The 62,802-nt window shown below is 37.0% G+C and overlaps 3 protein-coding genes, 1 long non-coding RNA gene and 1 other non-coding gene across 6 annotated transcripts; 1 reads left to right on the top strand and 4 right to left on the bottom strand.

Moving 5' to 3' along the window:
• Positions 1-37,298: 37,298 nt before the first annotated feature.
• On the bottom strand, positions 37,299-38,390 carry LOC135148430 (uncharacterized). Its single transcript, XM_064083647.1, has one exon. It carries the CDS (start codon positions 38,388-38,390, stop codon positions 37,299-37,301), a length of 1,092 nt encoding a protein of 363 aa, XP_063939717.1.
• Positions 38,391-38,580: 190 nt separating this feature from the next.
• LOC108198042 (glutathione S-transferase T3-like) lies at positions 38,581-39,495 on the bottom strand. Its single transcript, XM_017365823.2, has 2 exons — positions 39,012-39,495; positions 38,581-38,882 (listed from the first exon to the last, which is right to left on the bottom strand). Exons 1-2 carry the CDS (start codon positions 39,493-39,495, stop codon positions 38,581-38,583), a joined length of 786 nt encoding a protein of 261 aa, XP_017221312.2.
• Positions 39,496-40,852: 1,357 nt separating this feature from the next.
• Positions 40,853-42,016, top strand: LOC108198041 (F-box/kelch-repeat protein At3g23880). The gene has a single exon (XM_017365822.1). It carries the CDS (start codon positions 40,853-40,855, stop codon positions 42,014-42,016), a length of 1,164 nt encoding a protein of 387 aa, XP_017221311.1.
• A 4,309-nt stretch (positions 42,017-46,325) lies between these two features.
• LOC135148345 (uncharacterized) lies at positions 46,326-56,518 on the bottom strand. Of its 2 annotated transcripts, none has more exons than XR_010286424.1 (3): positions 55,526-56,518; positions 49,609-52,576; positions 46,326-46,659 (listed from the first exon to the last, which is right to left on the bottom strand). It is a non-coding gene; the product is annotated as an uncharacterized LOC135148345 (long non-coding RNA). The 2 variants fall into 2 exon arrangements; XR_010286425.1 differs by lacking the exon at positions 46,326-46,659 and adding an exon at positions 47,271-47,806.
• A 16-nt stretch (positions 56,519-56,534) lies between these two features.
• Positions 56,535-56,641, bottom strand: LOC135148574 (small nucleolar RNA R71). The gene has a single exon (XR_010286654.1). It is a non-coding gene; the product is annotated as a small nucleolar RNA R71 (small nucleolar RNA).
• Between the last annotated feature and the right edge of the window lie 6,161 nt (positions 56,642-62,802).

Raw genomic sequence — 62,802 nt, 5'->3', positions numbered from 1 at the left:
TGAAGCATGATATGTATTAGTAATCATGAATCTCAGTTCAGTTCTTTAATCTTGATCTCAATTTTGTGCTACTACTTAACACTATATGCATACTGATATCATTGAGACTCTATTACTTCACATATCTTAATTATAAGTGAGACTGACTAATTTGCATTTTCTCTCAGTAAATTAGACAGTGATTATAAGCTCTGATGATATGTATACCCCCGCAAATAAGCATGGTACTCCTTTGAGATCTTAGATGTCTATATGACAGTGACTGGGAAGACCCAAACACTTACTGGTATTAAGTAATTGCCAAGATTTTGTAATCTATGGTGACCAGTCACAATCTCTGATTACTGGAGAAATACTGTTGCAAAAATAATATTTAAAGGTCGTGATTCATTTACACTGAAAAGCGTCCTTGAAAAAAAAAAAAAAAAAGGTTGGGTTATTTTCTATATTTCTCCATCAGAGTATATCTTTTGTCTATGTCTTGAGAGTTTAAATAAATTATTCCTGTCTACCTTATAATTACGAAATTGTGAAATTCCCTAGTCTCTGATTTAATATGTTAAATCACACACATACTGTCACAAGCACATTATTGAGCTATGGATTTTGTGACAAACTCTGATTTTCTGATGAATTTTCTAAAAATCATGTCTTTATTCTGAGGTACTTAGAAATTTATTTTCTTTGATGTAAATCTCAGAGTTTAAAATTCGAGAGATTTAATCTTGATTTTTAAATCTTGTACATTTCAGGAGTACAAATATTCAGAGAATATGAAGGGAGTATTTCAAACGAGTGTATTGTTAGTGGGTTTACCTCAAAAACATTTTAATAGGAGAACGTGTAATCAGCATTTATAACAGCCATGTTTTACTGCGCTCATGATTATTACTCTCGTTTCTCTATCCCACTAACATTCAACTACCAGTTAAAATCTGACAGGTGTCCAAGTGAACAAAGAGTCCAAGCGTGTACAGCTACACAAAATCTGAAGAGTTTATCATCAGATTTTATTGTTTCTCTTTTCTTCACTTTTACACCTAATCTCCACACACACTCTCTAAACAAACTCTTGCTCTCTGCTCTCTGATATTCAAATCTTCTCACACACACTTCCTCAAACACCTTCCTTCTCAAACTCTGATATAATGGCAACTACTACATTCATCTTTGCAGGTGTGGAATTTATTACCAATAACCATGCTGCTATTCTCAACACTGCCGACGCTCCAAGGGATTATCATCCCATGCAGCAATTTCTGGCACAAAGTGCAATTGCTACCACTCTCACTGCTCCTGCCAGACTCTCAGGAAGCCAGATCATCAATTTCTGGAGGACGGGTAAGTATGACAATGGTGGTGAAGATGGATCACCATCGATTGTGTTTTCATATGAAGGGGAGGAGTATTTTGTTACTCCAGCCACAGTCAGAACTGCTTTCAATCTGCCAGAGCTCGACACTGCTTGTATCACAAATGGGGATGCAAATCTGAGAACAATGATGACTGATTTGGGCTACAGTGAATCGCTTGACAAATTGGGACAACTAAAGCGCCCAGGGCTCAGAAGAGAATGGAGTTTCTTTTTCGACTGCATCACCAGGGCATTTCAAAAGAAGTCTACAAACTGGGATGCCATTCCAATGGACATGCTGCAGATTGGGTATTCTCTGATCTACTCTACTAATTTTGATTTTGGTAGATTAGTTCTTAGAAATATTGGTGAAAGAATGCATGAGAATAGACACGTCATATATTTCTCAAGATTCTGTCAATTATTGTTTAATGCAACTGTTGGTGAGGTAGATTTTGGTGTTGATGATGAAATCAAGCCATTCAGGCTTCATAAAAGAGTGTTTAAGGACCTCATCTCCAAGGATGAGAAGTATCCAATTCAGAGACCTCTTCTGATTCCAGCTCAAGTTAGAGCTAGGATGGACATGCCCCCAGTACAACAACCACAACAACCTCAACCTCCAGTCTCTCCTACAATCCCCAAACAACCCAGAACTTCTGCATCCAAGTCTAAGAGGGCTGCAAAGTCTGATGCAGCCTCCCCTACTGCCAAAAGGACAAGAACCTCTGTTGCTACACATGTTCTGAAATCAAACTCTGAAGTGCCGACAAACACTGATGAGCCAGTAAACTCTGAGGCTCACTTAAACTCTGATGCTCCAAACTCTGAGATCCCAGAAAACACTGAAGCTGCTACTCTTCAAAAGCAGAAAAGAAGAAGACTGGTTGCAGCTTATGACTATGATGATCTTGAACCTGCACATGCTGTAAACTCTGAACCTACTCCTACAACAGCCTCTGTACCTGCTCAAGCCAGTCCTCAGAAGCCAGCCAGATTCAAGAAGAGGGCTCAAAAGCCTGCCAGAGCAAAAGTCCCAATCACTGAGATCACAGACTTCACAGTTGAGGAAGACCACACACCATCAACTCCAGTTGCTGAACATTCTCAAGCTCTGATGGTGCTTCCTATCCAAGCTGTTCCTCTCACATCTCCTACAGCATCTACTTCATCCTCTGAAGTAGATGAAGAAATAAAGTGTGATGAACCAGTTACAACTGAAGCTGGAGCAAACATATCTGATCCTCATACTCCAGTATCTGATCATGGACCCTCCACTCCAATTCCTACTTCTCCAATGAAAATTCCAGAGGGTGCCATAGTTCATGATACAGCTCCAGAAAACTACAGGTCTGATGTAGTTGATGAATCTGACAGGGTAGCTATGGAAGCTCTACAGTCTCTTGCTCAGACTGGTGAAGAGCCTATCAAATCACAGTCTGAAGCTCAAGAAAAATCTGCTCAAGATACTGTGGAGAAAGTTGCTGATACTGTTCCTGATGCTGACAAAGCAAATTCTGATGCTGATGCTGAGGATGATGACAGTTCAGATACTGACAAGGATGAAAATGATGGAGTCCCTCTGACACAACAAAAGTGGGAGTCTACTAGCCAGTACAATGCAAGGCTACAAACTCTGAATACAGACTCTGAACCACTTCCCAGGGATCTTCAGGTTGATCCTCCAAATGAAGTATGGGATAAACTCTGGCTGAGTCACCAACATTCTCTGGAGCCAGCAAAAGCTGAAGATTTTCTCTCTATGGCAGAGAACAAAATTTCAAACTCTGATGTTATGTCAAGCCTCAAAGGCACAATTCTTTATCTGAAGACATTTCATCCTGCTCATGCTCAGACATCTAAATCAATAGATAGTCTAAGAACAGAGGTGGCAAGTATCAAGGAGACAAATGATCTGGAAAAGAAAAGGACCATGCTACCTCTAAAAGAGAATGTACAGAAGCTGGTGACTGCCAATGAATCTCTGGACAAGAGGATGACTATCATTGAATCAAATCAAGAAAAGATGTCCAAACAGCTTGAAGCCATCCAATCTTCACTTTCTCTGATCACATCAATACTGATTCCTGATGAGGATGATGTCAAAAAGGGGGAGAGAGTAGCTCAAGTCAAATGCAAGTCTACTACTCAAACTCTGAAGAGGAAGAAGAAGGATGATGATGATGATGCTGATGATTTCACAAAGCACAAGAGATTTCAAGCAGGGACTGATGGAAGAGTTTCAAACTCTGACAGTCAGAAACAATCTAAGCAAAGCACAAAGTCTGCTCTAACACATAATTTCACATCTGGATCTAAGCAAAGACCAGTGATTGGATCAGACAAACTCATGACTGATGAAGAGCTTGCTAGATTGATTTTTGAACAAGAAAATCCAGAAGCCAATTTGGATTTGGAGTTGATTGCTGCAGAGGAAGCTGAGCTGAAAAAGGAACATGTTGAAGCTATAAACTCTGGAAAGATCCAAAAGCCTGCAAAGTCAACTACCAAGCCAAAAGAGAAAGGGATATTGATTAAGGATTCTACTGTTGCTGATCAGAGTTTACCAGTCAAAAAGGTATACTCTGAAGATGAATACACTTCCAAGGGTAAAAGCAAAGTAGATGAACATCTGGAAAAAGGCTGGGATAAGAAGAAATCTACAACCTCTGACAAAGATCAAGTTGTAAAGGAAAAGAAAACAGAAGCTGCAATCTCTGACAAAGCTCATGTTGCAGAATCTCAAAAAGAAAGATTAACCTCTGACATAGCTCAAGTTAATAAGGATGCAAAGACAAACACAACCTCTGACAAGGCTCAAGCTGTGTTTAAACCAACAACTACTCCACTGGCTGGATTTGCAAAGCCTACTTTGATGACTGAGATAAGCTTTGAAAAGGGCTCAATTCAACCAATCTCTCATCGTAAGGCAGGAAGAGATAAAGGAGGGCTGGGATCCAAATATGAAAAATTTGATCAGAGTATAGGATCAAGACCAGATGACCCCTCATCTCTCTGTGCTCCCAAGACTGGAGTATTGCAAGACAAAATGGACAAATTAGATTCAGTCCAGTTGGTGAAGAATGACAGAGGAGATAATGTTCTTATCTACTTCATGTCTGATGGAACAGTGTTTAGAGTACTTGAAGCAGATCTTTATGCTAAACACTGGGAAGAATTGAGATATGTCTCACACATATTTCTTGTGAAGAACAAGTCATGCCAACACATCTCCAACCTGCTTAAGGATCAAATCAGAAGAAAGATGGGGATTACAGGAAATAAAAATGCTGGACCTTTTATTCCTAAATACCTCAATCATGAAGGACAGCTGGTTGAGATGAAGAAAAATTCAGCAAAAATTGAAACAATAGGTGGAATCAGAACTCTTGCATTTAATGAAGAGTCTGATAAAGCTTACAATATCAGGCTGGATAGAGACTTGAAGAAGAACAAGATTTATGATCTCAGAGCTGCAATTTATCAAACTGGAGTTTCAGATCCAGAGCTGAGAGAGATCAAGAGACAAATGACTACAGTGCTTGAAGAAGCTGAAAGAGAACTCCTCAGAGGGTATCTACAGACAGCAAATGGTGTCTATGCAGCTAAGGAGTAAAGTATCTGTAAGTTTTAAAAGTTTTCTGTTATATAGTTAAACTCTGTTGCATTTGACTTAAATGTTTTGACATCATCAATTATCTGTTAACTTGCACATAACTTATTTATGCACAAGTTGGGGGAGATTGTTAAATATAATTGATGATTACTAAAATTCTTAAAGTCTGTTTTAGAACAGGAATCATCAGAGTTTAATCTGGAAGCTGATCAGAGTTTAGTAAAGTCTGACAGAGTTTGATAAAGTCTGACAGAGTTTGATAAAGTCTGACCAGAGTTTACATAGTCAAGATTCATCAGAGTTTACACGTGGAAAGAGCTCAGAAGCGGATATACTTCAAGGAAGGATAGAAGCGGAGGAGTGATTTACTGGCTATGGAAACTAAACAGAAAACTGGAGCAATCTTTGATTGATAGAATTCATAGCAGATTTATAGGATATCAAATCAGAGATTGATTTTGTAACTGTGTCTATATAAACACAGATTAGGGTTACTCTAGATGAGTTGAGTTATCGAGTATATTATTAAGAACCCTAGCAGCTCTTAGTGATACATTATAAATCACTGAGAGAGCTTTTGTAACCATTAAAAAGCTTTGTGAATATAAGAGTTTATTACTTTCAATCTCTTATATTGTCTTACTGTGTTACAGATTGTGATCACTATATCAGATTATATAGTGATTTTATAGGACCTAACACATCCTTCATTTTTAGTGTTCATCACTTTGTAATTCAAAGCATTTGTAAAGCTTTCAAGTTGTTCGTAACTTGCTTGATCGTTATATCCACAGTTTTCTGTGCTTTGATAACCCGGTTGTTTTAATCACTAAATCTAGAATATACCCTGTCGAATTTATTCTACGAACTTTAGTGGACATTAAAACTGAACCATATTAATTATATAACGACTTCAAACATTGTTATATTAATTAATTATAATCTGATTAGCAAGTTATATTCAATGAGAATCACTTCCGCGATAATTAGGTATTGATTGTATTCAACCCCCCCTTCTACAATCATATCTGGACCTAACAATTGGCATCAGAGCGGTTGATACCATTTTCCGTATCAGATCCTATACACACTCTGTAACGTTCAAATATTTTTTATTCGAATTAATTTTATTCCAAAAATTAATTTTGATTTAAAATATTTTTCTTTCATAAATCCAAATCTCATCCAAACACTATTCACTTCAAATCCTTAAACATGAGCACACAAAAGATCAGTAGCATTAAAATCCCACCGTTCAGCAAGGAACACTTTGGCCTATGGAAGAGGCACATGTTCCTATTCCTCCGCACTGCGAACAGAAAATACATCGGGATTTTGGACAAAGGTGTTACTACTCCGATGAATGTCATATTAGCACACGAAGAGGATGGTGTGTTAATACCTCATCAGATCATTCCGAAAGAACTTTCTGAGTACACAGATGAAGAGAGTGAACAGATGAATTTAGATGATGCTCTTCAACTAATTTTGGTTGAATCTCTAGATCCAGTGATGTACAATGCTGTTGTAAATTGTACGAACGCCAAGCAAATCTGGGATACGTTAGAGATTATCAATGAAGGCTCAGAGGAAGTTAGGGAAAACAAGAAAGAGATACTGATGGCTCAGTATGAACAGTTTGGTTCCCATCCCGGTGAAGGGATTTCAGAAGTATTTATCAGACTTAATAATTTGATAAAGGGAGGCTATTCATCTTCAACAAGCAAAGGAGGATACAAGACTGGGATGGTGGACAGAAGTAAATTTAAATGTTTCAACTGTGGTGAACCTGGACACTTTGCAACTGAGTGCAAGCAGCCCAAGGTTCAAGGAAAGAGAAAGGATTCGTATGATGAGCTGAAGCAGAAGTATGATGCCTTAGTAAGAAAGCATCATGGTACTTCTGGAAGTCAAAGCTTCAAGAGCAAATCATATCTAGCAGAAGGGAAAAGCTGGGATGATACAGATAGGGATGAAGAAGAGCAGATTGGGAATGTTGCTCTCATGGCTAATGCTGGATCATCTTCACCTCCTCCTGCTGGAAGCTTTCAGGTAGATCCTACATGCCCTAAACTGTTTATGCAATTAGGACTTGAAAGAGATGATGCTATTAAAAGGATGAAAGCTGCTAATCTTAAAATTGATACTTTATTCTTAGAAATTCATGTTTATAAGATGAATGAGATGAAAGTATTAAAACCTAAAATAGAACAATTGACTATGGATTTAGGATTACAATGTGCTAAAGTCAAAGTTCTAGAGAAAGGTGAGATTGCTTTAAGACTTCAGCTAGACGAAGAGAAAGTGAAATGTAAAGCCTTTAAGGATGCCTCCTTGATAGTCAAAGAACTTAATGATAAACAAGAGATCAAGAGAACTGTTGGAATAGGTTTTGACTATAACAAATCTGTAGGTAAGGCTAGTAACATTACTCCTTTTAAGAAGAGTGCTGAGGAGAGAGGGATTCCTTTTGTTTTGAAAGATTCCCTTAAACCTTTGTTTAAAACCTCAGAAGCTGAACCTCTTTTAGAGACTCCTGTTGTCATTAGATATGAACTAAAACAGGAAGACATTAAAATGAAAAAGAGTAATGAGATGAGAGATGAGATTCTGACAAACCTGAAACCAATCAAAGTGAAAGGCAATGTTAGGTTGCCTAAAGCTGGTTTAGGTGTCAACTCTGAAAGAACTAAGTTCAACAAGCCTAATAACTTTGTGAATAGTAAGAACAGAAACAATAGATGCCATTCTACTGAGAATTTTAAAACTGTTAACAATAGTAGAGTAGAATCTGTTGATGTTCCTGTTATTATGACTGATACTCCTGTTGTTCCTGCGTTTGATGCATGTCATAAATCTTGTAGTGTTGATAATTGTATGACTTGTGCTTTCAATTTGATGTCTGCTTATTTTAAAAATTTGCATGCTAAAAATGAAAACACATCGCCTAGACAACACACAAACAACAAGCATGCTAGATCAAAGACTGCTAGTCCTACTCGTGTTAGGAAGGAGACTTATGTTCCAAAGCCTAAAACTAAGGTTTATAAGGCTGTTGTTAAGGAAGTAAGTTCAGTCAAATCTGAACCAAGTATCAGTCCAAGAGGCTCTGTTGTTACACCTGATAAAAATCAGTTCTTTAAGTTTGCTGGACCCAATCAAGTGTGGGTCCCAAGGAATGCTTAATCAAGTTGTCTTTTGCAGGGTGCCAGTGGAATTGTTCGTGTTACCTGGGTGCTTGACAGTGGAGCGTCAATGCACATGACTGGCAATAAATCCCTGCTAGAAGACATAAGAGAAGGAGCTGGCCCTACAGTCAGTTTTGCTGATAATAGCAAAGGTCGTACTGTGGGATATGGCAAGTACAAAATTGGAAGGATCATCATAGAAGATATTGCAATAGTTGAAGGACTTCAACATAATCTCCTGAGTGTCAGTCAATTCTGTGACAAAGGTTATTATGTTCATTTTGAAAAGGAGATATGTATCATTAAACATATCAAGGATAAGCGTCCTTCACTATGTGGCATAAGGAAAGGCAATATATTCGTAGCTGATTTGTCTTCAGGACCAGGAAACGAAGTTCACTGTTTCTACGCCAAAGCGTCTGCTGAAGATAGTTGGTTATGGCATAAGAAGCTCTCACACCTCAACTTCAAAACCATGAACTCTCTAGTCAAGAGAGATCTGGTGAGAGGGTTGCCTTCCCTGGAATTCTCAACTGATGATCTTTGTGAAGCTTGTCTGAAAGGAAAAGCGAAGAGAGCATCTCACAAAGGCAAAACCATCAATACCATTACAGATCCACTTCATTTGTTGCATATGGATTTGTTTGGCCCTGTGAATGTTGCATCCATTGATGGAGGAAGATATGCCTTGGTTATTGTGGATGAATTCTCAAAATTCACTTGGGTTTACTTCCTGGCTTCTAAGGATGAAACTCCCCTGACAGTAATTGATCATATCAAGTTGGTTGAGTTGGAAAAAGGTGTTCCTGTAAAAGCTGTAAGATCAGACAATGGAACTGAGTTCAAAAATCAAACTCTAATCAACTTTTACTCTGAAAAGGGAATTAGAAGGCAGTATTCAGCACCAAGGACTCCTCAGCAGAATGGAGTCGTCGAAAGAAAGAATCGTACACTGATCGAAGCTGCAAGGACTATGATTGCTGAAGCAAAGCTTCCTCTGTACTTTTGGGCTGAAGCTGTGTCTACTGCCTGCTATACCCAGAATAGAACTTTGATCAACAAGGATCATATGAAAACTCCATTTCATCTGTATAACAACAAGAAACCTTATGTCAAACATCTTCATGTCTTTGGAGCCAAGTGTTATGTTCTCAAGGATGGTGAAGAGAACTTGAACAAGTTTGAGCCAAAGGCATCTGAAGCAATTTTTGTTGGTTATACAAATAATGCTTATAGAGTTTTTGTAATTGATACTCTGTCAGTAAAAGTTAGTGTCAATGTTACATTTGATGACACTAAACTTCCAAGTCTACAATCTGCTGATCCATCTGAGTCTCTGAAGTTTGACAACTATCCAGACTCTGATTCAGATGATGATATACCACCTGAGGTTGCAACAAGAGATGACAACAATGATAATGATCCAGGCAATGGTGGAGGAAATGGCAATAATGCTGGATGAAAGGCATATGTTTAGCCTATTTGTAATTAAAGAGGTTCCAACTCAACTCTGATAAGAAAGCAAGGTAAATAGCAAGTACTGTTGAAGGAATCCGTACGAAGAACGTCAAGTGATTTATTGAAATTATATGTCTGAAGAATTTCAGGATGCTGCTGCACACCACTGGAAGAAGTTCATTAATATGTTCAAGCCTCAGTGTACAAATAATCTTTTGTAGCACGTCCAGAAGTTCAGAAGGTATAAAGTTTTAATACTTTATTTATTCAGAAGATTCCATACTATTGTTACTAATGAAGAAGAACTACGAAGACAAAGACTCGACGAACAAGCCACGTCTCAAATGTTTATTTGATAAAGAATATTTAATTCAGCTAGATACAGATGAACCAGACAGTACGTTTGTGTGTCAGCTACTCAGATTAAGTGTTCTGCATCAACTATAAGTGACCGTTCAATCAAGACAAAGATCTACAAAGTTTAATCAAGCCGGAAGTCTCTGCTGATGAAGATATACTTTTATATAAGTATTTATTTAATTATCTCACTTATCAAGATAATTAAATTGGTTGTATAATTTATTTATTAAATTGATTCACCTTCGAATTAATTTAATTTATGAATTTATATAATTAATATAATTAAGTGAGTAATTATCTAATATTTATATAATTATTTAAACTGTTTTTAAGGTTGAAAAGGGTCGGTATGACATTCTTCAGTAAAGTCATACCGTGTCCTTCTTTATGGCTTTGTTAGTCATGACTTAAACAAGTCATACTGGTGAGGTGTGCATGGTTTTAACAGGCGGCATGACTTTCTAAAAGAAAGTCATACCGTGTCCTTTGCTCTGACTCATCCATCATGACTTCATCAAGTCATACCGTGTGATGCAGTATGACATTCTTTGAATGTCATACCGTTTGCATCCTTATGACTTATTAAGTCATACCCTTTGCATCTCTATGTCTTATAAAGTCATACCTCCTTATCCCTCATGACTTTAGCTAGTTTTGTCATGCCAAATGACCCTTGAAGGCCAAGGAAATTAAGTCATACCGTTTGTACCAGTATGACATTCCTTTTAAATGTCATTCCTTCCTTCCTTTTGGCATGGCTTTGCTTTGTAATGTCATTCCTAAGCTACTAAGTCATTCCTTTCAATGTCATACCTAGTTCCAAGTGATTTGCCTATATATATGGCTTCACTTCTTCATTTCAAAGTTGTTCATTGCATTGTAAAAGCTTTCAAGTTGTTTGTAACTTGCAATTGTTATATCCACAGTTTTCTGTGCTTTGATCACTCGTTTGTTTTAATCACTAAGTTAGAATACATCCTGTCGAATTTATTCTACGAACTTTAGTGGACATTAAAACGAACCTTATTAATTATATAACGACTTAAAACATTGTTATATTAATTAATTAAAATCTGATTAACAAGTTTAATTCAAATCAGATTATTCCGCCGCGATTATTTTGTGACGATTGTATTCAACCCCCCCCCCTTCTACAATCGTTTCAGGACCTAACAATTGGCATCAGAGCGGTTGATACCATTTTTCCGTATCAGATCCTATACACACTCTGTAACGTCCAAATATTTTTTATTCGAATTAATTTTATTCCAAAAATTAATTCTTATTTAAAATATTTTTCTTTCAAAAATCCAAATCTCATCCAAACACTATTCACTTCAAATCCTTAAACATGAGTACACAAAAGATCAGTAGCATTAAAATCCCACCGTTCAGCAAGGAACACTTTGGCCTATGGAAGAGGCACATGTTCCTATTCCTCCGCACCGCGAACCGAAAATACATCGGGATTTTGGACAAAGGTGTTACTACTCCGATGAATGTCATATTAGCACACGAAGAGGATGGTGTGTTAATACCTCATCAGATCATTCCGAAAGAACTTTCTGAGTACACAGATGAAGAGAGTGAACAGATGAATTTAGATGACGCTCTTCAACTAATATTGGTGGAATCTCTAGATCCAGTAATGTACAATGCTGTTGTTAATTGTACGAACGCCAAGCAAATCTGGGATACGTTAGAGATTATCAATGAAGGCTCAGAGGAAGTTAGGGAAAACAAGAAAGAGATACTGATGGCTCAGTATGAACAGTTTGGTTCTCATCCCGGTGAAGGGATTTCAGAAGTATTTATCAGACTTAATAATTTGATAAATAATTTAAATCTGAATGGGAAATTCTACGACAAGAAAGAGGTCAACATGAAGTTTCTCTTAACCCTTCCTGAACATCTGGAACACAGAATCACTGCCATCAGGGAAAGCAGAGATCTGAATGAGATTTCTCTGGAAAGACTCTACGGAGTTTTGAAAACTTATGAACTGGAGCAAGTTCAGAGTAAACAGAGATATGGCTGGGGTAAAACACAGAACCATTCGAGAGCTCTAGTTGTTGAGTCACCTATACCGGAAGAAAAGAAGGATGTTGTTGTTCCTTCTAAAACCACTCAGGAGTTTGTTGTACCTGAGATGGGTCAGACTGCTTCTTCCAGTGGTGATGATGAGTTCTATACAATGGAAGAGCTGGAACTGTTAGAAGATCAATCTCTATCCCTGTTTGCCAAGAAGTTTGGAAACATGAGATTCCGGAAGAACCCTTCCTATAAATACAAACCTACTGTTAGTAAGTTTCAGAAGGGAGGTTATTCATCTTCTACAAGCAAAGGAGGATACAAGACTGGGATGGTGGACAAAAGCAAGTTCAAATGCTTCAATTGTGGTGAACCTGGACACTTTGCAACTGAATGCAAACAGCCCAAGGTTCAAGGAAAAAGAAAGGATTCGTATGATGAGCTGAAGCAGAAGTATGATGCCTTAGTAAGAAAGCATCATGGTACTTCTGGAAATCAAAGCTTCAAGAGCAAATCATATCTAGCAGAAGGGAAAAGCTGGGATGATACAGATAGTGATGAAGAAGAGCAGATTGGGAATGTTGCTCTCATGGCTGATGCTGGATCATCTTCACCTCCTCCTACTGGAAGCTTTCAGGTAGATCCTACATGTCCTAAACTGTTTATGCAATTAGGACTTGAAAGAGATGATGCTATTAAAAAGTTGAAAGCTGCCAATCTTAAAATTGATACTTTAGTCTTAGATATTCATGCTTATAAAATGAATGAGATGAAAGTATTAAAACCTAAAATAGAACAATTGACTATGGATTTAGGATTTCAAAGTGCTAAAGTCAAAGTTCTAGAGAAAGGTGAGATTGCTTTAAGACTTCAGCTAGACGAAGAGAAAGTTAAGTGTAAAGCCTTTAAGGATGCCTCCATGATAGTCAAAGAACTTAATGATAAACAAGAGATCAAGAGAACTGTTGGAATAGGCTTTGACTATAACAAATCTGTAGGTAAGGCTAGTAACATTACTCCCTTTAAGAAGAGTGCAAAGGAGAGAGGAATTCCTTTTGTTTTGAAAGATTCCCCTCAACCTTTGTTTAAGGTCTCAGAAGCTGAACCTCTGTTAGAAACTCCTGTTGTCATTAAATATGAACTCAAACAGGAAGACCTTAAAATGAAAGAGAGTAATGAGAAGAAAGATGAGATCCCGACATCACTGAAACCAATCAAAGTGAAAGGCAATGTTAGGTTGCCTAAAGCTGGTTTAGGTGTCAACTCTGAAAGAACCAAATTCAACAAGCCTAATAGTTTTGTGAACAGTAAGAACAGAGATAACAGATGTCATTCTACTGAGAACTTTAAAACTGTTAACAAAGTTAGAGTAGAATCTGTTGACGTTCCTACTGTGATGACTGATATTCCTGTTGCTCCTACATTTGATTCATGTCATAAATTCTGTGGTGTTGATAACTGTATGCTCTGTGCTTTCAATACTATGTCTGCTTATTTTAATAATTTGCATGCTAAAAATGAAAACACGACACCAAGACAACACACAAACCACAAGCATGCTAGATCAAAGACTGCTAGTCCTCCTCGTGTTAGGAAGGAGACTTATGTTCCAAAGCCTAAAACCAAGGTTTATAAGGCTGTTGTTAAGGAAGTAAGTTCAGTCAAATCTGAACCAAGTATCAGTCCAAGAGGCTCTGTTGTATTACCTGATAGAAATCAGTTTTTTAAGTATGCTGGACCCAATCAAGTGTGGGTCCCAAAGAATGTTTAATCAAGTTGTCTTTTGTAGGGTGCCAGTGGAATTGTTCGTGTTACCTGGGTGCTTGACAGTGGAGCGTCAATGCACATGACTGGCAATAAATCCCTGCTGGAAGACATAAGAGAAGGAGCTGGCCCTACAGTCAGTTTTGCTGATAATAGCAAAGGTCGTACTGTGGGATATGGCAAGTACAAAATTGGAAGGATTATCATAGAAGATATTGCAATAGTTGAAGGACTTCAAAATAATCTCCTAAGTGTCAGTCAATTCTGTGACAAAGGATATTATGTTCATTTTGAAAAGGAGATATGTATCATTAAACATATCAAGGATAAGCGTCCTTCACTATGTGGCATAAGGAAAGGCAATATATTCGTAGCTGATTTGTCTTCAGGACCAGGAAACGAAGTTCACTGTTTCTACGCCAAAGCGTCTGCTGAAGATAGTTGGTTATGGCATAAGAAGCTCTCACACCTCAACTTCAAAACCATGAACTCTCTAGTCAAGAGAGATCTAGTGAGAGGTTTGCCTTCCCTGGAATTCTCAACTGATGACCTCTGTGAAGCTTGTCAGAAAGGAAAAGCGAAGAGAGCATCTCACAAAGGCAAAACCATCAATACCATTACAGATCCACTTCATTTGTTGCATATGGATTTGTTTGGCCCTGTGAATGTTGCATCCATTGATGGAGGAAGATATGCCTTGGTTATTGTGGATGACTTCTCAAAATTTACTTGGGTTTACTTCCTGGCTTCTAAGGATGAAACCCCGATGACAGTGATTGATCATATAAAGTTAGTTGAATTGGATAAAGGTGTGCCAGTCAAAGCTGTAAGGTCAGACAATGGCACGGAATTCAAGAATCAAACTCTAATCAACTTTTACTCTGAAAAGGGAATTAGAAGGCAGTATTCAGCACCAAGGACTCCACAACAGAATGGAGTCGTCGAAAGAAAGAATCGTACATTGATTGAAGCTGCAAGGACTATGATTGCTGAAGCGAAGCTTCCACTGTACTTTTGGGCTGAAGCTGTGTCTACTGCCTGCTATACCCAGAATAGAACTTTGATCAATAAGGATCATATGAAAACTCCATTTCATCTGTATAACAACAAGAAACCTTATGTCAAACATCTTCATGTCTTTGGAGCCAAGTGTTATGTTCTCAAGGATGGTGAAGAGAACTTGAACAAGTTTGAGCCAAAGGCATCTGAAGCAATTTTTGTTGGTTATACAAATAATGCTTATAGAGTTTTTGTAATTGATACTCTGTCAGTGAAAGTTAGTGTCAATGTAACATTTGATGAAACTAAACTACCAAGTTTACAATCTGCTGATCCATCTGAATCTCTGAAGTTTGACAACTATCCAGATTCTGATTCAGATGATGATGTGCCACCTGAGGTTGCAACAGGTGATGACAACAATGATAATGATCCAGGCAATGGTGGAGGAAATGGCAATAATGCTGGAGATTCCACTGATGCTAGTGGTGGATCATCAAGTCAACCTGGCAACAGCTCAGGGGGAGCTGGTGGATCAACTAGTCATACACATCAGCCTAATGATAATACTGCTGAATCATCAAGGACACAACTTCCAAGGGAAAGGATTTGGAGCAGAGATCATCCCTTTGATCTGATTATTGGTGATCCTGATGTTGGTGTAAGGACTAGAAGTGCTACGACAAATGAATGTCTATTCTCTGGTTTTCTTTCACAATTAGAACCAAAGAAAATAGATGAAGCACTTGCTGATCCTGATTGGGTTCTTGCCATGCAAGAAGAACTCAATCAATTTGATAGACAAGAAGTCTGGGCCCTGGTTCCAAGACCAAAAGGAAAGTCTACAATTGGATCTAGATGGGTCTTCCGTAACAAGTTAGATGGTGATGGCATTGTTGTAAGAAACAAAGCCAGACTGGTTGCAAAAGGTTATTCTCAGGAAGAAGGAATTGACTACGATGAAACCTATGCTCCAGTTGCTCGTCTTGAAGCCATCAGAATATTTCTTGCATTTGCTGCACACTCCAACTTCAAGGTTTATCAGATGGATGTGAAAAGTGCATTTCTGAATGGAAAGCTAGAAGAAGAAGTATATCTGGAACAACCCCCTGGCTTTGAAAATCCAGAATTTGCTGATTTTGTGTACTTCCTATTCAAAGCTGTCTATGGGCTTAAGCAATCACCAAGGACATGGTATGACACCCTCTCTGAGTTTTTAATTGAAAATAAATTTACTAGAGGTGTCATAGACAAAACTCTCTTTTACAAATTGCATGATAATGATATGATATTTGTTCAAATATATGTTGATGATATTATATTTGGTTCTACTAACGATAACTTGTGCAAGAGATTTGATAAGTTGATGCAGAGTAACTATGAGATGAGTATGATGGGTGAGCTGTCCTACTTCCTTGGTCTTCAAGTAAGCCAAAAGGAAGATGGAATATTCATTTGCCAATCCAAGTATGTCAGAGATCTTCTTCGAAAGTACAATTTAGAAGACTCTTCCCCGGCAAAGACACCCATGGCCACTGCCACAAAGCTTGACCAGGATAAATCTGGTAAGAAAGTTGATATCACAAGCTATCGAGGTATGATTGGCTCTTTACTTTATCTTACTGCAAGTAGACCAGATATCATGTTTGCAACATGTTTATGTGCTAGGCTTCAGGCTGATCCTAAGGAATCACATCTTATAGCCGTCAAAAGAATCTTTAGATATCTTAAGGGTACACCTGGTTTAGGTATTTGGTACCCTAAGAATACTGGTTTTGACTTAACCGGCTATACAGATTCTGATTATGCAGGTTGCAGGATTGATAGAAAGAGTACGTCTGGAAGCTGTCAATTTCTAGGACGTCGATTGGTTTCCTGGTACAGCAAGAAGCAACAGTCAGTGTCCACTTCTACTGCTGAAGCTGAGTACATAGCTGCTGGTAGTTGCTGTGCTCAGATTCTCTGGATCAGGAATCAATTAAATGATTATGGTATTTCTGTCGACAAAATTCCAATATTTTGTGACAACACCAGTGCCATAGCCATTTCAAACAATCCAGTGCAACACTCCAGGACCAAGCACATAGATATCAGGTATCATTTCATTCGAGAACATGTCATGAATGGTACTGTGGTGTTACATTTCGTACCCACGGCTGATCAGATTGCAGACATCTTCACGAAACCACTTGATGAATCCACTTTCTCTAAGTTGGTTTGTGAGCTAGGGATGTTAAATATGACATGATTCTCTTTGTATATATTTTATATGAACTTTATATGTTTTTATATAATTTTGTGAATTTTCTATGTAATTATAGGTATCTTATTAGATCTTATATGATTGTTTGTATATTATTTGATAATTATCTGTGTAATTATGCATGTCTATATATTTATCTGTAATTTTCTAAATGCCTGCATACTCCCCTGTATTATTCTCTAAGCATTTAGATAATTATTTGTATTTATTTTGTATTTTTCAAAATTAATTAAGCATAAATATTTGAATTTAAGTTGATTTATTTTTTATGAATTAAAGTTAAGTTCATAAGTATTTATATTTAATTAAAGTTGAATTTTACAAAATATATGTGTAATATATAATATTGTTTTTATTATAGATTTTTGATTTTCATTGCAAAATGTTTTATCACTTCAAAGAAATCAAAAATAAAATTTATATATTTATTTCCATTTTAAGTTTGTTGCATGCTTGTAAAGTATTTCTTATTGGTATCTATGTTGTGAATATTTATGTGATTTGTAAATATTCAAGTAATTGACGGTTGCAATAACTTTGTCGTCCATATCAGGGATAGACATTGGAATTGCTGGTTCTTTATTGAACCAAGTGCCTTCATAGGCATCTGAGGGAAACTTGGACACGTTGCCATCTAAAACGTCCTTGTCTACCCTCCCAGAAGGAACATTTCCGGATCCCCAAAGGGATCTTTCACCCTTGTAGGTGAAAGGCAATCTACTCTAGTAGAGGATTCTTCTAAGGATCAAGTGCCTTAACAGGTATCTGAGGGAAACATAGGTTTCATGCCATTAAAAGGCCTATTGTCTACCCTCCCAGAATCAAACTCTGGATCCTTTAAAGGATTTACTACTCTCTAAAAGTAGTAGGCAACTTGTGGACTATGACTTGGATTTATCTGACGAGTCTACGAGGACTGGGAATTACGAACTCCCATTGCACCACCAATGACCTTCCATGAGGAGGCAAAGGTGATCTTAAAATTGCAGGTACATCACACCATCTATGGAAGCGCAGGATTTGTGTGGAGTGAAACACTTACAGAAGTTGTGAGTGACACCTTTACCCATAAACTGTGAGATATTTTGAGTGTCGAGTGATACACCTGCAGAATGTTTTAGTGAGACACCCACTGTTTACCAAATTTAAACCTTATTGTTCAAAATTGGTATCAAAAATGTTTTATCTACGTGGATGCTTACTATAATCAGTTTTTCAAAACATGTTAAATGAAAACTTTTCTGATTACACTTTCTTTTATGATCAGGAGCTACTTGGCAATATGCAAGTACATCTGCCGTCAATGGCATCTGGAGGACAATTTGTTCCTCCACTACCTTTGAACCCATCTCAGGGGACATTGGTAGTATATACAGGTACAGCAGGAAGAGTGACTGAAAAGAGTGATGTAAGGCAAACACCGAGCGATACACATGCACGTGAGGCTAGTGAAACAGCTTTGAGTGTACGTGAGGTGAGCGCACACACTAACCCTGCTCTGTTTGAGGAACAAATGGCAAAGCTAAGAGCTGAGCTTGCCAGAATGATTGCTGAGAACGAGAAGCTCAAGGGTGCACAGTTGGTGACCCTGCAACAGAAAACTGAGGAGAGGCCATCCAGCTCTTACAGGGATGAGCTTAAAGAGGAAATCCATGACTTGGCTGTTGAAATGAGGTCTAATCATGAGCTTTACATGTCCAAATTTGAGACCATCGACAGCAAGTTAGATCAACTCCTCAGAAACTCAAACAAGTCTGATGATCAACCCTCCGGAGAGGATCCCTCAACTAAGGGGGAGAATAGAGACAAAGGTGACAGGGATGATAGAGGCAATAGCTCAAATCAAAGCAACAAGGATAATACCACTTCTGGATCTGCCCCTGACAAGGAAACTCATAAGTCTAAAGGCAAAGAACCGTTACATCAGTCCGACAATGTTTTCAATTCTGATAGTTATGATGACTATCCACAGGATATGGATGATGATGACATCTTCGATGCTACCTATCGTCAAGCAGAAGAAGAAGAAGGTAAATTTGATGAGGGTTATTTGTTTCAGGATGAAGAACCTGTTGACCTAGAACATGAGGAGAATGTCCGGAAGTTCAAAGCTGAAAATGAAGCTAGGAAGCGTAAGCTTCGTGATTTCCAAAAACTTCTAGAGGACAAGTTGATCACAGAAGAACAAATCAAGATCGAGAAACAGAAAATCTATGATGCTGCAATCAAGCAGAAGAATCTTGATATAAGGAGGAAAGAAGGAAAAAGCTGGGACATTGCAAGAAGAATCATTAATGGACCTCAAAGGGAGCCTTTCGATGACAACAAGTTCTTATCTCTGATCTATGATCTTAGAGAGGTAAACCCTGACGAGGATGTCTTTATGCATGCCTTTGCTTTAGAATTAAATTATGTGACTGTGGGGGTCAACAACTTGCTAGAGCAATGGGAGCTAATTGTCTATACACAGAGGAATGGTTCTTTCAGACTATCTGTCGAATCTCTGAAATCATTCTCTGTATCTGAGCTCTGGGTGCTTCGGAATAAGGTAAAGCGCAGCTCCAACCTGAATGAACTTCTTCGTGACAAACTGCTGGAACAAGCTGTATTCAACAGTCCTCAGGTTGTCAGGAATCCTTACTGTGTTAAGTTCGTTCACAAGGAGATCTTCAGCACTGTCTATCTCAACGAAGAAGCCTTGCCAAAGTATCCAGCTAAACAACTTGCTCTTGCCTCCACTCTTTTAAGAACCAAGGGCTTTGCTTCTAAAGCTAAGTCTGATGCTGATGATGTGATTCTTGCTTACTGCACTCGAAAGAATGTTGCTCAATACTTTCGAAGGATGAAAAATGTTACAAAATCTCAGCCATCAGACTTCCGCGAAGACCCTGTGGATTTGGAAGTGCTACATCAACTGGCTCTGGCAAAGGAACGAATGAAGCATGGTGAATCCACTACATCTGAAGTGCCAACCAGGGAAGAACCATCAACTCCTATCCTTCACACTTCTGATATCGAAGAAGGAGAAGTTGATCTTTAGATTCATTAGGGATTTGTAATATATGTTCAATAAGAACATCCTTTTGTAATCTAATGTAATCTTTTGAATTCTGGTGAATGTTTAATGAAATACCAGAAACTTTTTGCTATTTACAAATCATGTTTAATCCTTTGTCTTATCAGTTAGTTGAGTTATCCTCTCGATAATTTGCATGTTATTTTAACAAACAAATAGGGGGAGATTGAAAGGCATATGTTTAGCCTATTTGTAATTAAAGAGGTTCCAACTCAACTCTGATAAGAAAGCAAGGTAAATAGCAAGTACTGTTGAAGGAATCCGTACGAAGAACGTCAAGTGATTTATTGAAATTATATGTCTGAAGAATTTCAGGATGCTGCTGCACACCACTGGAAGAAGTTCATTAATATGTTCAAGCCTCAGTGTACAAATAATCTTTTGTAGCACGTCCAGAAGTTCAGAAGGTATAAAGTTTTAATACTTTATTTATTCAGAAGATTCCATACTATTGTTACTAATGAAGAAGAACTACGAAGACAAAGACTCGACGAACAAGCCACGTCTCAAATGTTTATTTGATAAAGAATATTTAATTCAGCTAGATACAGATGAACCAGACAGTACGTTTGTGTGTCAGCTACTCAGATTAAGTGTTCTGCATCAACTATAAGTGACCGTTCAATCAAGACAAAGATCTACAAAGTTTAATCAAGCCGGAAGTCTCTGCTGATGAAGATATACTTTTATATAAGTATTTATTTAATTATCTCACTTATCAAGATAATTAAATTGGTTGTATAATTTATTTATTAAATTGATTCACCTTCGAATTAATTTAATTTATGAATTTATATAATTAATATAATTAAGTGAGTAATTATCTAATATTTATATAATTATTTAAACTGTTTTTAAGGTTGAAAAGGGTCGGTATGACATTCTTCAGTAAAGTCATACCGTGTCCTTCTTTATGGCTTTGTTAGTCATGACTTAAACAAGTCATACTGGTGAGGTGTGCATGGTTTTAACAGGCGGCATGACTTTCTAAAAGAAAGTCATACCGTGTCCTTTGCTCTGACTCATCCATCATGACTTCATCAAGTCATACCGTGTGATGCAGTATGACATTCTTTGAATGTCATACCGTTTGCATCCTTATGACTTATTAAGTCATACCCTTTGCATCTCTATGTCTTATAAAGTCATACCTCCTTATCCCTCATGACTTTAGCTAGTTTTGTCATGCCAAATGACCCTTGAAGGCCAAGGAAATTAAGTCATACCGTTTGTACCAGTATGACATTCCTTTTAAATGTCATTCCTTCCTTCCTTTTGGCATGGCTTTGCTTTGTAATGTCATTCCTAAGCTACTAAGTCATTCCTTTCAATGTCATACCTAGTTCCAAGTGATTTGCCTATATATATGGCTTCACTTCTTCATTTCAAAGTTGTTCATTGCATTGTAAAAGCATTCAAGTTGTTTGTAACTTGCAATTGTTATATCCACAGTTTTTTGTGCTTTGATCACTCGTTTGTTTTAATCACTAAGTTAGAATACATCCTGTCGAATTTATTCTACGAACTTTAGTGGACATTAAAACGAACCTTATTAATTATATAACGACTTAAAACATTGTTATATTAATTAATTAAAATCTGATTAACAAGTTTAATTCAAATCAGATTATTCCGCCGCGATTATTTTGTGACGATTGTATTCAACCCCCCCCCCTTCTACAATCGTTTCAGGACCTAACACTGGAGATTCCACTGATGCCAGTGGTGGATCATCAAGTCAACCTGGCAACAACTCAGGGGGAGCTGATGGATCAACTAGTCACACATTTCAGCTTAATGATAATACTACTGAATCATCAAGGACACATCTTCCAAGGGAAAGGATTTGGAGCAGAGATCATCCCTTTGATTTAATTATTGGTGATCCTGATGTTGGTGTCAGGACTAGAAGTGCTACTACAAATGAATGTCTATTCTCAGGGATTCTATCTCAACTAGAACCAAAGAAAATAGAAGAAGCACTTGCTGATCCTGATTGGGTTCTTGCCATGCAAGAAGAACTCAATCAATTTGAGAGACAAGAAGTCTGGGCCCTGGTTCCAAGACCAAAAGGAAAATCTACCATTGGATCTAGATGGGTCTTCCGTAACAAGTTAGATGGTGAGGGCACTGTTGTGAGAAACAAAGCCAGATTGGTTGCAAAAGGTTATTCACAAGAAGAAGGAATTGATTATGATGAAACCTATGCTCCAGTTGCTCGTCTTGAAGCCATCAGAATATTTCTTGCATTTGCTGCACACTCCAATTTCAAGGTTTATCAGATGGATGTGAAAAGTGCATTTCTGAATGGAAAGCTGGAAGAGGAAGTATATCTGGAATAGCCCCCTGGCTTTGAAAATCCAGAATTTGCTGATTTTGTTTACTTCCTATTCAAAGCTGTCTATGGGCTCAAGCAGTCACCAAGGACATGGTATGACACTCTCTCTGAGTTTTTAATTGGAAACAATTTCACTAGAGGTGTCATAGACAAAACTCTCTTTCACAAATTGCATGATAATAATATGATATTTGTTCAAGTATATGTTGATGATATTATATTTGGTTCTACTAACGATAACTTGTGCAAGAGATTTGCTAAGTTGATGCAGAGTAACTATGAGATGAGTATGATGGGTGAGCTGTCCTACTTCCTTGGTCTTCAAGTAAGCCAAAAGGAAGATGGAATAGTCATTTGCCAATCCAAGTATGTCAGAGATCTTCTTCGAAAGTTCAATCTAGAAGACTCTTCACCGGCAAAGACACCCATGGCCACTGCCACAAAGCTTGACCAGGATAAATCTGGTAAGAAAGTTGATATCACAAGCTATCGAGGTATGATTGGCTCTCTACTTTATCTTACTGCAAGTAGACCAGATATCATGTTTGCAACATGTTTGTGTGCTAGGTTCCAAGCTGATCCTAAGGAATCACATCTTATAGCCGTCAAAAGAATCTTTAGATATCTTAAGGGTACACCTGGTTTAGGTATTTGGTACCCTAAGAATACTGGTTTTGACTTAACCGGCTATACAGATTCTGATTATGCAGGATGCAGGATTGATAGGAAGAGTACGTCTGGAAGCTGTCAATTTCTAGGACGTCGGTTGGTTTCCTGGTATAGCAAGAAGCAGCACTCAGTGTCTACCTCTACTGCTGAAGCTGAGTATATAGCTGCTGGTAGCTGCTGTGCTCAGATCTTGTGGATCAAGAACCAACTGAATGATTATGGTGTTGTAGTAAACAAAATTCCCATATTTTGTGATAATACAAGTGCCATAGCCATTTCCAACAATCCGGTTCAACATTCAAGAACCAAGCACATTGATATCAGGTATCATTTCATTCGAGAACATGTCATGAATGGTACAGTGGTGTTACATTTTGTACCCACGACTGAGCAAATTGCTGACATCTTCACAAAACCACTGGATGAATCCACTTTCTCTAAGCTGGTTTGTGAGTTAGGGATGTTAAATATGACATAGTTCTCTTGTATATATTTTTCATATGCATTATATGTTTTTGTATATTTTTTGTGAATTTTCTGTATAATTATATCTATATTATTAGATTTTATATGATTGTCTGTATATTATCTGATAATATTCTGAATAATTATGCATGCTTGTATATTTGTCTGTAATTTTCTAAGTGCTCATACACTCCCCTGTATTATTCCCTAGCATTTAGATAATTATTTGTAATTATTTTGTATTTTTCAAAATTAATTAAGCATAAATATTTGATTTTAAGTTAATTCATCTTTTTGAATTAAAGTTAAAGTCATAAGTATTTATATTTAATTAAAATTGAAATTTACAAAATATTTGTGTAATTTATAGTATTGTTTTTATTATAGATTTTTGATTTTAATTGCAAAATGTTTTATCTTTTAAATTAATCAAAAATCATATTATTATTATTTGTTTTTCTGTTAGACAATTACATTGTCTACTGATTGGCTCGGCAAGACAATTAAATTGTCTTGCTGAACCGGTTTTTCAGTATAATTTCAAACAACTCGGCAAGACAATTAGATTGTCTTACCGAGCATGCTTTGTAACCACCTGTTCAGTATCACTAAGACAATCCAATTGTCTTACTGACACTTGACTTTGTCTGCTTCGTTAAAATCTCGGCAAGACAATTTCAAATTGTCTTACCGAGACTTAACTTTGGATTGTCTTGCTGCCTTGTATATATATCCCTGTAAGACATTTGAGCAAGACAATTTAGATTGTCTTGCCCAAACTCATCATCTCCATATCGATACACATACATATATACACGCCGATCGACTTTTGGTTTTCAAGTTTATACCTAAAACTTGCTGTGGTTCTCGTTTTCAAGCTTAAAGCTTGCTTTGTTACTCTAAATCGCTGATTTTAAGCCAAACCTCTGCCGGATTTTCGTCGGATTTTCGAACTTTTCGACTGAGTTTGCTCGGAGTTTCTCGCAATCGATTGTTGTGGTTGTTTGTGGATCGTTTACTCTGTTTTGTCTCAGTTACCTTCGATTTGCATTGACCCGATTTGGGATTAGGGTTTTTGGAGTAATTTAGGGGCTTGTTTGGCTTGTGATGATTTGAATTTGAGGTGTTTAATCTTAAGGACACGTTTGGCTAAACTGAGTTATTTGGGACTTAAGGCCGTGTGTGAAATTCTAGTTTGTGGAGTTTAATTAATTAGTGCCATTTTAGTTAATTAACTTTTAATTCGATAATATTTTAATATTTCGAATTATTAATTAATTAATCAAGTTTAATTATTAGTTGAAATTTGCGAGACATTTGAGAATTCACATTTAATTTGAAAAATTCTCGCTTAATTTTTGTAATTATTAAAAATGGCCGGAGAATTCGTGATTGCTGAGACTAATTACCTTGCTAGCCTTGACCCTGACGACTGCTCAGATAGATTCCGGACTTGGGTCAGATTTCTTTCGAGACAGAGTCTAGTCAGTACTGCACTCACTACAGATATAGAAGTCAAGCTGCAACCCTTGTTTGACTTCTACTCAAATGCTGTCAATTCTACGACTCTGGAGAATTACAAGATCATAGGGGATCTTCCTAATAGGAAACGTATTGTAATCACTGTCGATGATGTGAACCGGATCTTAGGACTTCCAAGGGACAATTTTGAGCCTGATCCCTCAGAGGATGAACTGAGACAATTCTTTCAGGATATTCACTATCAAGGTCAGATTTTTCTCCCGAAGATGTCAAAGGGAAATTTGAAGGCTGAATGGGATGTGTTCTTTGACACCCTTGCCAAGGTGTTTGCTCCCACTAATAGAAAGAACTTTGGGAATATATCTTCAATGCTGCAAATCTTTGGATTCAGCATAGCTTATAACCGTCGAATCAATTTTGGGAAGATATTGCTGAGGGAGATTATCAGAAAGATGGGGTCTGTTACACAGAGATCAATTCAGAGGAATGAGAAAGTTGAATGCTTCTACCCCAGATTCCTGATGTTGTTTATGAATGATAAGATGAATGATGATGATAGGCACATGTACGTCGATTCTCCTGTTGTTCCTATTCAGAGGACTTGTGCCAAGATCCAAACTCGGCTGGTCAACAAGAAAAAGCATGACAATGTACCACTGGTGGTGACTCCATTCATGCTCGAGCAATTCAGTGTTCCTTTTCAGCCTGTACAAGTTCCAGAACCACTACAACAGCAACAATATCAACCACAACAACAACAACAAGCTCAACAACAAGAACAGCCGCAACAACAATCACCTCCTCAAAACTATCAACCACTTCAACTACTTCAAGACTATTAGTCATCCAGCCAATCCTCACATTACTCTCCCTACAACCCTCCTTACAATTCACCACAACAATCACCTCACCAATCATCATACAATTCTCCTCACCAATCTCAACACCAATCCCCTCCACAATACAACTTCTTCCCAGACCAACAAGCCTCCATTCTTCCCTCTCAATCTGAACCAACACCTTCACCTACACATACACATACCATTCCTCAACCAGAATCAACCTCTCAGCCTCTGCCTGCTGATTCTGCTATCAATCCAGAGCTACAGGACTTCAGGACAGATTTACAGGAAGCTCAGGTACTTTCTAATCTCATTGATACCTTTAATATTGATATTGCAGATTTTGATTGTGATATTGGATTTGATTTCCAGACTCCCAGCATTGAACCTGTAAACACCCAGGTTCATAACCCAGCTGACGTTTTCGTTTCAACAACTGATTCTTCGTCAAACACATCAACCGACACTACTCATACACCAGTTGTTCGAAAGGTAGCCCGGAAACGGAGTGGGAGTGCAATTCTGAGAGAACCCGCAGCTCTGTCTCATAAGAAGCAAAGGGTGGCAGAACCGGAGACAACTGCAGCCGCATCCATTTCCTCCCAAAAGGATTTGGACACTGACACGGTAAATATACAGTCTCTAGATTCATTCTCTCCACATAATGCATTTATTGAAATTGGCCGTCCGACCGCGGTATCCTGTAAAGAGTCAAGCACACAACTAGCACTCACGCTAGTAGAACCTTTGTCTTTTAATTCTTCACTTAGAGAGAGCACAGATATTCAAAAATTGTCATATGAAAAACTTTCTGATCACTCTTTCTTTTTGGATCAGGCTATACTTGGCAACCTGCAAGTACATCAGCCTTCACAGGCATCTGAAGGACAATTTGTTCCTTCACAACCTACAGTTCCATCTCAGGGAACTATGGTTGTATATACAGGTACTGGTGACGGTGTGAAAACTACGAGTGAAATCAGGCAAACACCGAGCGAAACACATGCACGAGAGGATAGTGAAAAATCTTTGAGTGTTCGTGAGGTGAGTGCACACACCAACACAGATCTGCTACAGGAACAAATGGCTGCTCTGAAAGCTGAGATAGAAAGGTTGAATGCTGAGAATGCCAGATTCAGAAGTGGAGAGCTGGTGACTCTGCAAGAGAAAGCTGTTGATCCCTCCTTTACTTCTCTGAAAAAGGAATTGGATGATCATGTACGGGGCATTCACTCTAGGATGGACAAATTTGATACAACTCAGGAGCTCTGTCTGACGAAGCTTGACAACTTGGAGCAAACTTTGGCTCAAGTTGTTCAACACTTAAAGATCAATCCGTCAACATCTCAGTCTACTCCAGAGGATCCCTCAACTAAGGGGGAGAAGGATAAGGATGACAAAGATAAGGATGACAGCAATGCTGATGCTGCTGATAGGAGTGATAAGGGTGGAGAAGGAGCAAGTGAAAAGGATTCTTCTGCAGCTAGCAAATCTAAAGGCAAAATGCCTGAAACTGAGAACATCTTCACTAATCAGGATTATGACAATATTCCTGAAGATGTTGATGATGATGATGCATTTGATTCTGCTTATTTTGAAGCTGAGGAAGAAGGTCATTTCGAGGAAGGCTTTCTTTTCAATGAAGACCAGTCTGTGGACCCTGAGCACATGGAAAAAGTCAAAATGTTTAGAGCTCAACATGAAGCTAGCAAAGCAAAGCTTCAGGAATTGCAGAAACTGGTGGATGAAAAGAGGACAACTGATGAGTTGGTCAAGCTGGAGAAACAGAAACTGTGGGATGCTAAGTGCAAGGAAAAGAGAGAGGATATCTCCAGGAAAGTTGGTGAAAGCTGGGATATTGCAAGACAAATCCTCTCTGGACCTCAAAGGGAACCTTTCAATGATGGTAAGTTCAAATCCTTCATTTATGACCTGAGAGAGGCCAACCCTAATGAAGATATGTTTATGCGTGCTCTTGCTCTCGAGTTAGAATATATAACTATTGGTGTCAAGAATCTTCTCAATGAATGGGAGATCATTATTTCTACTCAGAGAAACGGAACATTCAGGGTTTCAATTGATTTATTCAAGTTTCTATCTCTAACTGAAATATGGGTGATTCGTAACAAGATCAGACGCAGCTCGAATCTGAATGAACTTCTACGTGACAGACTTATGGATTGTGCAATTCATAACAGTCCACAAGTTGTCAGAAATCCATACTGTGTCAAGTTCATTCACGAGGGAAAGTTTGGAACCTTCTACCTGGACCACCAACATCTTCTGAAGTATGATGTTAGTCTGTTGGTTCTTGTATCAACAATTCTACGTACCAAGGGCTTCGCTACTAAGGCCAAAGCTGATGCTGATATTGAGATTGTAAACTACTGCACAAGAAGAAATATTCATCAATACTTCAGGAAGATGAAGTATATCAACCAATCTCAGCCAGCAGATTTCATCGAAGACCCTGTGGATATAGAGGTTCAATATCATCTTTCATTGGCTCGTGAAAGAAAGAAGCGTGGAGAATCCACTGCAGCTGAAGAGCCTACTCAGAATGAGCCTTCTACTCCAATTATTCACTGTTCAGATGCTGAAGAAGGAGAAGTAACTCGTTCTGAGTGAATAGATTGATTAGGATATTTGTTAGATATGTTCAAGGAACATCCTTTTGTAATCTATTATGAATATGGTATAATGTTCAATGCAAGCCATAAACTTTTGCTATTTACATTCCATTGTTTAAATCTTTGTCTTATCTGTTAGTTGAGTTATCCTCTAGGAAATTTGCATGTTATGTTAACAAACAAATAGGGGGAGATTGAAAGGCATATGTTCAGCCTATTTGTATTTAAAGAGGTACAACTCAATTCAGATAAGAAAGCTCAGTAAATAGCAAGTCATCGGAATCCGTACGAAAAACGTCAAATGATTTATTGGAATTATATGTCAGATAAATTCCAGGATGCTGCTGCACACCACTGAAAGAAGTTCATTAATATGTTCAAGCCTCAGTGCACAAATAATCTTTTGTGGCACGTCCAAGAGTTCAGAAGATATAAAGTTTCTATACTTTATTTTATCAGAAGATTCCATTTAATGAAGAAGTACTTACAAGACGAAGACTCGACGAACAAATCAAATTCTTAATGTTTATTTGACAAAGAATATTTGATTTAACTAGATACAGATGAACCAGACAGTACATCTGTGTATCAGTTATTCAAATTGAATATTTGAAGTCAAGCAGAGTTGGTGGTTCGTTCGTTCGACTGATCAAGACGGAGTTTTTAATGTTTAAAGAAGACGGGAAGCAATTCTACTGATGAATGGGTGATTAAATATTTAATAGATTATTATTTCACTTTTCAAATAATTAAATTAATTATGTAATTTATTTGTTAAATTATTTCACTCTCGAATTAATTTAATTTATGAATTTATATGATTAAATTAATTAAGTGGATAATTTTCTATTTAAATATAATCTACAATTACATTCAATCATCCACTCAAGCTCAGCAAGACAATCTGAGATTCTCTTACCGAATATTTCAAGCTGCCAAGACAATACAGATTGTCTGACCGAAGCTTTGCCTGCAAGACAATCCTGATTGTCTGACTGAAGCTTACAAGACAATTCTTAATTGTCTGACCGAATGGTACTCAGCAAGACAATTCTGGATTGTCTGCCCGATTATGCACAGCCAAGACAATTTTGATTGTCTGACCGAGGAAATGGCTGCAAGACAATTCCTGAGTCTTTCAAGACAATCTTTGTTTGTCTGGCCGAATGCATTCTGCCAAGACAATCCAAGATTGTCTGACCGAATGGTTTCAGCAAGACAATTGCAATTGTCCTACCGAAGGTTAATTGTCTTGCTAGCTTTAAAATTGTCTTTCTGCTGTGTCTTGTGCTTGCAAGGCAATCTGTGATTGTCTTGCCCTTGCCACTTTGTCTTTGCTACTTACAATTGTCTTGTCTTTCAATTGTCTTACAAGTACAAATGTTTTGCCTATAAATATGGCATTGCATCCTTCATTTTTAGTGTTCATCACTTTGTAATTCAAAGCATTTGTAAAGCTTTCAAGTTGTTCGTAACTTGCTTGATCGTTATATCCACAGTTTTCTGTACTTTGATAACCCGGTTGTTTTAATCACTAAATCTAGAATATACCCTGTCGAATTTATTCTACGAACTTTAGTGGACATTAAAACTGAACCATATTAATTATATAACGACTTCAAACATTGTTATATTAATTAATTATAATCTGATTAGCAAGTTATATTCAATCAGAATCACTTCCGCGATAATTAGGTATTGATTGTATTCAACCCCCCCTTCTACAATCATATCTGGACCTAACACATATCATCTAACAATTATAATCAAAAAATTTCATCATTGTAATAAGAGCAATTAATATCAATATAATATTATATTATATGCATTTTGTATCCTACATGAATTATTCTATGCCAAAATAACACATATAAGTCGTACTTAAAAAATTAGTTCGTCTAAAAAAATATCGATTAGTCATTAAAAGGTCATATCATCTAACAATTATAATCAAAAAATTTCATCATTGTAATAAGAGCAATTAATATCAATATAATATTATATTATATGCATTTTGTATCCTACATGAATTATTCCGTGCCAAAATAACACATATAAGTCGTACTTAAAAAATTAGTTCGTCTAAAAAAATATCGATTAGTCATTAAAAGGTCATATCATCTATCAATTATAATCAAAAATATTTATCATTGCCATAAGAGCTATTAAATATATATTATATTATGGACATTATTTATTTTATAAAATTTGTGTTCTTATAATTAATTAAATAAAAATTAGCTTGCACATTTTTTATTTTCTTAAAGTACATATATACTATGATCAAATGAAACGACAAGAAAGAAAAATAGTCAGCACTGAATACCAATAGTTGTACTTTTCATTTATCAAAAAAATTTAAACAACTGCACTTCTCAAAGTTGCAACAAAGAGTCACTCTATTCTTCTTCAAGAATCAGTCTTATATATATACAAACAGAGTTCATCTTATAGCTACACACAGCCTTTCTCATGGCTTCACAAATTAATTCACAGAGACCTGGTAATCAAAAATCTTCAAACTCATGTCACTGTACTTCAAAAAGCACCAATCTTCAAACTCATGTCACTGTACTTCAAAAAGCACCAGGAGGTGGAGGCAATCGGACCTGGACTTGCAATTATTGTCAAAGAAAGGTTGTTGGAAGCTATTCAAAGGTTAAAGCTCATCTGTTGAAACTCCAAAATTGTGGTGTGAAAGTTTGTCCTAACATAACACCAGACATGATTGCTGCAATCAAGAGAGAGGATGAAGCTGCGGAAATTAGGAGACAACAAGAGACAGCACAAATGAAGCAAAAGAATGCATATCTATCTCTTCCCCAAGGATCAGATTTGGCACACCAAAAAAAACGGAAAGATAATCCTATCGCTGAAGCTTTTAATGTTGTTAAAAGGGATGCATTAGACAAGGCATTTGCTCGAGCATTTTATGCAATTGCTTTATCGTTTAATTTGAGTAGATGCCCCTATTTTAGAAAGGCTTTGTTGATGCTATCTAATAGTAATGTCCCTGGATATGTCCTTCCGAGATGTGATAGATTGCGCACAACATTATTAGCACAAGAAAAAAATCACATCTCTCAACTCTTACAACCTATTAAAGACACGTGGAGGAAAAAAGGTGTTTCTATTTGTTTAGATGGTTGGACTGATCTTCAGAAAAAGCCTCTGATCAATGTCATGGATGCTTCTTCTGGAAGTGCTATGTTTTTGAAATCAATAGATACCCCAAACACTAATCTTCTTACCAGCTTCGGTGAGAGAGATATAAATATAATCGGAGGATTGATATTCGAGTGGCGCCTTGAAACCCTTAAAAAGGGGGCACACAACAGAGAAAGAAGCAGGGATTGGATAAAAAAGCATTAGTTCGACAGTAAAGCAGTTCTAAAACCCTAAATAAACTTAATTAAAGTAAATCGAATATAGAAAAGGAAAGAGGGTAGAGAGATTACAGGTCCGGTGAGAGAGAAAGATTGAATCGGAGAGTTGATTTCCCAGCGGCGACGTCGCGAAACCCTAGAAAAGGAGCACACTACAGAGAGATTGAATTTCAGTGTTTACCGGAGAGAGTATACGCAACTTCAGTTTGAAATTAAATTTTGAAATTAGAAGAGGATATCTGTGGGGGAGAGTAGTTTGTGCTAATGGATTATGTGGCCGGGAAAGAACCACGTGGCAAGCAGTGGCCGTATAAAGAAATAAACAGAAATGTAGAGGGACAATCTTGACTTTTCATAAGGAAATAGGCAACAGGATTTATAATATAGAGAGATGATAACATTCAGACTTGATATATTTTGGATAATCTGAAAAATAGCGAATAACCCCGTGCAATCAGTGAACAAATCTGTTAGTAAAAACTTACCCCAAACACTAATCTTCTTACCAGCTTCGGTGAGAGAGATATTAATATAATCGGAGGATTGAGATTCGAATGGCGCCTTGAAACCCTAAAAAAGGGGGCACACAACAGAGAAAGAAGCAGGGATTGGATAAAAAAGCATTAGTCCGACAGTAAAGCAGTTCTAAAACCCTAAATAAACTTAATTAAAGTAAATCGAATATAGAAAAGGAGAGAGGGTAGAGAGATTACAGGTCCGGCGAGAGAGAAAGATTGAATCGGAGAGTTGATTTCCCAGCGGCGACGCCGCGAAACCTTAGAAAAGGAGCACACTACAGAGAGATTGAATTTCAGTGTTTACCGGAGAGAGTATACGCAGCTTCAGTTTGAAATTAAATTTTGAGATTAGAAGAGGTTATTTGTGGGAGAGAGTAGTTTGTGCTAATGGATTATGTGGCCGGGAAAGAACCACGTGGCAAGCAGTGGCCGTATAAAGAAATAAACAGAAATGTAGAGGGACAATCTTGACTTTTCATAAGGAAATAGGCAACAGGATTTATAATATAGAGAGATGATAACATTCAGACTTGATATATTTTGGATAATCTGAAAAATAGCGAATAACCCCGTGCAATCAGTGAACAAATCTGTTAGTAAAAACTTACCCCAAACACTAATCTTCTTACCAGCTTCGGTGAGAGAGATATAAATATAATCGGAGAATTGATATTCGAGTGGCGCCTTGAAACCCTAAAAAAAGGGGCACACAACAGAGAAAGAAGCATGGATTGGATAAAAAAGAATTAGTCCGACAGTAAAGCAGTTCTAAATCCCTAAATAAACTTAATTAAAGTAAATCGAATATAGAAAAGGAGAGACGGTAGAGAGATTACAGGTCCGGCGAGAGAGAAAGACTGAATCGGAGAGTTGATTTCCCAGCGGCGCCGCCGCGAAACCCTAGAAAAGGAGCACACTACAGAGAGATTGAATTTCAGTGTTTACCGGAGAGAGTATACGCAGCTTCAGTTTGAAATTAAATTTTGAAATTAGAATAGGATATCTGTGGGGGAGAGTAGTTTGTGCTAATGGATTATGTGGCCGGGAAAGAACCACGTGGCAAGCAGTGGTCGTATAAAGAAATAAACAGAAATGTAGAGGGACAATCTTGACTTTTCATAAGGAAATAGGCAACAAGATTTATAATATAGAGAGATGATAACATTCAGACTTGATATATTTTGGATAATCTGAAAAATTGCGAATAACCCCGTGCAGTCAGTGAACAAATCTGTTAGTAAAAACTTACCCTAAACACTAATCTTCTTACCAGCTTCGGTGAGAGAGATTTAAATATAATCGGAGGATTGAGATTCGAGTGGCGCCTTGAAACCCTAAAAAAGGGGGCACACAACAGAGAAAGAAGCAGGGATTGGATAAAAAAGCATTAGTCCTACAGTAAAGCAGTTCTAAAACCCTAAATAAACTTAATTAAAGTAAATCGAATATAGAAGAGGAGAGAGGGTAGAGAGATTACAGGTCCGGCGAGAGAGAAAGATTGAATCGGAGAGTTGATTTCCTAGCGGCGACGCCGCGAAACCCTAGAAAAGGAGCACACTACAGAGAGATTGAATTTCAGTGTTTACCGGAGAGAGTATACGCAGCTTCAGTTTGAAATTCAATTTTGAAATTAGAAGAGGATATCTGTGGGGGAGAATAGTTTGTGCTAATGGATTATGTGGCCGGGAAAGAACCACGTGGCAAGGAGTGGCCGTATAAAGAAATAAACAGAAATGTAGAGGGACAATCTTGACTTTTTATAAGGAAATAGGCAACAGGATTTATAATATAGAGAGATGATAACATTCAGACTTGATATATTTTGGATAATCTGAAAAATAGGGAATAACCCCGTGCAATCAGTGAACAAATCTGTTAGTAAAAATTTACCCCAAACACTAATCTTCTTACCAGCTTCGGTGAGAGAGATATAAATATAATCGGAGGATTGATATTCGAGTGGCGCCTTGAAACCCTAAAGAAAGGGGCACACAATAGAGAAAGAAGCATGGATTGGATAAAAAAGCATTAGTCCGACAGTAAAGCAGTTCTAAAACCCTAAATAAACTTAATTAAAGTAAATCGAATATAGAAAAGGAGAGAGGGTAGAGAGATTACAGGTCCGGCGAGAGAGAAAGATTGAATCGGAGAGTTGATTTCCCAGCGGCGACGCCGCGAAACCTTAGAAAAGGAGCACACTACAGAGAGATTGAATTTCAGTTTTTACCGGAGAGAGAATACGCAGCTTCAGTTTGAAATTCAATTTTGAAATTTGAAGAGGATATCTGTGGGGGAGAGTAGTTTGTGCTAATGGATTATGTGGCCGGGAAAGAACCACGTGGCAAACAGTGGTCGTATAAAGAAATAAACAGAAATGTAGAGGGACAATCTTGACTTTTCATAAGGAAATAGGCAACAGGATTTATAATATAGAGAGATGATAACATTCAGACTTGATATATTTTGGATAATCCGAAAAATAGCGAATAACCCCGTGCAATCAGTGAACAAATCTGTTATTAAAAACTTACCCCAAACACTAATCTTCTTACCAGCTTCGGTGAGAGAGATATAAATATAATCGGAGGATTGATATTCGAGTGGCGCCTTGAAAGTTGAAACCCTAAAAAAAGGGGCACACAACAGAGAAAGAAGCATGGATTGGATAAAAAAGCATTAGTCCGACAGTAAAGCAGTTCTAAAACCCTAAATAAACTTAATTAAAGTAAATCGAATATAGAAAAGGAGAGAGGGTAGAGAGATTACAGGTCCGGCGAGAGAGAAAGATTGAATCGGAGAGTTGATTTCCCAGCGGCGACGCCGCGAAACCCTAGAAAAGGAGCACACTACAGAGAGATTGAATTTCAGTGTTTACCGGAGAGAGTATACGTAGCTTCAGTTTGAAATTAGAAGAGGATATCTGTGGGGGAGAGTAGTTTGTGCTAATGGATTATGTGCCCGGGAAAGAACCACGTGGCAAGCAGTGACCATATAAAGAAATAGACAGAAATGTAGAGGGACAATCTTGACTTTTCATAAGAAAATAGGCAACAGGATTTATAATATAGAGAGATATGCATAATGATAAAGCAGATAAGCTTAAATTCTTTTGGTTATTCTATGGGTATTCGTATGTTAACTGATAGGTATACTCTAATTGCACCTCTTTTGTTTATTCAGTACAGTAGAATCTATTTTGGTTATGCTTGCAAGGGCCATGAGATTTTGTGGATGTATATCGTTGTTTTAATAAATTTATTCTATTTATTCTAATTGCGTTACAAAAAGGTTTTGACATGATTATAAGAATAATTTAAATAAAAAATTCTTTTATTTTGAAAATCTTTTGAAATCCAACCGAGCCGATATGTACGCTTCAGTAACGATTTTACCTAAAAATCTAGCTGAACTGACCTGCACACCCCTACTAGCTACCCACCCAAAAATTATTATCAAATGATAGCATTGCTAACTCATTCGGTTTACTGAAAGTAGTGTTGTTTTTGGGCCAGAGTTTATAGGGTCAAAACTAGCAAAACAAAAAAGACTTTAGCGGGTCAAAGAAAATTTACATTTTAATCAAGTTTATCCGGCAACTTTTTCTATATAAAAAGTTTAACGGACAACTTAAATTCTTACGATTTCGCGTTCCATGTAGAATTGTCAAAATTCAATATGACCTGAAAATTCAGCGGTGCTCGTAACTCAATATGGACCATCCTAGTCATAACGCGGAAGAATCATCGAGGGAGGGCCAAAATGTACCTAAAAAAATTTGTTAGACCATACATACTAAACATCACATTGAAAATAAGTTTTTCATAGTTAATTTTCATGCTAATCGAATACTGAAGTTAAATGTTGAATTATCAATTGATGATTTGGATAACAAATAGGACACACTGGACACATCATCAGCTAATGGCCTGTGAATGCATCAAAACTGTAGGTGCTAGTCTGGTAGTAGGTCCGCCCATGATCATAAGAGCAGCTCCAGTGCATATGGTTAACTTTTTTATATACTGATCTCACAGAGGTGCCACCTAATAGAAGTTGGCCCAGGAGTATTTAGTTGGGCAATACCACTCAGTCACCTCCAACCGTATCATGGCCAGCTTTTATTTTTTTAATGTTATCTGTTGAAAGTTAAGAGTTTCACAAAAGTTTTTTAACGTCTTCCTTGTACGTTAATATTTGTTATAATTAAATCAAGTTAAACGCAATAAAATGTAATTGTTTTAATTTACATAAATTTGAAACTAAAATAAAATAAAATAAAATAAAATATTTTTCATAAATTCAAGTACATGACATATAATTAAAAAACATGCTACAAGAACAACATATTTATTATTCAAAAACATAAAATTCAAATCATTTAACGGGAATTGTGGAATTGTGCGATGTGCTCAGTGGCGGAGGGAGATAGGTGCAGGTGGGGCACTGGACCCCACTAGGTTTTATAGGTTTTTAATATATTTATATATAATATATAATATATATACATCAAAAATATAGCAGTTGATTTTGGTAAGAGGGGCTTTCTTTTTTAGTCTTTAGAACTGAGAACCTGGCTCTTAGGACAAAAACACAAAACAGGGAGGGAGTCTGGGAGATTGAGAGTGGAGTCTTGGGGAGATTCATAATCACTGATCAGTTGCATCATCCAATCTTCTTTATCCAATCTTCTTCTAGGTTTTATAAACTATTATCTACTATAATGTTTCAGAAAAATATTTTGGCCCCCCCCCTAAAATTAATGGCTGGCTCCGCCACTGGATGTGCTCCACCAAGTCGGTCTGCAATTGACGATATTTTTGTTGGTCACGAATCTGCATAGTTCTTTCGATATAGTTTTCTTATGGAATAAAAGGCTCCTCGCCTAAATTCGGTTGTGGTATTCCATTTGTTGTGTCATCATAAGATGGTAGAGGACCAAATGGTGTAGCATATGTGTCTCTTTCATCCTCAACAATCATATTGTGCAGTATGATGCATGCTCTCATTATTCTAGCGAGATCTCCTTTATCCCAGAACCGCGCAGGGCCACGGACAATTGCAAAACGAGACTGCAATACACCAAATGCTCGTTCAACATCTTTTCGCTGACCTTCCTGATATTTGGAAAATAACTTTCTCTTCTCACCTTGTGGACGTGGAATTGTTTTGTCAAATGTAGCCCATTCTGGATATATTCCATCAGCTAAATAATATCCAAAATTATAGTTGTTACCATTCAGAGTATAACTTATTTCCGGGGCACGACCTTCTAGCACTTCATCAAATAATGGTGAGCGGTCTAAAACATTTATGTCATTGTTAGAACCAGCAACCCCAAAAAATGCGTGCCATATCCATAGATCAGATGAGGCGACCGCTTCAAGTAAGAGTGTTGGAACCCCTTTGTGACCACTCATAAACATCCCTTTCCATGCTTTAGGACAATTCTTCCATTGCCAGTGCATACAATCAATACTGCCCATCATACCGGGAAAGCCACGAGCCTCTCCCATCTCCAATAAACGTCGAACATCATTTGAATTTGGTTTTCTCAAGTATTCATTTTCGAACACCAAAATAACATCAGTCACTAACTTTTTCAAGCATTCAATGGCAGTTGACTCGCCTATTCGAACATAGTCATCAACAGCATCAGCGGATACTCCACATGCCAACATTTGCATGGCTGCAGTGCATTTTTGTAGATGTGATAAGCCTTTTCTTCCCAATGCATCAACCCTTTGTTGGAAATATGGATCGAAATTTGAGAGCGCATCTACAATGCGAAGAAATACATGTCTCCCCATTCGGAACCTTCGACGAAATGTCTCCGGTGTATAGACTGGATTTTCTGCAAAATAATCTTTCACTAGACGTTCATGACCTGCTTCACGATCATCAGTGAACATTTCTTTAGCAAACTCTTTGTATATATCAAAACTATTATTCATATTGGATGTTTTGTTGATTAGAAGTCTAGCTTTGCTGATGGTTTAATATAGAGCTTGTAAACGAATTTATTCTAGTGACTAACTCATAACAAAGACATTACAAAGACTAGCTTCCAAAGACTAGTTGACAATGACTAAAATCCAAATAGTACAATCCAAACACTAGGAAACAAACACTAAAGTAAAAGCACTACTTCCTATTTTTCCTTCTTATTTCTTCAACCAGCGATGCATGCACTTCACGTTGAGCTTCAGTCATTATACTTGTGTCTGCCATAATGATCTTTAAGTCCATTTCTTTTTCATGATTTTTGTTAAATTCTTCCAATAAAGATAACTTCCTACATTGAACCGCTGTCATTTTTTCATAGCGTTCAGCATCCACATCCATGATTTTCTTCTTTCCCTTTGCTTTTCTCTTTGCAGCTTTTGTGCCTTTAGGACGAACCCTGGATTCCACAATATTATTGTCATCTGGTGTCTCATTGTTAGCTGATGACGAATAAGCTCCAGAATCACTTAATTTAGTTCTCTTTGTACTCCCGCTATTTGTTGTAGGAGTTCTTCATTTTGGTTGCCTCCGAAGCTCACTCCAATGCTTATCAAAGTTACATTTCTTACCATATGTATCTTTGTGGAGAATATGGGCTTTCTCTATTATATCATTCATATTTGAGCCACTTCCAATTAATTTCTGTTCTTTCTCAAAACATGCTCCATATTTTTGAGCCCCTTCATTGATTCGTTGCCATCTTTCTCTTATAGCTACAACCCCTCTTTTGATAAGACCATGATCGCTTTCTTCACAATATTGACGAATCCTTTCCCAAAATGTTTCACCCTTCTGATCTGTACCGGTTAGTGGATCAATTGAGACATTTAACCAAGCACTGATTAAAAGCTTATCTTCCTCCCATTTCCATTGAACACTATTTTCTCGTATATCTTCAACTTCAACGCTATTATCATTCAAATCTATGACTTCTCTACTATTAAAAGTAGAAAATTGTGACAGTGGAGATTCTTGAACATTTATTGGTGTCGGGTCATTTCCAAATTGTGGAAGTGATGTTGAAAAATTTTGGCCAGAAGGAAAAGGATACATTTGTGAATTTTGAGTAAATGGGAATGAATTATTTAAAAATGGAAATGAAGGATTAGAAACATAGGAATTAAAATTCTGATTTTGCATGTTTGAAAATTGAGAATTTTCCATACTAGCATTTTGAACAAATGGAAAATATGAATTTGGACATTGAAATGGAAAATTTAAATTTGGGGCTTGAGAATTAGGGTTTGGATTTTGTGAATTTGGAGGTTGAGAGTTATTGGGATTCGTATTTCTTAGACAAATAAATTGTAGAAAGAAAAATATCAGAAGAAATATAAAGTGAGATTGCAATATGTGAATCTAAAACCAAACTATTTATAACAAAAATTATAACGGATATATTTATATCCGTTACCAAAGGAGAGCGGAGTAGTATATGAAAAGGTGTGCACAACGGTAATATCAGAAGTTTTAAAGCAATAAAATATGTTTTCAAAAATCGTGCCGTAGCAGGTGGGCAAGGCCACCAAAGCGGACACTGGCCACATTTTATGTCACACTCCAGTGGTGCTGTCCTCTTTTTTTCTGCCCAGGTCCACTTCACTCTGATCGAGGTGGAAGTTGGCCAACAAAACTATTTGCGCTGCAGTTGCTCTAAGTACCGAATATTCGGTAAATCAACACTGGTATTGAATCAAATCAAATACTCAACAAAGTAACAATTTAATACATGTCCTTTTACACGTAGTTTAACTTTATGACACATATATTAAAAAATTTTAACCACAAATTTAGAAGTATGTTTTTGAATAAGAATATATAATTATTATTTAAGATCAGAAAAAGAATTTTTTTATGATAATAACTTTAAATAAGTAATTATAGTAGTTTAAAAACAATAGCTAGTTAAAGAAACATAAAATGTGAGTCAAAAAATCAAACAAAATATATAAATAAACATAAGGAGTACTGTATTATAAAATAAATTAATTTCAGTTATTCTATTAAAATAAATGATTTATTTTGTTTAACAATCGAAATCGAGCAAAAAAAATAAAATTGGAAGACCCAACAATTACTCAATAATGATTTATTTATGTCAATCGAATATGATTTTAATTCTCACTCATCCTCGAATTTATTAGACTAAAAACTAATATATTTTGTGAAAAATAATTGCACAATTGCCGATCTCTTAACGTTAAATAATCCTAATTATCATTAAAAGAAATTGAAAAATGGAAATAAGACAATGACAAAATGCAGATAAAGACACACAATCCCCAAATAGTTTGTACTTTTTTGTTTCAATTGAAAACCCCCCCATCCCTAAACATAAACCCTAACCCTACCCACCCGATTCACATCTCCACCTAAAACCCCAAACTCGTCCGAGTCGACTCACTCCACAATGGCGCCAAGAAGAAATCCAACACTCTCAGAGGATCTAATAAGTGAGATTCTGGTACGCGTACCCGTGAAACCGTTACTATGCTTTCAATCGGTCTCGAAGACATGGTTATCGCTAATTAAACACCCTGCTTTCGTCAAGTCTCAGCTCCGTCACGCACTCGAAACTAATCAAAATCTTATTATGAGCCTCTACAAAGAAGACACCATGATGGAGACTAATTTAAACGTAGACCAGGGGAATAGACTTTTCCAGCTCAACGTTGATTCTCGTAAAATTGTGGCTGATTTGAAAGGTGTGTTTCTTAATTCCTATTTATATACACTTGTTGGTTCTGCTAATCGTATTGTCTGTGTGGCTGTTGATGATCTCGAAAGTAGTATGTATCTTTGGAATCCCGCTATTAGAGAATGTAAACTTATACCAGATTTTATTAAATTCGGGGGCCCTTTTGGGTTTGGTTATGATCGAGTAGATGATGATTATAAGGTTATTAGTACTACAGGATATCCGTTTGATGTATCTGTTGGGGTGTATTCAGTTAAAAGAAATGTATGGCGAAAATTGCCTGAACCAATTGAAGAACCTCATTTTGATGTGTGTGTTAACGGATTCTTCTATGGTATTGGAAGGAATGGTATGATGACGTTTGATTTGAACAAGGAGTTGTTTAATCATTCTATTAAGCTGCCTATTATTGATTATGATTATGGTAATGATGTAACTCGTATTATCGAGTTTAATAACTCTATTGCTGTTATTCAAGTCTGGGCTCATGGATTGAATGGTGATGTGGCTGTTGAGGGACTAAAGAAGAAGATTAACATCTGGACATTGGATGGTGATGCATGCCTCAGAGTTGGTGGAGGCGAGGTATCATGGACACTAATGTTTAGTATTGATCTAGCTATGCCGAGGTATCTTATTTTTGGCTATTTCAGCAATAACAATCTCTTACTATCAATAAGAACACCATCAATAACAGAAAATGACTGTGTGTGGATTTTGTGTGATGCCCATAAGAAAGAGGCCAAGCTTATCCCACCTTCAATTATTATGCCTGATCATCATTGTATTCAAAATGTTTTCAAGTATTCAGAGAGCCTAGTTTCACTCCCAGGATTCAAACAAGTCAATTGGAATGCAGGTGAAGATACTAGTTAAGAAAGGTGCTCAATCTGGTATCTTTGTGCTTGCTAATGATTGCAGTATGTTATTGTATTAACTTTCAGTAGATGACCACGTCCGTTTTCTTTTATTAGATGCCTAAAATGTTAAGTATCTTTATGTATTCATCTTTTCCTATCTGTAATAGTACTTAATTTGGTCAACTATATGTTGGTGATATATTGTCTAATTATATTTGGCCTGCAAAGTTTTCACTCTCATCGAATTAATTGTATTGTGAATATTATTTTAAATGATGCTATTGTAGATTAATTATACAGTCATACTAGGTGTTTGTGTCTGTTAGGTCCGAAACGATTGTAGAAGGGGGGGTTGAATACAATCGTCACTAAAAATCGCGGCGGAATAATCTGATTTGAATTAAACTTGTTAATCAGATTTTAATTAATTAATATAACAATGTTTTAAGTCGTTATATAATTAATATGGTTCGTTTTAATGTCCACTAAAGTTCGTAGAATAAATTTGACAGGATGTATTCTAGTTTAGTGATTAAAACAACCGAGTGACCAAAGCACAGAAAACTGTGGATATAACGGATAGCAAGTTACAAACAACTTGAAAGTTTACAATGCAATGAAAACTTTACAAATGAAGAAGTGAAGCCATATTTATAGGCAAATCACTTGGATCTAGGTATGACATTGAAAGGAATGACTTTCTAGCTTAGGAATGACATTACAATGGAAGATATGACATTATTACACAAAGCCATGCCCTAAAACAAAGAAGGAATGACATATATAAGGAATGTCATACTGCCAGGGGCGGTATGACATTTTTCCTTGGCCTTCAAGGTTCATTTGGCATGACATAACCAAAGAAAGTCATTCGGTTAAGCCTTGTATGACTTTTTAAGTCATATATATGAAAGTCATACGCGCACAAGCACAATGCCTAATATAAGGACACGGTATGACTTTTTAAAGTCATACCAGTGAATGTCTGATGCAAGCAAACAGTATGACTTTAATTCAGAGAGTCATGCCGATTGAATAAGCCATGTAGAGTGCATCAGAATGACATACCGAGCCAAATATGCAATAAATCAATTGTTTTAATTGAATAAATACTTACTAATTACTCACTTAATTATATTAATTATATAAATTCATAAATTAAATTAATTCGAGGTGAATTAATTTAATAAATAAATTATACAACCAATTTAATTATTTTGATAAGTGAAATAATTAAATAAATATTTATAAAATTATATTCCTTTAGCAGCAGAGACTCCAGGCTTTGTTGAACGTTGTAGATCTTTGTCTTGATCGAACGGCCACTTGTAGTTGATGCAGAACACTTAATCTGAGTAGCTGACACACAAATGTACTGTCTGGTTCATCCGTATCTAGCTGACTTAAATATTCTTTATCAAATAAACATTTGAAACGAGGCTTGTTCGTTGAGTCTATGTCTTCGTAGTTCTTCTTCATAAGTAACAATAGTATGAAATCTTCTGAATAAATAAAGTATTAAAACTTTATACCTTCTGGACTTCTGGACGTGCTACAAAAGATTATTTGTACACTGAGGCTTGAACATATTAATGAACTTCTTCCAGTGGTGTGCAGCAGCATCCAGAAATTCTTCAGACATATATTTTCAATAAATCACTTGACGTTCTTCGTACGGATTCCTTCAACAGTACTTGCTATTTACCTTGCTTTCTTATCAGAGTTGAGTTAGTACCTCTTTAATTACAAATAGGCTAAACATATGCCTTTCAATCTCCCCCTATTTGTTTGTTATCATAACATGCAAATTATCGAGAGGATAACTCAACTAACTGATAAGACAAAGGATTTAACATGAATTGTAAATAGCAAAAAGTTTCTGGTATTTAATTAAACATTGACCAGAATTCAAAAGATTACAATAGATTACAAAAGGGTGTTCTTACTGAACATATATTACAAGTCCCTAATGAATCTAAAGATCAACTTCTCCTTCTTCGATATCAGAGTTGTGAAGGATAGGAGTTGACGGTTCTTCCCTGGTTGGCGCTTCTGATGTAGTGGATTCACCACGCTTCTTTCGTTCCCTTGCCAGAGCCAGTTGATGTAGTACTTTGATAAGTGGTATTTATATGCACTTATAGGCCTTCATTTCCACTTAAATTGATTGGTTGTACTTAAGTGTTTAGTGTCTTTTGATATGTTTTTATTGTTTTTCTGTGCAGGTCACGAGTTGAGGTGATGAAGTGATTTTCTATCATTTTAGGTTGGTTTTTGGGCATTATTTGCAAGAATAGAGAATTGTGGATTCATCGCGACTTGGGATTTTGTGGGTATATCTTCTACAAACCCTCACGAGAGCACACTCGTCCACTAGAGCTATCTAGGGGTTTAAAGGGCTTGTTGCATATGCTAAATGCAACCGTGATCACCTACGGAAGTGGTACTAGAAGCGAGGAAGGACATGCACGCGAGAACGAGCGAGAAACGAAGAAACGGAGCTGCCAAGACAGTCAGTAGCGCGCCCGCGCTACTTGTTAGCGCGCCCGCGCTACAGACTGCTGCAACTAGCGCGCCTGCGCTAGTTTAGCGCGGCCGCGCCCAGCAGAACTTCCCCGGGCCGATTTTTACAGCTTTTCTGATGGATTTTCGCAGCGGTCGAGGCCCGGTTGACTTGGTCAATGTATTTTAATTTCTCGTGTGTAAAACCCTAGTAGAATAGAAGTAGTTTTAGTAGAGAACAATATCATAGTTTAATTTTTATCGAAGCACATTATCAGTTGTATTGGATCGTTCTTTGCGAGAAAGTGACAGTTTCGAGCGAGATCGTGAACATCAAATCTGTAACGTGTGATCCTTATTATTATAAATTCAAGCATTTTTATTCCATTCAATTCTTGTCTTTTAGTTATCATGTTTTCACTAGAACCCATGATGTCGATTAGTTCGATTATGAACTAACTGCCTTCATGGGATTCTAATGGATTTATCGATGTAGTCTAGTAACGAATATTAATTACTTGATTTTGTGACGTACGTTGATTTCTTTGCATGAGCCGTGCTTATTCTTCTTAGAAGCGTAGCTAACTTCTAAGTTGTTTGTTAATTCTTTCTGAAGCGAGAGTGGATGATTGAATTTAGAACTATGCCATGTAAACATAGGATTATGTGAATGAAGCATAATTTGTGGTAGACTTGAACTATTTTTATCACCCTGTGTAATCACGATAGACGACCTGTTAATAAACCTCTCTGCTTACACTACCGCTATAGAGATATAGGGTCTGAGCTTTGTTGGTGTCCATGAGATTTCTGTCTTAATTGCGGATTTTGATTGGTATGATATGTGTGCAACGAGAGTTGGCATGTATTACTTTCGTGTTGTCTGATTAGGATCAACAGTCGCATGTTAATCAGTAATTTCAATTCTAGATGAATTCGATAATGAAATTAGAATCCCATGTGTTTTCCTATTCTGAATTTGATTAGTAATTTTAGTTATTAGTATAAAAGAAACCAATCCTTGTTAATTGTCTTAGCAGTGATAATTGATTATACATTGTTGCATAGGTGCGTATTCTTAATTCACCAGTCTCTGTGGGAACGAACAAATATATTACTTATGATCACGTGCGCTTGCGTGTAGATTTCATCGAACAAGTTTTTGGCGCCGCTGCCGGGGACTCGGTGTTAATTAATTAGTTTATGTACTTGTCATCAGTGTGCATTAAAATTCACTGACTAGGATTCTAATCTCTTCTCACTTTTCTTCTTTTCTTTATTTCAGGTACTTGGGTCGCGTTTATGCAAACACGTTCTCAGACCCGTAAGAAAGCAATTGATTCATCTTCTACTTCTTCTTCTGATTCTGAAACAATGACAGAACCTGAAGCACAACCAGACAGTAAGGCATTGAAGGATTTCTCTATGCCAAAGATCGATGATATCCAATCAAGCATTGTCAGGCCTGCAATCGCAGCCAAAGCCTTTGAAATCAAACCAGGAACTATTCAAATGGTCCAGAACTCGGTAAGGCTTTTCCCATTTTCACTGATGAAGCTCTGATGAAGCTGTGAAGCTAAGGCTTTTCCCATTTTCACTGAGAGATAAGGCTAAGGGATGGTTACATTCTTTACCATCTGGTTCGATTACTACATGGGAAGATCTAGCTCAGAAATTTCTCACTAAATTCTTCCCCATGGCAAAGACTGCTGCTGTGACATCCCTCAAATCCGGGGGTCTGGATTTGGTGCCACTAAAAGAAAAACAATTTAAAACCTGTATTTTTGAAAGAAGCTAAAAACAATTATTTTGAAACCTGGATATTTTTAAAATGATTTAAAGTAAAATTCAATTTCACCCCCTGAAAACAGGATCGCATACAGGCTATAGTATTGAAATCAGAAAATCGAAAATATGAATCTAATACAACATATTCTACATTACCAGATAAACTTCGACAAGAAGAATAACTGATAACCAAAACTTAAATCTGCTTTACATCTGAATCAAAATTATACCATCTTAATCACAACTAGTTCCCTTGACATCTTCCAAAATACTTATCCTGACCATCGAGGTCTGACATACTCACTTGAAATCCTTGCCTAGCGTTATTCTTAAGCGCAACCCAAACAAGCGAACCATCTTTGTATCTAGCTGAAAGGGTTAGATAAAGAACAGAATGAGCTACAAAAGCTCAGCAAGTAACTAGAGTAAATAAATAAGACAACGGTTCAACTGAATAAGATATGAGGTTTCTGATTATAAAAGATACAAAATTTTCAACATAGGTTCCAAAATTAAGGATAATTCCAAAGAAACCAATTTATAAACCATAAGTTCATAAAAACCATTCATTCCTTATAACTTTCATAAAATTTCCCTTTTCATAACATTTTCTTTCAAAACGTTCATTTAAGCTTCATTTTCAATCTCGAAAATCATCTCATTTTCAAAATAGTCCAATTACATGGACATTTATTTTCATGAAACATTTTACTCGATTGGAGTATATAATGCTCTGGATTGCACGGGTGATCAGCCACGTACAATCCCCATACCGGACTTTACAGCCCCTCTGGACGTGAATAGGGTACCCGAAAGGCAACTATCATTTGGCCTTTCAAATGCCAGCCCTCACTGGTCTTCATAATGTGCCAGCCCTCACTGGTCTTCATAATCAAATAGCTGGACCGGCGTTACTCGGCCACTTACGCCTCCAATCAATAGAATTCCGTGGAAAACCATTAAATTGGAACACTTTCTTCTTTAAAAAAATATCTTTCATTTTAAAAACTTACCAACCTTTCAAATCATTAGGACACTTGCAAGTCTAAAATCATTCTTAGTTTCAATTATAGAAACAAGTGCCATATTTTTGTGAGGTCAAGTACATGGAAAGGAAACATCATTCGATCAAGTGAAAGATATTTCAAGATAAAAATATGCTGGATACAAAAGCAAGATCATCATGAAAGAGCTTGTACTCAAAAGTGAGACATCATATTCAATGAGAAAGGAAATCAGGCTTTCATAATTCAAAAGGTAGTTCAAAGGTGACAGTACTCATCATTAAGCTGCTTAAAAGAAAGAGGAAAGTTACTTGCCTTATTCGCTTTCCTTCTTGTTCAAAGAACCTATTTTCTTGTCACCTAGTAGAGCCTTTCCTATACTGTATATTCTCGCTTTGCTTTTGACAAGATTCCATCCACGACATAGCTTCGTCTTTTCAGATCATTCCAGTTTCAACTTGCTTTTCAATTCGACTACTTAATAACGTCCTCGATACGCACATAGCTCGGTTCTACAAGATAGTATAATAATACTTCAGTCGAAGAACAATCCAGATCGTCACCTAAATCATAGAATCGAACTCTATTTCTACCCATCGCGATATAGACACATACTGTATACTAAATACATAGTGTCACATAGTTAAACAAATAGTCATTTTAGCACGTATCAGATAATTCATATGCATTAATATTTATACATATATGACTATCCAATTCTTTTCGTATATCATCTCATATCTGATTATATACAAACCACTAGCACATTGACAGCACCTCCTTATTTGCTAACAAAATTTCGGCAGCATCTCCTCTATTTATCGGACTATCCACCTGTTTTAGTCTAGTATCAATAATCAACCCAACAAGTTTCTAACCCAACAACTACAAACTAATGATACTCTGAACACAAATATAACTCAATAATTCATATATTAACTTTCCACAAAGATGACAATGCCCATAATTCTACCTTAAAGCTTTGGCTGCTCAATCCACATATCCTTAACCGATGTCAATATTAAGATTTAAATCAAAACCATAGTATGTCACAATTTACCTTTTTATAAAAATCATCTGCCACCAAAATACTATGTGGTTCAACTATAATTTGTACACATGCTTCCTTAATATCACAATGTAATGAGTAATTCCTAATGCAAAAATCTCATTTTATTACACCAAGTCAGCATAAAACTTATATCATAAATCAGTTTCAGAATACTTGGCTATGCACAAAACTTATCCATAAATATTCTGGATTCTTGAATTAATACATTTCAAACATTACACATAGGCACCAAATCATTTATTAAAACGGTGTGAATACTATATCCTCTGAATATATACCTATATGGATCCAGTAAATTAACAACTATTGACCAATAACCATTAGTACACATTTATATTCCAACAAATCACAACTCAACACATAGATTTGAATTTACGAAAATAATTCTTTTTGTGACCTCAAAACAGGATTCTCATAAATATGTGCTACTGACAATCAAACATTTTTAATAAATCAGAAATACATGATTTTTACTTGAAATTTTTAGGAGACCACCCTGGACTCCATGAATGGCTACAAAATAAGTTTTGGCTTTAAAATCAAAGTTTAAGTAATTTAACTATAGTTTACAAAGTCAAAAATCGAAGCAGTTTTGTATTCTGTGCATACCTTACAAAAATAATCATAACTTTTAGCTCAATAATCTAAATGCTATGAATCTTTTTAGAGAATAAACTAGACTACAATAAGCATATAATTCCACAAGAACTTAATGCTCAAACACAATACAAGCTTCCCAGAAAATGGTTCCAAACAGAGGCATTTTCACAGTACAAATATCATCTCACACCTACCCCACTCAAGCGGCCATAACTTTTAGCTCGATTAACGAAACTTTGAAATTCTTGTTGGTACTTAAACTAGAATTCAAGGAGCACATTATCACAGAAATACTAAGCATATAAATTCACTCAATGAGCCCAGAACTGTGCTACAAATCAGACCAGCAGCAACCTGAATTTCAGCTTTATTTTGTATTGTACTAAATCTTTAATCTACTACTTTAACTCTTGAAATACCATTCCGAAAACATGTATACAATCATCATACTTGTACTCATACATATAAGAAAGCATATAATCCAAATCAAGCAAATATTACCTCAATTTACGCTTAATCACATAAGCACAAATTAATCTTAGTAATAAAACAATCAACTCAATACTCAACTAATATAACACAAATGTATACCCATATATATATATATATATACTGATTTCAACAAAGAAACATTGATTATACCCATTGATTCGGAACAAGAGATGCAGGGGTGATGGTGAAGTGTTCATCGGGAAAATGGAGCCACCTTCCCATAGCCTATCATCAACATTCCGATTGCGACGCCGCTGCTTTCACGGCCGTGTAGCGCCGTCCAACCTCCGGTGCCTCGCCTCAACTCCCTTTCTCTTCTCGTGGCGGCTGTGACACAACCCTGCCACCACCCATCCGCTGACGCCCACGACTTCCAACCACCACCACAATCAAGTACAACCACACATATATATACGAACCCAATACAACATATAGATATACATGCGCCAAAACTCAAAAATCAAGCAAGAAAACAAAAGTTTATACCCAATTATATGTTGGGATTATAAGTTTCCGTGGACACTCAAACCCTAACCCCCAATTTTCAGAGTCACCGACTACTACTCTGTTTTTGTGCGTATGTGTTTTGCTTTTCTCTCCTCTTTTTTTTTCCTGCTTGTACTACCCGTGTAGTACAATTGTACTACTTCTATTTTCTTTTTAATAATAAAATAATTTTAGATATGATATATTTATATAATAAAAGTTTTGGATCCCAATCTTGAAATATAAAGCTAGTGATCATCTAAATAAAATATAGGGACCCGAAAATATTCTTACTTTAATAAAATTAATCTAAATTCCAAAGCTTTCAAATAAAATAAGATATTTAGAATATCTAAAATAATCAAATCATGATGTCATAAATCACGATCGACTATATGAACTAATTTAAATCAAAGGATGCACGAACAGATAAAATGCATCCAACAATTATTCACATAATCACACAAATTTCTCACAACTCGCACATAATTTTTATTACTCACATAATAACATAAATAAAATATATTCGAAATCCCACTGACCCGAAAGATTATTAAATAATAATTTAGAACTCATCAAACGGGAATAAAATATGATATTTTATTCCTTCTTTTCCAAAAAAATCATGAATATTAAAATAAAATAATTTATAAAAATATGGGTTGTCACAATCTACCCCCCTTAAAAGGATTCCGTCCTCGGAATCAACGAAGAGAAAACTAAAGTGTACGATCTCTTTAAACCATAATATTCTTTTTTTTTTATATGGAATCCTCTTAATCGATTTCGTATACCCGCATCATCATCTGATTTTGCTCTTGGTACCCCCTCTTACGAAGGCTTAACCCATGTTGGCAACTCAGTTGGCATACCTTCAGACTACTAGAGATTACAAGAATCTTGAATATTGAAACATGATAGATTTCATGTATTGAAGCAAGTGTTATGTCATTGAATAAGGAAATAACTGAGAGATCAATATGATCTAAAAAACTCGGTGTTGCGTGTCTTTATTCAGACACTACTAAAGGTAGTTAACCTTCTTGTATGTACAACACACACAAGTGATGGCGTCCCATCCAACCCCTATCACACAGACAGGTAGTTCTTGTGTCCCCCACAACTCGGGTTGTTCATCTCAGTTGGAATAAGGAAATACCAAAAGTAGTTCAAAATCGAGTTGACAATGATTATCTTTTGATGAATGGACCTCAGACGCAGACTTAGGATTCAAAATCAAATAGATTCCAAATGTCCTAGTTTCGCTAAAAAGAATGGTCAATAATGATTCAATAAGCACAAACATCACTTTACAGACCAAGAGAGAGGGAACAATATTCTTTATCAAACATCTTCACGAAATAAAGGTAAAAACAAATCACTCGAAGGAAATGAATCAATATAATCGACAAAAGAGGAAGGTATTACCAAGAGTCTCACATGTATTTTCTCGATCTATTCTTCTAATGGACCTCTATTCGATTATAGTCCTTTCTTCTCAGTATTCGATAATGCTTAATATTGTACTTTATCATCGACTCGCAAGGGTCTTTGAAGATTGATATATAAATATCCACGATCATCAGGAGTCCTGCTCAGCTTCGCACAGTCCAAAATCTTATCGAGTTTCGTACAACCATCACAACTAAGTGTTGACGTCTTAATTTACTCATGAGTACTATATCAGTATATCCACTAATCTACACGTGTTCTAGATAAACTTTAGCATTCATTACTTAACTATATGCGGGGACTCTTACTTTGACCCTGCAGCTTTCATAGTCAGGTACAAACTCTATATTCAATTCACAAGGGGCAATCGGCAATTCTCCAAACAACTCTCTCCGTAGCAAGGAATACTCTAGAGAGTGTGAAAATAACCATTGGTCTGACATCAACTAGCTCTAATCATAAAACCTCTAAATAACGATTCCGAACCAAATGTGGTCTATCATGTTTCTCATGAGAACCAAACTCATTAATTCTAAAATTAGGAACTATGATATACCAAATGAATACTCGATTTCAATATTCTAACTCAATCTCAATTCTATTAACAGAGACTATACCCAATAGTCTTAACTTACCTCTACAAGAGGTTTCACTTGGCACATCTCTCTTATTAACCACGTTGCTCCCACCTACATTCTGATTTCAATACCTTATAACCTGTAGCTCTGATACCAACTGTGACATCCCTCAAATCCGGGGGTCTGGATTTGGTGCCACTAAAAGAAAAACAATTTAAAACCTGTATTTTTGAAAGAAGCTAAAAACAATTATTTTGAAACCTGGATATTTTTAAAATGATTTAAAGTAAAATTCAATTTCACCCCCTGAAAACAGGATCGCATACAGGCTATAGTATTGAAATCAGAAAATCGAAAATATGAATCTAATACAACATATTCTACATTACCAGATAAACTTCGACAAGAAGAATAACTGATAACCAAAACTTAAATCTGCTTTACATCTGAATCAAAATTATACCATCTTAATCACAACTAGTTCCCTTGACATCTTCCAAAATACTTATCCTGACCATCGAGGTCTGACATACTCACTTGAAATCCTTGCCTAGCGTTATTCTTAAGCGCAACCCAAACAAGCGAACCATCTTTGTATCTAGCTGAAAGGGTTAGATAAAGAACAGAATGAGCTACAAAAGCTCAGCAAGTAACTAGAGTAAATAAATAAGACAACGGTTCAACTAAATAAGATATGAGGTTTCTGATTATAAAAGATACAAAATTTTCAACATAGGTTCCAAAATTAAGGATAATTCCAAAGAAACCAATTTATAAACCATAAGTTCATAAAAACCATTCATTCCTTATAACTTTCATAAAATTTCCCTTTTCATAACATTTTCTTTCAAAACGTTCATTTAAGCTTCATTTTCAATCTCGAAAATCATCTCATTTTCAAAATAGTCCAATTACATGGACATTTATTTTCATGAAACATTTTACTCGATTGGAGTATATAATGCTCTGGATTGCACGGGTGATCAGCCACGTACAATCCCCATACCGGACTTTACAGCCCCTCTGGACGTGAATAGGGTACCCGAAAGGCAACTATCATTTGGCCTTTCAAATGCCAGCCCTCACTGGTCTTCATAATGTGCCAGCCCTCACTGGTCTTCATAATCAAATAGCTGGACCGGCGTTACTCGGCCACTTACGCCTCCAATCAATAGAATTCCGTGGAAAACCATTAAATTGGAACACTTTCTTCTTTAAAAAAATATCTTTCATTTTAAAAACTTACCAACCTTTCAAATCATTAGGACACTTGCAAGTCTAAAATCATTCTTAGTTTCAATTATAGAAACAAGTGCCATATTTTTGTGAGGTCAAGTACATGGAAAGGAAACATCATTCGATCAAGTGAAAGATATTTCAAGATAAAAATATGCTGGATACAAAAGCAAGATCATCATAAAAGAGCTTGTACTCAAAAGTGAGACATCATATTCAATGAGAAAGGAAATCAGGCTTTCATAATTCAAAAGGTAGTTCAAAGGTGACAGTACTCATCATTAAGCTGCTTAAAAGAAAGAGGAAAGTTACTTGCCTTATTCGCTTTCCTTCTTGTTCAAAGAACCTATTTTCTTGTCACCTAGTAGAGCCTTTCCTATACTGTATATTCTCGCTTTGCTTTTGACAAGATTCCATCCACGACATAGCTTCGTCTTTTCAGATCATTCCAGTTTCAACTTGCTTTTCAATTCGACTACTTAATAACGTCCTCGATACGCACATAGCTCGGTTCTACAAGATAGTATAATAATACTTCAGTCGAAGAACAATCCAGATCGTCACCTAAATCATAGAATCGAACTCTATTTCTACCCATCGCGATATAGACACATACTGTATACTAAATACATAGTGTCACATAGTTAAACAAATAGTCATTTTAGCACGTATCAGATAATTCATATGCATTAATATTTATACATATATGACTATCCAATTCTTTTCGTATATCATCTCATATCTGATTATATACAAACCACTAGCACATTGACAGCACCTCCTTATTTGCTAACAAAATTTCGGCAGCATCTCCTCTATTTATCGGACTATCCACCTGTTTTAGTCTAGTATCAATAATCAACCCAACAAGTTTCTAACCCAACAACTACAAACTAATGATACTCTGAACACAAATATAACTCAATAATTCATATATTAACTTTCCACAAAGATGACAATGCCCATAATTCTACCTTAAAGCTTTGGCTGCTCAATCCACATATCCTTAACCGATGTCAATATTAAGATTTAAATCAAAACCATAGTATGTCACAATTTACCTTTTTATAAAAATCATCTGCCACCAAAATACTATGTGGTTCAACTATAATTTGTACACATGCTTCCTTAATATCACAATGTAATGAGTAATTCCTAATGCAAAAATCTCATTTTATTACACCAAGTCAGCATAAAACTTATATCATAAATCAGTTTCAGAATACTTGGCTATGCACAAAACTTATCCATAAATATTCTGGATTCTTGAATTAATACATTTCAAACATTACACATAGGCACCAAATCATTTATTAAAACGGTGTGAATACTATATCCTCTGAATATATACCTATATGGATCCAGTAAATTAACAACTATTGACCAATAACCATTAGTACACATTTATATTCCAACAAATCACAACTCAACACATAGATTTGAATTTACGAAAATAATTCTTTTTGTGACCTCAAAACAGGATTCTCATAAATATGTGCTACTGACAATCAAACATTTTTAATAAATCAGAAATACATGATTTTTACTTGAAATTTTTAGGAGACCACCCTGGACTCCATGAATGGCTACAAAATAAGTTTTGGCTTTAAAATCAAAGTTTAAGTAATTTAACTATAGTTTACAAAGTCAAAAATCGAAGCAGTTTTGTATTCTGTGCATACCTTACAAAAATAATCATAACTTTTAGCTCAATAATCTAAATGCTATGAATCTTTTTAGAGAATAAACTAGACTACAATAAGCATATAATTCCACAAGAACTTAATGCTCAAACACAATACAAGCTTCCCAGAAAATGGTTCCAAACAGAGGCATTTTCACAGTACAAATATCATCTCACACCTACCCCACTCAAGCGGCCATAACTTTTAGCTCGATTAACGAAACTTTGAAATTCTTGTTGGTACTTAAACTAGAATTCAAGGAGCACATTATCACAGAAATACTAAGCATATAAATTCACTCAATGAGCCCAGAACTGTGCTACAAATCAGACCAGCAGCAACCTGAATTTCAGCTTTATTTTGTATTGTACTAAATCTTTAATCTACTACTTTAACTCTTGAAATACCATTCCGAAAACATGTATACAATCATCATACTTGTACTCATACATATAAGAAAGCATATAATCCAAATCAAGCAAATATTACCTCAATTTACGCTTAATCACATAAGCACAAATTAATCTTAGTAATAAAACAATCAACTCAATACTCAACTAATATAACACAAATGTATACCCATATATATATATATATATACTGATTTCAACAAAGAAACATTGATTATACCCATTGATTCGGAACAAGAGATGCAGGGGTGATGGTGAAGTGCTCATCGGGAAAATGGAGCCACCTTCCCATAGCCTATCATCAACATTCCGATTGCGACGCCGCTGCTTTCACGGCCGTGTAGCGCCGTCCAACCTCCGGTGCCTCGCCTCAACTCCCTTTCTCTTCTCGTGGCGGCTGTGACACAACCCTGCCACCACCCATCCGCTGACGCCCACGACTTCCAACCACCACCACAATCAAGTACAACCACACATATATATACGAACCCAATACAACATATAGATATACATGCGCCAAAACTCAAAAATCAAGCAAGAAAACAAAAGTTTATACCCAATTATATGTTGGGATTATAAGTTTCCGTGGACACTCAAACCCTAACCCCCAATTTTCAGAGTCACCGACTACTACTCTGTTTTTGTGCGTATGTGTTTTGCTTTTCTCTCCTCTTTTTTTTTCCTGCTTGTACTACCCGTGTAGTACAATTGTACTACTTCTATTTTCTTTTTAATAATAAAATAATTTTAGATATGATATATTTATATAATAAAAGTTTTGGATCCCAATCTTGAAATATAAAGCTAGTGATCATCTAAATAAAATGTAGGGACCCGAAAATATTCTTACTTTAATAAAATTAATCTAAATTCCAAAGCTTTCAAATAAAATAAGATATTTAGAATATCTAAAATAATCAAATCATGATGTCATAAATCACGATCGACTATATGAACTAATTTAAATCAAAGGATGCACGAACAGATAAAATGCATCCAACAATTATTCACATAATCACACAAATTTCTCACAACTCGCACATAATTTTTATTACTCACATAATAACATAAATAAAATATATTCGAAATCCCACTGACCCGAAAGATTATTAAATAATAATTTAGAACTCATCAAACGGGAATAAAATATGATATTTTATTCCTTCTTTTCCAAAAAAATCATGAATATTAAAATAAAATAATTTATAAAAATATGGGTTGTCACAGCTGCACTACGAAATGCTCTATCTCAATTCTCTCAACAATCAGGAGAAACATTCTGTGAAGCCTGGGAGCGATATAAGGAGATGCTAAGGAAGTGTCCCCATCATGGCATGCCGGATTGGATGCAAATAAACAGTTTCTATAATGGTCTTGGACCTCAATCTAGACCTATGCTTGATGCTGCTTCTGGAGGTGCGCTATGGGCTAAGAGTTATGAAGAAGCTTATGATCTTATTGAAATGATGGCTGCTAATGAATATCAGAACCCTACTCAAAGACTTACTCAAGGGAAGGTAGCCGGAATTCTTGATCTTGACACGTCTACAGCTATAGCAGCTCAACTTAAAGCTCTCACGATGAAAGTCGATTCTCTGGCTCACCAAGGAATTCAACAGCCAATCTCTATTTGCGAATTATGTGCTGGTACTCATGCTACTGATCAGTGTGCCATTTCTAGTGAATCAGCACAATTTGTGAGCAACTTTCAGAGAGGTCAACAGCCTGCTCCAGCTACTTATCATCCTAACAACCGAAATCATCCTAATTTCAGCTGGAGTAATAATCAGGGGTATAATCAACCTCAACAAGGATTTCAACAGGGACCTAAACAGTACAGTCAGGCTGGGACTTCACAACAGTATGCACCTAAACAGCCATATCACCCTCCGGGATTTCAGAATCATGGGCAATCAGCTAACGAAAGGTCTGACATGGAAGAACTAAGGCTCATGTACAAGAGTCAGGCAGTAACTTTAAAAGCTTTGGAGACACAAGTCGGTCAGTTAGCTAATGCTTTACTAAGCAGACCACAGGGGAATCTCCCTAGTGATACAGAGGTACCAGGTAAGAGGGACCCTAAAGAGCAAGTCCAATCCATTACGCTGAGATCTGGAAAAACTACAACAGGGCCTACCTCAACATTAGTACAAGATCAGGGTGATGAACCGCAAGAAATTCCAGCAGAACTTCCTTCGAATACAATTGGCATCAACCCTACTGTTGAAAAGGATAAGGCTATCCCTGCAGCTGCTCCGATGTCAAAACCATTATATCCACCACCTCCATTTCCTAGGAGGTTAAAAAAACAGCAGCTGGATAAGCAATTTGGTAAATTCCTTGAAGTGTTCAAAAAGCTTCACATCAACATCCCGTTTGCTGAAGCACTCGAGCAAATGCCTAGCTATGCCAAGTTTATGAAGGGTATTCTTTCAAAAAAGCTAAAGCTCGAGGAGTTAGAGACAGTGGCTTTAACGGAGGAATGTAGTGCTTTGCTTCAACAGAAATTACCACCTAAGCTTAAGGATCCGGGAAGCTTCACTATCCCTTGCACTATTGGGAAGTTCTCTTTTGATAAGTGTCTGTGCGACTTGGGAGCTAGCATCAATCTGATGCCTTTATCTATCTTCACACAACTTGGCCTGCCAGAGCTCAAGCCGACAAACATGTCCTTACAACTGGCTGATCGTTCGATCACATATCCAAGGGGTATAATTGAAGATGTGCTAGTCAAGGTTGATCAATTAATATTTCCAGCCGACTTCGTGATTCTTGACTTTGAAGAAGACAAAAGGATTCCTATCATCTTGGGTAGACCCTTTTTAGCTACCGGGCAAACATTGATCGATGTCCAAAAAGGGGAACTTACAATGAGGATACAAGATCAGACGGTCACGTTCAACGTATTCAATGCAATGAAATTACCAACTGATGAGGAATCTTGTTTCAGTATGGATGTGCTTGATACTACGGCAGAAGCTAATAGCCAGCGGGTTTTACAGAATGATGCATTGGAAGCAATCCTTACCAATGATGAGGAATTGGACAGTGAAGAAGAATTGGAAGAAATCTATCATCTTAACTCATCACCTTGGTGAAGGAATATTGAACCACCTGTCGAATCTCTTGGCTTGGAAGAATTAAAGGAAGATCACAAACCACTACAACCATCAGTGATCGAAGCACCTAAACTTGAACTTAAACCGCTACCGGATCACTTGAGGTATGCTTTTCTTGGTGAACGTTCTACTCTTCCTGTTATTATTGCAGCTAACTTGTCAGGTGAGGAAGAGGAGAAACTTTTGAGGGTGCTAAGGGAATTCAAAACAGCAATTGGGTGGACTATAGCTGATATCAAGGGAATCAGTCCATCATTTTGTCAACACAAAATTCTCATTGAAGAAGGAAGCAAACCTTCAGTGGAACAACAAAGAAGGTTAAATCCTATCATGAAGGAGGTTGTAAAGAAAGAGATTCTTAAATGGCTCGATGCAGGTATCATATATCCAATTTCAGATAGCTCATGGGTGAGCCCAGTACAATGTGTGCCTAAGAAAGGAGGCATGACAGTAGTAGCCAATGAAAAAGGGGAACTCATCTCAACTAGAACTGTCACTGGTTGGAGGATTTGCATGGACTACAGAAAGCTGAATAAAGCTACAAGAAAGGATCACTTCCCTCTGCCTTTTATTGATCAGATGCTTGACAGGTTGGCTGGCCATGAGTTCTATTGTCTGTTAGATGGGTATTCTGGCTATAATCAGATTGCTATTTCTCCGGAGGATCAAGAAAAGACAACCTTTACATGCCCTTATGGTACTTTCGCATTCCGAAGAGTACCTTTTGGCTTATGTGGTGCACCAGCCACTTTTCAAAGGTGCATGATGGCAATATTCTCAGAGATGATCGGAATCAATGTGGAGGTATTCATGGACGACTTTTCTGTATTTGGAACATCTTATGACGAATGCCTCACGAATCTTAGAATGGTTCTTAAGCGCTGTGTGGAAACTAATCTGATTCTCAACTGGGAAAAATGTCATTTCATGGTGCAAGAAGGAATCATATTGGGGCATAAGGTATCTGCCAAAGGACTAGAAGTCGATAAAGCGAAGGTGGAAACAATTAAAAATCTTCCTCCACCACTTTCAGTCAAAGGCATCCGAAGCTTCCTTGGCCATGCAGGTTTCTATCGGAGGTTCATCAAGGATTTCTCAAAAATTTCTAAACCTCTTTGCAATCTGTTAGAGAAAGACATTCCATTCAAATTTGATGAGGAGTGCTTGGAAGCATTTGAAATCTTGAAAAAGAAGTTGACATCAGCACCTATCATCACTGCACCTGATTGGAGTAAACCATTCGAATTAATGTGTGATGCCAGTGATTATGCTGTAGGAGCTGTACTGGGCCAGCGAACAAGTAATGTGTTTCATGTTATCTACTATGCCAGCAAAACATTAAATGATGCACAATTGAACTACACTACTACTGAAAAAGAACTTCTAGCTATTGTCTTTAGCTTTGAGAAGTTCAGGTCTTATCTTCTTGGAACAAAGGTAGTGGTATATACTGATCATGCAGCCATTCGGTATCTCATCTCAAAGAAGGATTCTAAACCAAGACTAATTCGCTGGGTTTTATTACTCCAAGAATTTGATGTGGAAATTAAAGATCGGAAGGGCACAGAAAATCAGGTAGCGGATCATTTATCCAGACTAGAAGATCACAGCAAACAAACTACCGACAACACTCTAATCAACGAATTCTTCCCAGACGAACAGTTGTTTGGAGTTGAGGCAGAAGAGCCATGGTTTGCTGACATTGTAAATTATCTGGTGAGTAAGGTCATTCCTCCAGAATTCTCTTATGCTCAACGCAAGAAATTCCTTCACGATGTAAAATGGTATATTTGGGATGAACCCTTTTTGTTTAAACAAGGAGTCGACCAAATTCTCAGACGGTGTATCCCTAATAATGAAGTTGAGGGAGTTTTGCGCGAGTGCCATTCCACTGGTTATGGAGGCCATTATAGCGGAGAGAAGACAGCAAAGAGGGTACTTCAAGCAGGTTTTTACTGGCCAACTCTGTTTAAAGATGCTCATCAGTTCGTGTTGGGTTGTGATCGTTGTCAGCGTACAGGTAATATTTCTAGGAGGAATGAAATGCCTCTTAAAATGCTTTTGGAAGTTGAAATATTTGATGTTTGGGGTATTGACTTTATGGGACCGTTCATTTCGTCTTGCAACAACCAGTATATTCTATTAGCAGTTGATTATGTGTCTAAATGGGTGGAGGTGAAAGCTTTACCTACAAATGATGCTAAGGTGGTCTTGCAATTTCTTCAAAAACAAATCTTTACCCGTTTCGGAGTCCCTAGAGTCATTATCAGTGATGAAGGCTCTCATTTTTGTAATCGGAAATTCACAACCTTGATGTCGAGATACAATATCAATCACCGGGTTGCTACTGCTTATCATCCTCAAACGAACGGTCAAGCTGAAGTGTCTAACAGAGAGATCAAACGCATACTAGAGAAGGTGGTTAACCCTTCTAGGAAAGACTGGTCCCTACGATTAGATGAGGCTGCTTGGGCTTATCGAACAGCTTACAAAACACCGTTGGGTACTTCTCCATTTCAGCTAGTGTTTGGGAAAGCTTGTCACCTACCAGTAGAGTTGGAACATAAAGCTTATTGGGCACTAAAGAAGTTGAATTTCGACTTACAGTTAGCTGGAGAAAAACGCATGATTCAACTCAATGAGTTGGAGGAGTTCCGCCTCCGTGCTTATGAAAATAACAAACTCTACAAAGAAAAGGTGAAAAGATTGCATGATCAGCGGCTGATACAAAAATCTTTTGTGGTTGGTCAATTGGTTCTATTATATAACTCTCGGTTGAAGCTGTTTCCAGGGAAACTCAAGTCACGCTGGTCAGGGCCATTTACAGTCAAGACGGTATTTCCCCACGGTGCGGTAGAAATCTATGCAAAATCACCGGATGAATCATTTAAGGTTAATGGTCAAAGGTTGAAGCCTTACTTTGGCGGAAATGTGAATCGTGAGGTACAAACCACGATTCTTCAGTCGGAATCAGACTAATTCTGGACTTCACGTCGAGCTAACGACGTTAAACAAGCGCTTCGTGGGAGGCAACCCACGCATTGGAACCACATTGTACCATTGTAAACCTCAAAAACACAAAAAACGAGAAAAATCAGCCTTGGATGTCAGACACTAGCGCGCCCGCGCTAGTGTACAGCGCGCCCGCGCTAAAGTGTTCAGCGCGCCCGCGCTACACTTAGCGCGGCCGCGCTACTGACTGTCCTGGAGCTCGAAAATTCTCACAAAAATATTTTCTTTTCGTTTTAAAAGCCCACAATCCTAATTTTGCATGCCTAGCCCGAAATACATCCCATAAAACCCTAACTCAGCTCTCCAATCCTTATATAACACAAAACCCATCTCCAAATCCCATTATAATTCTCTAAACCCTAATTATATATACACATCCATACACACAACCTTCATCCAATCTCTCAAACCCACTACACATAAATCTCTTTCAACTCTAAATCTCTATCAATGGCACCCAAAAGAGCCCGAAGATCACAAGGACCAAGCACCCAAGCCCCCACATCTAGCGATTCTTCCTCGATGGGTGAGGTTGAGTTCACTTCCGATGGTGCACGAACCGAATTTCAACGGCTTATGAATAAGTCGATAGTTAAGGAGAGAGGCTTCTTACCCACGGCGGAAGATGGTGAGCTCTTGAACATGATTCAAGAACGGGGTTGGGAGTCTTTTTGCGAGGCTCCGGAGGCGGTTCCCTTGGCTATTATTCGAGAGTTTTATGCTAATGCCAAGGAGAATCGAGATGGATTCACGGTGGTGCGGGGAATCCGTGTTGATTATAGTGCGGAGGCGATCCGTAGAGTTATTGGGGGGCGTGCCAAGCGCCGTAATGAAGAAGATTGGGTTGTGGAGAGGATCGGGCGTGCCAAACGCCGGTTTGATGATGATCCGATAGATCTTGAGCGGTTGGTGTATGACATGTGTGTACCGGACACGCATTGGAAGATGACTGCACCTCCTTTGCCGGCACATGTTTCTTTTCCTGCAGCCGCGTTGAACCGGTATGCGAAGGCATGGAACGCCTTCATCTGTGCTAACATCATGCCATCTTCACATGGGCATGAGGTGACAGTGGATAGAGCTATTCTGCTCTTTGGGATTGTCTCGGGCAAGTATATTGATCTGGGACATGTTATTCATCAGGGGATGCTGAGGTTCTTACGGGGAGGAACCACTGGTGCCATTCCATATGGCACGATTGTTACGAAGCTCTGTCGATCAAGTGGTGTTCGTTGGCCAGCCAACGAGCAATTACAGTTGCCGGCAACACCTATTGATCATTCGGCGATCAGTCGGATGACAGAGTGGGAAGGAGGAGTTCCCCACCCTCGAGGCCTCGGATACATATATGATGAGGTGCCAGGGG

The sequence above is a fragment of the Daucus carota genome, chromosome 8, assembly GCF_001625215.2.
Source record: "Daucus carota subsp. sativus chromosome 8, DH1 v3.0, whole genome shotgun sequence".
Taxonomy (NCBI): domain Eukaryota; kingdom Viridiplantae; phylum Streptophyta; class Magnoliopsida; order Apiales; family Apiaceae; genus Daucus; species Daucus carota.
Note: the sequence above shows the minus strand (reverse complement) of the source record. Positions and strands in the feature narration are given on the sequence as shown.

Bases quoted from the DNA above. Each gene is read 5' to 3' on its own strand.
- LOC135148430 (XM_064083647.1), bottom strand. From the start codon at position 38,390: ATGAATAATAGTTTTGATATATACAAAGAGTTTGCTAAAGAAATGTTC.
- LOC108198042 (XM_017365823.2), bottom strand. From the start codon at position 39,495: ATGTATCCTTTTCCTTCTGGCCAAAATTTTTCAACATCACTTCCACAA. The intron at 38,883-39,011 runs GTAAGAAATGTA...ATTCGTCATCAG, and splicing joins TCTCCACAAAGATACATATG to CTAACAATGAGACACCAGAT.
- LOC108198041 (XM_017365822.1), top strand. From the start codon at position 40,853: ATGGCGCCAAGAAGAAATCCAACACTCTCAGAGGATCTAATAAGTGAG.